We start from the raw sequence: 70606 nt of genomic DNA on the forward strand, positions 1-70606 counted from the left end.
GCCTTCTGGGCCAGGAGACAGGAGTCGCAGTCCTTGTTTCCAGGTTGGCTGGGGGACGCCCTGGGGGAGGTGGGCAGGAGGAGGACGTGGCTAAGAGATGGGGTGGGGGTTGTGGCCTCTCCAGGAGTATTCCAGAGAGAATTCCCTAAACTGAACAGGCTTTGTGAGGCCGCCCACTCTTGCTGCCTGCTGGGGACCCCTGGAGTGGCATCCCACCTTGCACTTCTGTGGGACCCTCAGACACAGCTGTCACCATTGTTGAATGAATGTCCCTGGCCACATGGGCAGCTGGACCATGGCCACAACTCACCGAAGGCCAGAGGTACAACTCACAGAAGGGGCAGAGGCAGGATACTGCGCACTGGTGGGAGGAGAGTACAGAGATGGACTCTACCCAGTTGCGACAAATTCAGGAGTTTCCCAAAGGGACTGTGACTTCTGTAGACAAGGCCAAAACATCTAGGGGAGGCCAGGTGCACACCCCTTGGACCAAGGGTGTGACCCAGGGCCGGCAAGTGGGTACCTGGGCTGGGTCTGCAGGCTGGAGAGCCGGCCCTGTCTGCTGAGGGCCCTAAGGGCAGGGGGTGGCCTGCCTGACAGCACGTCTGTTCGCAGAGGGACTCCCTCAGGAGGGTTTTCTTCTGAGCAATTGTGCTTCCTGTCCTGAGCACCTCGGGGAAACTGAGGCAGGAGGTAGTGTGGAGCAGTGAGTAGCTTGGCAGGGGTGCCTCTGCACCAGCTCACGCTGCAAAGCCTGCCTACCCCAGCCTCCAGCTCTCATGGGCCTTGGGAACCCTCCGGGCACTCCCACAGCCCACCCCCAGGAAAGCCTGGCTCACAGGTAGCCAGAGCACAGTCCTATGACAGCGAGTCCCACAACACCCATGCCTGGATGCTGGCCAAGCTCAGGCCCCTGCCACTGCCACTGACTGTGCCCTGCCTGCAGGTCTCCCTCATTCTACCCTCTCCTCAGATTCTCTCCTCTGCCTCCTCCAGGAAGCCTCCCATCACACCACCCAGAGCCCTCTTGTCCCTGAATTCCTGGGGTTCTTTTGGCTTTGAGGATAAGTGGGTGTGGAACTGTCATGTCCTTAGGTGCAAGCTGGGCCAGTGTCCAGCCTCCCCAACGGCCTTCCTAGGGCCCACCCTGCAAACCTCTGCTGTATCTTCCAGATACAACCTCACCCATGAAGGGAAGCCACGCCCGCATCCCTTAGGGTCAGAAACCAAGACGCCCTGCAGGCTCTGCACCTGACTCTGGAGCCTAAGATCCCTCAAAGCAGGGCAGTGCTGCCTCCCGACAGCTTAGTCCTGCCCATGCTGGGTCCTTGGTTCAGTCATTCATTCATTCCCTCCCCTCCCCACTGCCCCATGTCATAGACAGGCTGGCTGGGCTCTGCCGGGGTTGAGCCAAATCCCGCATGTGCAGAAGGACCCCGTGAAAGCCTGCCCACAGCAAGGTCAGTCAGAAGGGACGGCTGAGGCACAAGGGGTGGGGCTTACAGCCCAGGTGGGGGCAGCAGCATAGGGTGCAGGAGCCCAGAGGGAGGGTGCGGGGCCATCGAGCAAAGCCAGCCTGCAGAAGGCCGTTCCTGCCCAGTCCAGGTGCAGAACCTCACTGGGACGTGGGAGAGCAAAGGGACAGGCAAGGTCACAGTTGCGGGTGGTGTGGGGCTCCTCTGCTGGGCCTAGACCTTGAGTTCACACCCCTTTGCCAGGTTGGGAGAGGGCGTAGGCTGGGGACAAAGTGGGTCAAGCAGGTGTGGGATTACCCTTGGATCCCTTCCTCCTCAGCTTGGAGGATGCCAGCAGGGGCCGGCGTTGAGGAGGCCCTCAGGTGGCATCACCAGCATGGCTCTGAGGGTCTCCATTTCCAGAGCTCTGCATCTGTGAGCTCAGATACCCATCCCAGTCAGCGAGGGAGAAGGCAGGCCACTTTTCAGTGGACACACGCCGGTGGCCTCGGGTCCCCCTGCTCCACCTCTCGCAGTGGAAGGCCACTCCCAACGTGCTGAGTCCACTCAGCAGAAAGGAAGCACTTTCCCTGAGCCTGCAGGACTCAGCCCAGAGCCTGGTGCTTGGAGGACTCTGGGACCGTGTGGGCCCAGGGGGCCTGCAGATGTCTCTGGAAGTTGGAATGCCTGTGGGAAGCACCGCCTTGCTGGTTCTGCTGCAGAGGCTGGGCTGGCGTGTGGGCTGGGGCTTGTCCTAACACTGGGACCCTGGCAGTCTCTGGGGTTGCAAGCAGGAAGCAGGTAAGGCTCCTACACTACAGCCTGTATGATGTCATATAAGGTAAAGCATTCATTTATTCATTTGTTCTGCAAGTATTTATTTACTTCCTACATACTGGACGCTGTGCTGGCTATTCGCCACAGTGGCCTTGACTGGCATCCAGAGGGCCAGCAGCTTTCACAGGAAGGGCACACAGCCTGGGGGCCATGGGGGTGATAAGAATGTAGGCCTGAGATGGTGGGAAATGGCTCCTGCACAGAAAACATGCTTCCCGTAGTCCCAGGTAGCTTAGAAGACCTACTGACGAGCATTGGAACAGAATCCTGCTCCTAAGCCTGGCTGTGCTCTCCCAGTGTGAGGTCTTTGGTTGCCGTCCAGGTCACCATCATCCTCCTTACGACAGGGGCCCTGGGCAGCCAACCTTGGCAATACTCATGCAGATCTAATAAAACCATGCCAGCAGTCACCCTCCACGCCTCTGCCTGGCTACCTCATGCCCGTGCCTGGTTGGAGGCTGCACATCTTTGGCTGGGGTTTGCTCTTGGCCTGGATTCCATTTTCTCCCAGCAAGGTAGGTGGGCGTCAGGGTGTGTAGAGGGGGTGTTTGTCTGGCACTGATGCAGTGGCTTTTTCATACATGGCATGTGGCATTAGCAATTTAAATCTCCACCTCCGGGTGTGATTTTTAGCATTAAAATGAGGAAGGGGTAACTCCAGGTTGGAATTTAAGTCTAACTACATATGCAGGGCTTCAGGTAAGTCCCTAGCCCCCTACTTCAGGGGGCTGATTGACTGAAAGTCAGGTGAGCTAGAGCTTGAGTAAGGGGCTTTGTTCTTCTCCCTTAGACCAGGTCACCACAGGAAGTCAGCCAACCTGCTTCATTCCCCCTGAGAGATTTCATCTTCATCTTAAGGGATTTTGGGTAAATGTCTCTTCTTCTGGAGCTACTTCCTGCTGAAGGCGAGTGTCATTCCTACACCTTTACCTTTATCTGAGAGGAAAGGAACTCTCCTGCAGCTTAAGGGGTCGATGTGCTAGGGCTGAGGGCTTCTGGAACACACTGGAAGCATGTATGGTCAGGAAAGTTGTTGCAATCTAGAACACAAAAGGTTTCCCAGGAAGTTAAACAAGCATGGTCCAAAAATCAAAAGAAGGATAACTGCTGATGGTCCTAAGGAAGGAAGAAACCAGCTTGTAGAGAGAGAGGTGCTGAGGCAGCAGTTGGAACTGACTCCTCTGCTGGGCCCCGTTGTCTGGTTGTAGATTGCTTGGATGTTCACCTCTGCTTGCCCTGTAGTATTTATCTAAGCACAGCAGGAGGTGTTCGTGACTATGCATACACCTCCTTGTTCTGCCGGTAGGTAACCCAGAGCCAATGGTTATCCAACACCACGTTTTGAGAGAATTGAGGGGGGCCAATGGTTATCCAACACCACGTTTTGAGAGAATTGAGGGAGGGCTTCACGCCTTCTAGAGCCTGCCCAGTCTGGTCCACTACATGACCAATCTGTCATGTCAGGTCTCTCCAAGGGGCTGCTAGGCCAATAGTCAGGCCTATTCCTGCTAGCACCATGCCAAGGCCTTGCCTTCCTTAGACAGAGGCCTGATGTTGGGGGGTGCAGTTGTGGTTACTCCATTTATCCCCATCTATCCCAAGGCACATTCATCTGTGAATCATACATTGTCTCTGCAAGAATAGGCCTGAGCCAACAGAGGAAAAGTATAGGGAAAGCAGGCAGTGGACCACAGGAGGTTATTAGGGTGGCCTCAAGGGAAAACAATTCCAAGAGGAGCACAAATTCGAATGTCCCCTGGTGTCACTGAGAATGGTGAGGTTCAGGTTACGAATTGTGCAGTTGGTGGGCAGCAAGCCAGGGTCCTGATGATGGTCTGCATATCCCCTGGCATATATCATTTATATATGGTATATATCATTTATATATGGCATATATCATTCATATATGGTATATATCATTCATATATGGTATATATCATTTATATATGGCACATATCATTCATATATGGTATATATCATTTATATATGGCACATATCATTCATATATGGTATATATCATTTATATATGGCACATATCATTCATATATGGCATATATCATTTATATATGGCATATATCATTCATATATGGTATATATCATTTATATATGGCATATATCATTCATATATGGCATATATCATTCATATATGGTATATATCATTTATATATGGCATATATCATTCATATATGGTATATATCATTTATATATGGCATATATCATTCATATATGGTATATATCATTTATATATGGCATATATCATTTATATATGGTATATATCATTTATATATGGCATATATCATTCATATATGGTATATATCATTTATATATGGTATATATCATTTATATATGGCATATATCATTCATATATGGTATATATCATTTATATATGGCATATATCATTCATATATGCTATATATATCATTTATATATGGCATATATCATTTATATATGGCATATATCATTTATATATGGTATATATCATTTATATATGGCATATATCATTTATATATGGCATATATCATTCATATATGGTATATATCATTTATATATGGTATATATCATTCATATATGGTATATATCATTTATATATGGTATATATCATTTATATATGGTATATATCATTCATATAAGGACGTTACTTAACCACTGCTGTCTTCCAGACGCAGCTTCTTGGACAAATACTTGAGATCCTCTACAGGTTTACAGGAGTAGACTGTTTTCTCCAAGCAGGCCTGTTGTCCATCAGGAGAAGCAAAAGTTTTTATTCTAGAGACAAGTCCTTCCAACTGTACAGCTGTTGCAGTGGCCAGGGAAACCCGGTATGGACCCTTTCATTTCTCAGTGAACTGAGCCTCTGGGCTTCCTTCTCGCCATGTCTTGAGTAGGACATGTGCACTTGGGCTAGCAGGGAAATGATCTGAAACTCCATGACCTGGCTGAGGTCACATCTGATTATCATATCGGGAGATTGCCTGCTGAACTTGTCCCAAGTGAATGATGTATTTTACAGCCTGATTTAAATCTTTGTCTAGAAGAAAATGGCTAGGAAGAGGCTAGTAACAAGAGGAGCGGGTTGGGTAGATTTGTTCTGGCCTGGCTTCCCAGGAAGGAATGAGCAGTCCCTTTCCCAGTGCCCCTCCTTCCTATAGTAGGAACATGGGTTACAGGAGCCAAGGGGCCAAGCCACTCTGTCTGAGCCGTCTGTTTGGCAGCTTCACCAGCTCAGCTATCTCCTCGGCTGGTTAAATAATTGCCTGCTGGGGCCCTTCACGGTGCATGACAGCTATCTGGGCAGGGAGCTGAACTGCCTCAAGAAGGGACAGAATCACTTTTTTATGTTTTGTGGGGGAGCTCCTAGCACTCCACAATCTCCTCTCTTTCCACACAGCTGCATGAGCATGGAGCACTAGGAATCCATACTCAGAGGCAAGATATACATTAAGTCTTTTTCCTTCCCTGAGTTAGAGCCCTGACTAGGGATCTGAGCTCTGCTTCCCGAGTGGAAGTGCTTGGGGCAAGGGCTTTTGCTTCTACAATGTGGTTCAGGCCAACAGCAGCATAGCTTGCCTTCCGGACTCCCTTTTCTACAAAGCTGCTCTCAGATATAAACAATTCTTTGTCTGGATTTTCTAACGGGAGTCCTGCAGGTCCATTTGGCTAGAATAAGTCTGGTCTAAAGTGTCCACACAAGTGTGTTTGTGTCTCTGAAGTGGGTGAGGGAACTGGGGTGGCAGGATTCAAGGTCTAACACACCTTTAAGGTTCAGTCGAGGGTGTCTAGCAGCAGGGCCTGCTATAAAGTTGGGCTTCCCCAGCCAGTGGTGCTCTTTTATTTCTAACACATTCGGGACTTGGTGAGGAGTGTCAACCTGAAGGACTTGGCCTCATGTGAGTTGGGAGGCCTCTCTGACCAGGAGGCTGGTGGCCACCACTGCCCTAAGTCGGCTGGGCCTCCCCTGGGCTACTGGGTCTCATTGCTTTGAAAAGTAACTACTGGCCATTGGATGGACTCCAGATTCTGAATTAGGACATCCAGGGCTGGCCTGAACCTCTCATATACAGATAGGAAGAAAGGCTTCTACAAATCTGGGAGTCCTAGGGCAGAGGCCTTCCTAACTCAGATTTTAGGGTTTCATATACTTGCTGACAGGCTTCTACCCAGTGGGATGGTTGTTTTTCTCCACACTTGAGTGGGTTTAAGCATGAGGCCAAAGTTTAGGATCTAAACCCGGCAGAAACCAGTTATCCGCAGAAATCCATGCAGCTGTCTTCTACTACCAGGGACTGGTGGTGAAACGATGGCCTGCTTTCAGTCTGGGGCAAGCATCCTAGTTTCTGGGATAAGTATGAACCCTCAGTGTTAAACCTGTGTCTGGGAGATCCGGGCCTTTAAGGGGAGCCAAAAAGGTCAGTACATGGATTCCCTTCTCTAGAGGTGCTGAGACTTATATTGTATTACCCTGAAACCCCTGGGGTAGCACTGTCCAGGTATATTGGGAAGTGTACTGGGTCTCTGGATACTTCCATTCAAAGGCAAACATGTAGGAGAATTTGGGATTCAATGGAATACAACAGAAAGTGTCCTCTAGATCCAGCACCACGTAAAACTGAGTGTGCCCAGGGATCTGAGAGAGGAGTGTGGATAGATTGGGAACTATAGGATGACTGGGAACAACTGAGTCATTCACTGCCCTAAGGTCTTGAATAAACAAGTACTCCCCTTTTGATCTCTCCACAGGCAGCACTGGGGTATTACAAGGTAACTGGCAGGGCTGAATAGGCCTGTGCTGTAGGAATTTTCCCAGAAGGAGCTGTATTTCCCTGCAGGTCTTCTGTCCTCAAAGGGTATTGAGGCTTGCATGGGTAGGGTATGCTTGGCTTAAGTTTTATCTTAATAGGCTCTGCAGTGATGGCTTGTCTCAGAGTACTGGCATCCCATATAAACTTTGCCACTTGAGATAACATCTCTTCCAGGACAGGAGGCAACTTCTGACCTCTGGGAGCCAAAAGGGCCAGTAAATGGATTCTCTTCTCAGAGATACTGAGATTTATATTGCATTCCCCTGGAGGGAAACTGAGGCTCCCAGGTTGGATAATAAATCATGACCTATTAAAGGAAGGGGACACTCAGGGACATATAGGAAAGAATGAGTAGCACCCTTAAATCCAATTTCACAAGTCAAAGGAAAGACAAATCATTTTACCTTCTCCTGGCCATCTACTCCCATCACCATACAGTTGGCATTGCAGAGGTCCCACAGGTTAGGTCAGGACAGAGTAGATGGTCCCAGTATCCAATAGTTATTTAAGTTTCCTGCCTGCCACATTGAGAGTGACCTGAGGCTTTGCAGTGGTGATGCCGACAGAACGCTTCAAGACTGCAACTGGGAAAGCACTTGGGCTACATCCAGCAGAGGGGGTGGCCTTTTCATGCAAGAGTCTAGCATCAAGAGGAGTGGGTTGGGGAGATTCTGTCATGACTTCACAGGATGGAATGAACAGTCCCTTTTCCAGTGCCCCTCCTTCTTATAATAAGCACATTGATTGTGCCTCAATCCTATTGCTGCTTGTTGAGGTCTGGTCATCCCTTGTCTGGAGTGTTTCTGTTGCCTAGGGTCACCTTGAGGCAGACCTGTAATTATAGCAGCCAAAACTTTTGCCTTCTTTTTCATTCTCTCATCCTTTTTTTCCTTGTCTGCCTGGTCCTTACTGTTAAAAACCTTAAAGACCTCTGCTATCCATGTCACCTGAGGTGTCTTGGGGTAGGATTCCAGTTTCTGCTTTCTCCAAATGTCTGGTGCAGCTTGGGTTATGAAATGTATGGTAGTTGTGTATTCATTTTTATAAGAAACCTTCAAACTGTTTTCCGTAGTGGCTGTACCATTTTAAATTTTCACCAGCTGTGTATGAGTGATCCAGTTACTCTGCATCCTTTTCAGGATTTGGTGTGGTCACTATTTATTATTCTAGCCATTCTCATAGGTATGTAGCAATATCTCATTGTGGCTTAAATTTGCATTTTATGAAGGACAAGGATGTTGAATTTTTTTTTTTTTTTTTTTGAGGCGGAGTCTTGCTCTGTCGCCCAGGCTGGAGTGCAGTGGCCGGATCTCGGCTCACTGCAAGCTCCGCCTCCCAGATTTATGCCATTCTCCTGCCTCAGCCTCCTGAGTAGCTGGCACTACAGGCGCCCGCCACCTCGCCCGGCTAGTTTTTTGTATTTTTTAGTAGAGACGGGGTTTCACTGTGTTAGCCAGGATGGTCTCGATCTCCTGACCTCGTGATCCGCCCGTCTCGGCCTCCCAAAGTGCTGGGATTACAGGCTTGAGCCACCGCGCCCGGCCGGATGTTGAATATTTTTTAACGTGCTTATTTGCCACCCATATCTGCTTGCTGATGAAATGTCCATTTATATGGCTGGCCCATATTTTCATTGATTTTTTTTTTTTTTACTGTGGAGTTTTAAGAGTTCTTTATATGTTTTAGATAAACCTTCTTTGTCAGATTATGGCTTGTAAATAGTTTCTTCTAGTCTGTAGCTGTTCTTTTCATCCTAATAACAGAGTCAATAGCGAAGTAAAACTTTTAACTTTGGTGAAGTCCAGTTTATCAATTGCTCTGTTTATGGATTTGGTTTTCAGTGTAACTTTAAGAACTTTTTTCCTAGCCTTAGATGTTATCTTTTTATGTTTTTAAATTTTGAGATGTCACCTTTTTAATTCCTGCTGTTGATAATTTGTGTCTTCTTAGTCATGATCAGTCTTTCTAGGGATTTATAATTTATAAGTTTTACTATCCATTTCACTGTACACTGTTGCTTTAGGAAACTTTCTTTCACTGTCAGCTCACTCTTGAATTCTTTCCTGGGTGAAGACAAGAACCCTTCCAAGCTAAGTCCCAATGTGGGGGTTCACTGGCATCGGTTGCCAACTATTTGGAGTGACCCTTCAGGATGACATGATGACTGCCTGTTGCATGGAGTGAAGGCAAGGGGCCCACTGGCTGGCCCTGCGCCACACCCTGCTCACCACTGAATGGAACAGCCCCAGAATCACTGGTCATGCCCCAATTATGGGAATCCAAGGCCAGGTTTATGATGACCAAGTCAGGTCCATTGTTCCAGATGGTGGCAGATGTGCACGGCTGGAGGTTCCCGGTCATGGCAGCTCTTCAGGAGGCAGCCATCAGTCACCACTGGCAGTCAGACAGCCAACAACTATGCACATGGACCAGACGGTGGGAGAAAGCTTCCCACCTCTAGATAAAGCTGAAGCTATGGGAGAAATAAGGAGGCAGGAGAGGACAACTCACCTAACTGGATGAGGATGTTGACACAGCTCCTGAAGAAGATGGAAGAGGGAGATGTGCCAGGGGCACCAAAGCTGCCACAGCACCCACCTCTGCAGGGTAGGGGGCCTCTATAGCCCCAACACAGGCCTCAAAGGGTCAGATCTTTACTATATGTGCCAGCCTGGAGGAACTAAACTGCAAGTATTGATCGTAATTTCAACTGGGGAATACTGGAAGTGGGCCAAGGGTGGGGTGGTGGATGAGTCTCTTGGTTAAAGGTATTGAATCTGAAGGAAATTTCTGGAGGACCAGTATCTTTTCCCTCACTCCTGGTGCAGGACTCTCAGGGCTTTTGCCATGATGTGGGTGAGTGACACGGGATGACAGTAGAATGCAGAACTTTTTAGGATTGCCAGGTATGGACATTCAGCATATAATGATCCTGCTGGCCAGGCCTGAGTGGATCTGAGAAGGGAGGGAGATCAATCCACAGAGTTAAAAGTCACATTTGAAAGGCCTTTGGACAGATATGAACTCGCCAAGGCCTGCATGAACTGAAATTCCGAAAAGGGCGAAAAGTGTGGCAGATTCCAGGAGACAAAGTGCCCCTAGAAGGAGCCTGCCGCAGTCACACCACTGGTCTCCATCATAAGCCAGTGGCCCGGGAGGAACAGGTGTGTGGGATGGGTTCAAGGGGAAAGTCAAAGCCTAGTATGGGAAAACCGTCTGAGCTGAGGATTTGGTGTGACCGGTGTGAGGGACCAAACATATTGGGTCACCCTTGTCACACCCAACTAAATTAGAGTGCCGGGTGGGGAGACCATTAAGTACTCAGGGTAGAAAACGCTGCTCCAAGAATGTACTTCTCTGAGGCCTGGCTACTGAGACCACCTGCTGCAACTCTGAGCCTCGGTTTACCCACTGCTGTCATTCATTCACTCATCAACCAGAGATTGCCAGCTCCCCAATCCTACTAGTGCCAATGAAACTCAGACAGCAATATGTACTGTTTCTCTTCTTCTTTATAAAAAAGAGACATAGTTTCTCTCTCTCTCTCTCTCTCTTTTTTTTTTTTTTTGATGGAGTCCTGCTCTGTTGTGCAGGTTGGAGTGCAACGGCGTGATCTCCGCTCACTACAACCCCCACCTCCCGGGTTCAAGCAGTTCTCCTGCCTCAGCCTCCTGAGTAGCTGGGACACAGGCATGCACCACCACGCCCAGCTAATTTTTGTATTTTTAGTAGAGACGGGGGCTTCACTATGTTGACCATTCTGGTCTTGAACGCCCGACCTCGAGTGATCTGCCCGCCTCAGCCTCACAAAGTGCTGAGATTACAGGCGTGAGCCACCGCGAATTTACAAAAGCCTTTTCTTTGTTCTTCGGACATACTGAAGGCCAGCCAGTCTGCCCCCATGCCCCTAATTGCAGTTATTTTCTCCCAAATAAAACATTTCAATTTCAGAAATTCATCTATTTTGTGTGACTTCGACAAGAGACAAGTCACACCGTGTAGGAGATGCTCGGGTGAAGCCAGCGGTCACTGGCCACACACAGCTTGAAGGCAAAATGGCAGGAGCTCAAGCGACAGCCAGGCAGGTGCCCCCTTGAAACCTCTGGACAGGTGGGCGCTGGTGGGGCTGAAGGGCAAGGGCACCGCTCAGCTGGCTTCGGTCAGGGTTAGGGACAGGACCAGCTCCAGAGGCGACGGGGTCCCACCCTGAGCCCCCAGCGGAGGGGCTCCCGGGGTCCCCAGGGGTTATGGTGGTGGCAGGACCACCTAGCGGGAGGGTCCAGCAATGCGGTGGGTGGACTGGGACCTTGAGGGCGGCGTGGGCCTGGGTGGTGCCTACAGGCTGCCAAGGGTGGCTGCTGTCCCGCTTCTCCAGCAGCCAGGGGCGTGGCTTCTAGAACATTCCCCGTGGCTTTCCTGAAGGGAGTGTGGATGGAGCCCGGGCGTGCAGATTTCTGTGTGAAATGTTTTCACCGGAGCCCCCCGGGGACCCTGCCAGGCTTCGAACACGGGAGGATGGGCTGGAGGCCTGGAGCCTGGGGACGGGGCTTCGAGGGTCCGGCGGGAGGGCGGAGCTGTGCGGCCGCGGAGGGCCCGGAAAGTTCCAGAAAGGGGGTGGGGCGGCCGGCGGCGGAGGCGCGGCTGGCTGGAGGCGGCGGTCACGCACAGGGCAGGCCCCGAGGGACACAGGTCAGTTTCTGAGGCGGGTCCGGACCCAGTGAGACTGGAGTCTGCCCGGGGGCCCAGCGGAGGCAGCCCGGCCGGGAGCCTCCTCCGCAGCTGCTGGGGCCGCGCGGACGCCGCCTGGGGGTGCCCCGCGCTTCCTGGATGGGGCGCCCCACCCCCTGGGAACTCCACCCCCTCAGAGTCCCGGGGGACCCCAGAACCCAGCTTCTCTCAGGGGTACCGGGGGACCCCCAACTCCACTCCCTCAGGGTCCCGGGGAGACCCCCAAACCCAGCTACTCTCAGGGGTACCAGGGGGACTCCCTGCTCCACTCCTGTCACGTTCCCAGGGAGACCCCCCGAAATCAGCTACTCTCAGGGGTACCGGGGGACCCCCAACTCCACTCCCGTCAGGGTCCCAGGGGCACCCCCCGAACCCAGCTACTCTCAGGGGTACCGGGGGACCCCCAACTCCACTCCCTCAGAGTCCCAGGGAGACCCCCAAACCCAGCTTCTCTCAGGGGTACCGGGGGACCCCCAACTCCACTCCCGTCAGGGTCCCAGGGGGACCCCCTGAACCCAGCTACTCTCAGGGGTACCGGGGGACCCCCAACTCCACTCCCTCAGAGTCCCAGGGAGACCCCCAAACCCAGCTTCTCTCAGGGGTACCGGGGGACCCCCAACTCCACTCCCGTCAGGGTCCCAGGGGGACCCCCTGAACCCAGCTACTCTCAGGGGTACCAGGGGGACCCCCAACTCCACCCCCTCAGAGTCCTGGGGAGACCCCCAAACCCAGCTACTCTCAGGGGTACCGGGGGACCCCCAACTCCACTCCCGTCAGGGTCCCGGGGGACCCCTCGAACTCCACTCCCATCAGGGTCCCAGGGAGGCCCCCCAACTATGCTCAAGGGTCCCAGGGTGATGCCAGCACCCCAACTCCACTTCCCTCGGGGTCCCCGGATCCCCCTCCCCTTGGAGCTCAGCTTCCCTCGAGAGTCTGGGGGTGGGGGCCCCATTCAGTTCGTGAGCCCTCTCCCTCGGAGTGTCCCGGGGGCCGCCCCACCCCCACACTGACTGTGATTCCCCAAGGCGGGGGTCACGGGACCGCAGCCCTTTCCACGTTCTGCTCCTCGTTCTTTTCTGGCTCCTTGCTTTCGAAGGAGAGAAGGAGGCCTTCGCTTCCAGTCTTTCTTCCTTTTCTGATGGAGCCCTGCTTTTCCTTCCGTGTCCCTTCGGGCTGCTTCTGCCAGGTTTTTATTTTTCATTCTTTATTATTACTTGGCCCAAAATATTCTTGACTTCTATTGAGAAGGATTTGGGGGTCCATTTCTTATTTGGAAGTGTGTTCTTAATTTCCAGACAGATGAGGATTTTCCAGTTAATCCTTCTAGGGGTGGTTTATTGCTTAATGCCACCATAGTCAGAAAATGGACTCTGAGTGTCCGAAACTGCATTCGGCTCTGAAGTATCGGTCCTTGTTACCTCTTGCAATGTTTTTTGCCTGGAAGCCTGCGCTCGCCAACGCTGACATAACTGTTTCTGCCTTTCAGTTCTACAGCCTCCTTTGCTTTGGGATATTGTCATATATTTTATTTCTATATATGTTATAAAGTCGATATTTCTTGTAGTGGGTGTGCTGGTAGTAAAATATTCCAACTCTTTTTGTCTGAAGCCATCTTAAGCTTACCTTGTATTTGCCCCATGCATCTCTTTGATGGTTCCTGAGTTGTCACCTTTGTAATAAACTGGTAATAGTAAATAAACTGTTTTCTTCTGCTCTGTGAACAGTTCTAGCAAATTATCTAGGAGGAGGAGGTCTTGGAAACCCTTGATTTATAACTGAGCAGTCAGAAGTACAGGTGGCCCAGACTTGTGATTGGCATCTGAAGTGGGGGCAATAGAGTGGGACTGAGCCCTTCACCTGTGGGGTCTGCCCTACCCAAGGCAGTGTCAGAATTGAATTGAAATGTTGGACAGTCACTTAGTGTCCAGAGAGTTGGAGAACTGGTTTGTGTGTAAAAACTCACATATTTAGGGTCAGAAGTATGGTGGTATAGAAATAATTCACACTATAGTCCCTTATTTCTGCCTCTTACACATCCAGTTATTTTTAAATATTTTTCATCTTTAAAAAATCAGTTTAGTAATCAATTTTGTAATCTTTTTCTCTTTCATGCTCTCATTAGAATTTTTAAAGCACTTGTATGCTAATGTCAACATTTGAGTGAAGTGTGGGTTTATTTCTATTGTTGTTTTATTGATTAGCAATAATTTATTCCTGATTCTTACATATCCTCTGATGTTTTTATTGAATGTCTTGCACTGTGTACAAAATAGCTGGAAAGATTGGAGATGGTTGCATGTTACTACTGGGGATGTGCACCCTCTCCTCTCTCCAGGAGCCTGTGGGAAGGCCCCGCCTACTGGCTTGCTCAAAGGTGGAGGCCAGTTGGGATCTTGCAGCTTCAACCTGACCCTGGCCACCTCTGGAGCCGGCCCTGTCTCTAACCCTAACTGAAGCCATCTTGAGCGGTGTCCTTCCCCTTCTCCCACAGAGTGTGGCAACCCGGGAGGTGGAGGTTGTAGAGAGCCAAGATCACGCCATTGCACTCCAACCTGCATGACAGAGCGAGACTCCAAAAAAAAAAAAAAAAAAAAAAGAGAGAGAGAGAGAGAGAGAAACTGTGCCTCTTTTTTATAAAGAAGAGAAATAATACATATTGCTGTCTGCTGTCTGAATTTCATTGGCACTAGTAGGATTTTGGGGAGCTGGCAAGCTCTGGTTGATGAGTGAATGAATGACAGCAGTGGGTGAACCAAGGCTTAGAGTTGCAGCAGGTGGTCTCAGTAGCCATCAGATAAAACTGATTTCAGGTTACCGCAGGCAGTTTCAGCAGCCAGGCCTCAGAGAAGTACATTCTTGGAGCAATGTTTTCTACCTTGAGTGCTGAATGGCCTCCCCACCCAGCACTCTAATTTAGCTGGGTGTGACAAGGATGACCCAATTAGTATGGTCAGCTTTCACACCGAATCCTCAGCTCAGACAGGTGTCCCTTTCTAGGCTTTGACTTTCCCCTTGAACCCCATCCCACACACCTGTTCCTCCTGGCCCACTGGCTTATGATGGAGACCAGTGGTGTGACTGTGGCAGGCTCCTTCTAGGGGCACTTTGTCTCCTGGGATCTGCCACACTAGGGGGGATTCTACTTGGCCTTTTCTGACTCCCCAGGGTCCCTCCCACCATGGCACTTGGAGGCCCTTCCATGGGAAAACTGGCTTGATCTTTAGGGTACCTGGAGATTCTGGGCCACTTTGGTCCCCTGTAAGCCAAGACTGTGAGCCAAGCACTCTGGTTTGCATTCCCTACTGGAGTCCCTGCCTGTAGCCAGCCTGGCTTTCAGCTGGTGCCCAAACTGACAAATGTATCTGGAATGACAAAGGGTACCCTGGGAAGGGCTTGCCCTCTTTGGAATTTCGGTTTACGTTAGCCTTAGTGCTTCCATATCTGTCCAAGGGCCTCTCAAATGTGACTTTTAACTCTGTGGATTGATTTGCCCAGTTGTCACATTCTGAGTAGCCACAACCTACTGCATCCCATGTAGAAGTGGAAGTAACATGATTTTTTCCTGACTTTTTAAGCCTGTGTGTTTACATTGGCATCCAATCATTCCTATATGGGAATTCCTTGGGAGTCTAACTTGGGTTTTGTTTCTTCTGCTGTTGCTCCTGGGGGCTTAATCACTTCTGTGCCTCTGGTTGTCTGTGGCACATTTGTATTTGTCATTAGTCAACCGGAGGCTGGGGGTCTGAGTGGAGGGTATGTCCCCCTCCAGTGATGGTTTCTGTTGGCTTCCCAGGATGAGGATGACTCATGGCCACTTGCAAGTGGTTTTTCTGTCTGGGGTTTGCAATCACACAGTCATATATGTTCTAACTCCAGCCTGACTGTTGAGAAAGTCTCTGGGTAAGGAATTCCCAGGAAACACACTGTTTTCATGCATCCTCTGGAAGATGAGGCCCAAAGTTGCCAGGGTCTCTGTTTGCTGATGATGACGATCCACATTTTCTAGCCCACTCTGCTTCTCTGACACTTTTGGTCTTGAGGATCCATGCTCTGTGAAGTAATCCAAGCTCTCATTTCCCACTCACCTTGGTCCTGGCTCTGTCTCCAGAACCTGTTCAACTACAAAATCCTAAAGCTCTGGGCTCTGGGTGTCAACCTGTGCCCCAGGAAATCATACTGTTACTGTGGACTTTCCAGCTCGGTTTCTTCTAGTGTTGCATTGTAGCTCTTGGGTATTTTCCCATCTGCCCCAAGATCCAGCTGGAAATCAGTGAACACATCTAATGTGAGTTTTCCTGCATGTGCTCTGGGCATTGACAGTGGAAGGGTGTTCAGAATGTCTGCTGTGCCCTCATGGAGGAAGACAGCCTCAGTGTACATGCTCTGCGTCAGTAGGTGCCCTTGAGCCCAGCTTTGGGAGCAAGTGTTGAATGAGTAAAGGAGGCATCCAGGGAGAGCCGGCAGGACAGAGTAGAGACAGGGCTGCTGGGTCTCAGGGGAATGGGCATGGGGTGGGTGGGAGATCCACCTAGGGAGGCTGACTGGCCAGGCGAGTCAGGAGCCCCTTCCAAGGGTGGACACTGACAGGCCCTCAGTCTTGGTCTCCTGCATCCCAGAGGTACCAACCCATCTTTCTTCCCAAACTTAATGACCTAGGGCTGGGGGCATTTTGAATCTCAGCCTTCCCCACTGGAGCTGGACTTAGTACACAGGGTGGGGCAAAGTGGGTACTGGATCCTGATCATCCCTATCCCTGGGTGTGGCTTCTTGCTGCACAGTCAGCTTCTGGTTCTGTGGCCCCAGCTGCTCCTGCGGTGGGGGGAGCTACACATTAGGCTCTGACCCCCTCCAGGTGGGGCCTCAGAATGAGGGGAGTCAGCAGCCGTCAGCAACTGTGCCCAGGGAGTTGCCCCACTGAGCACTGAGGACTGACCTGCTCCGAATCAGGGAGATGGAGCTTCCCCCTTGAGTCAGGCTGCTGAAGGCAGGTAGGGGATGGAGACAGTGCATTTGCAGGAATAAGGGTGCAGTTGTGTCCCTGCGAGAAAATGTCTCAGTTGTGGCAACTGATTGGTGACCTGGGGGATGTTTCTGAGCCCACAGTGCTGGCATCAGGACTCAAGTGTGAGGTGCCCCAGATCCTCCCCTTGCCAGTAATTAACTGATGGCTCGGTGATGCCCAGGGTGGAAGAAGACTAGATTTTGGGAGGGGAGTTCTCTCGTAATGCCACTGAGGATGCCTTCAAGTTGGGCTTCTGGCATGTTTTGTCCTCGCTCCCCACCTGTAGTCACCTCAGCTCTCATGTTGCTGAGTTGCATGTGAGAGCAGAAAGCGCGTCAATGGGCAGTATTTGAGAACATTTCACAAGTCGCTTTTGAGGTTCAGAATCAACCAGTAGATACAGAGAAATATTTTGAAGCATGGGGACCCTTAGGTGAGCTGCCACATGAAGCAGCCCCAGGACCTCCCTGGCTCGAGGAGTGACAGCAAGTTTGTCTGAGGTGAGGGCACAGGCCTGGCAAAGACTTGTGTGTGGGTCAGACCTGCCCGACCCCAGTGCCTTACCCAAGGAGCTGCTGGCCCATTGGGGGAGGCATTCAGGTGGGCAGAGTCAGGGAGACTCATGAGACCACTGACGCCAGGGACATAGAGCTGGCCAAGGAGCCATGGCTCACTAATGTGTTGTCTGGGTCTTCTTACCTTCAGGTCCAGGCTCCTGCATGAAGTGATGCTCCACTTTGCCTTACTCCTAGCCGTGGGGCTCCCACTGGTGGCAGCCAATGTTACCGTTGGTGCTCAGTGTAAGTATCATTCCCTCTCACTGTCCCGGAGAGGACGAGAATTCACCTGGGGCTGCTGGGGGTAACTGGAATGATTGGCTGCAACGTGGAGCACGTCTCAGCCAGCTGGGGCCTACGTTTGCTGTGTAATCAGGGCTGGGCACTAGGGCAGTCCAGGAGTAGTCATGAGCAAGGAGAGGGTTAGGATGGAAGAGCAGCTAACCGGGAACCAAAGGGGAACCTTGATGTGGCCCTTCCCCATCAGGGCCAGGCAGGAGGGGTTGTGTCCAGGGAAATCCAGGAGGAATCTGGACCCCTGTGAGTATCCAGTCTTCCTTGGTGAGGTGGGCCAGGTCTGCAGAGCATAGCAATCCTGTATGTGACCACCAGTGGCGCTTCCTGGAGCCTGTGTTGGAGAGCAGGGAAAGCTCTCCTTGTGCCTGGCCTGCCTTCCAGGAGCTAGCCTGGGCGACACTCAGACTGCATAGAGAGCTGAGCTGCGCAGGCTAGGAGAAGTCCTTGGAAGCAGAGGGGAAGGGCTGGCCATTGAGGGAGGGTAGAGTGAGCTGGTAATGGGTGGAAAAGTCGTGGTGGAGCAGAAGCCTGAAGCCTGCTCTCTCCCCTCTCAGGGACCTATAGTTTGAGATGCCATGACTGTGCGGTCATAAATGACTTCAACTGTCCCGAAATTAGAACATGTCCGTATCATGTTAGGCGCTGTATGACAATCTCCATCCGTAAGTACCTTTTTGTCATTCTGACACATTGTAGATTAGTCTCCTACCTGGATAGTCTCTGGGGCAGGGCCAGTCTGCTTTCTTCTCTGAACCCAGCTGTTTCCCCTTCCCTCATGTCTTCCCATCTTGAGTGCGTCTCCATAGGCCTTGGTCTCAGCCTCATGATAGGCCAGCATGCATCGTCTTGTAGAGCTAGGTACTCTGCAAAGTGGTACAATCTGTCCACACATCTGCAGTGTCTCCAGAGGGTAAGAGCATTGCCGGACCTCAGAGCCTCTACTGTCCCTGGTTGTGTGTGTTGACACCCCATGCTGCCTGGGCGAGTCCTCACTGGCCTTTCAATTTCTGGTAGTCTAGAGAGTGCTTCCAGCTCGGCAGGTCAAAGCAGTGGATGGACCATGGACTGCCCTCAGAGAAATGCCTACCACACACAGATGGGAAGGCCAAGCATGAGGTCAGGGCAGAGCCTGCACTTCCAGGATACTCTTGCTTCTTCCTCAGAGCCCTCTGGCGCTCTGAAGAAGGTGCCCCGTCTCCCCAGGGCACTAACCTGCAGAAGATGAAGATGTATGGCCAGAGGCCCAGTGACCAATGGAGCAAGCAGGGAGGGTGCAGCCAGTGTACATCATGGTGTACAGGTGGAGGCCTTGCCTGGAGCCCTGCTCAGGGCCTTTCTTCTAGCCGTTTTGTCCCCAGTTTCTGTGGTTGTGCTTGCAACTTCACATGTCATTCTGTGTTCTAAGCTTTGCACAAAAACAATCCCCTGATTACCACCTCGATGTGGTTTGGCTGCGTTCCCACCCATATCTCATCTCGAATTGTAACTCCCATAATCCCCACGTGTCATGGTAAGGACCTAGTGGGAGGCAGTTGAATCATGCGAGTGGTTACCCTCATGTTGTTCTCATGATAGTAAGTGAGTTCTCACAAGATCTGATGGTTTTATAAAGGCCTTTTCCCCGGCACTTCTTCCTGCCATCATATGAAGGATGTGTTTGCTACCCCTTCTGCCATGATTGTAAGTTTCCTGAGGCCTCCCCAGCCATGCAGAACTGTGAGTCAATTAAACCTCTTTCCTTTATAAATTGCCCAGTCTCAGCCAGTTCTTTATAGCAGTGTGAGAAGAGATTCATGCACATCTCTTCTTCAGACCAACTGCTGATTTGGGACATGGGCAGGAGGCTGAGAATCTGGGCTTTGTCTCCAGAGTGGCCACTGCTGGGGACCTTGATGGCATGATTACTGCCTCTAAATGAGTCTGAAAACTATCTTTCCCATGAATCGCTCATGGGGTAATAGTTGGCAAAAAGAGGAACTTGAGTGAGATTTGCAAGGTGTGGGTGAAGCAGAGATCACTCTTCTGGAAGGTCACGATGGTTTTGTGCGGTAATGGACACTGGCGGACTCCGATCTGTCCTCCTTCATGTCCACCCCATCTTCTCTACTTCTGAGCCTTTGACTGAAAGCAATTCCTAAGACGACAGCAGGTATTTGGCCACTGGCCTGCCTAGATGATGGGTACTCCAATGGAGCAGTTTAAACATCTCTGCAAGAGCCTTACTTGAGAGGATAAAGGTACATGGCCTTTGATATTGCCATGCAAAGTTGGGCTGTTCCAGCCTGCCCCAGTGTAAGTGACCTAGCTCTGGACCGTTCCTCTGATCTTCAGCCTCACCTGACTGACTTCCTTTCTTGGCTTCCCCATGGTCATGGCAGCTGTAACACTTGTATTTAATAACTTAGACCTAGACTGTTTTAAGGGCTCCATTTTCCTGAATGAACCCTGATGGATATTAGGACAAAGAAATTGGGAATGCTGGAATGCTGGGACATTTTTCCTTCAGGAGATTTGCTGATTTCTGGGGCTGTGCAGGATGGTAAGCAAAAGACCTCTACGGAAAGAAACATAGGCAGTGTGCTGAGACAAGGGGCGTGGGTATGAGGCATATAGGAACTCTGCACTATCTCTGCAACTTTTCTGAAAACCTAGAACTATTTTTAAAATAAAAGGTTCATTTACACACACACATACACACACACACACACATTCCATAACCCCACTACCTTGTGGATTCAATAACAGAATTGCAATGTGGTTTACAATTTGAAACCCATCAGTTTAATTCACCATATTAACAAAGAAAAGGGCAGAGATTATTGTAGATGCTGAAATGCTTTGATAAAATCCAACACCCTTTCCAAACCTCTGAGGGAAATGTCTACCATCACCACTTCTATTCCCAATGGAACTGGAGTTCTTAGGTAGTTCAGTTAGCCAAGAGGAAGGATTAAGTCTCATGGAGAGCAGAAAGAAAGAATTTATACTGCTTACTATTCATCAGAGATAACAAACTTCAAATAACAAATACCTTTAGGAAAGATCCTGGATACAAGACAAGTATTCAAAAATCAGTTTACAAAATCACTTGTCTTTTTGTACATCAAGAAACAGATTGAAAATGAAATCCAAGGAATGCTGCTCTTTAAAGTATCACAAAATCAAGTACCACAAATCTAACTGGATTTGTGCAAGATTTCAACACTCAAACTGCAGAAACACCTATTGAAGACTTAAAACACCATTAAAGACTTAAACACATGGAATTGTACACTATACTTATGGACCATGAGACTCAACAAAGTAAGGATATCTTTTCTCCAATTAACCTACAAATCCAAAAGAATTTCAGTCAGAGTCTCAGCAGGGGTGTGTGTGTGTTTTGACAAGTTGGTGCCTAATGCTTTTTGAAAATATGAAGGGCTAGGAAAGCCAAAGCAGTCTTGGGGAAAAAGAAAAAAGCTCGAGGACTTGTGCTTTGAACTATCAAGATTATTCATATAGTTTTCTTATTCAAAACAGTTTGGTGTTGGATCCTGTGGTCAGGATTGAAAAATACAACACTAGAAGAGAAATAATTCAGAAAAAGCCACATACATCTGGTTTCTCGATCTCTGATAAAGTTGACTGTACAGTGCAGTAGGTAAAGACACTTCTCTGCACTAAGTAGTGGTGGATATGTTAGATATTTGTACACAATATTTGCACCATACAAAAGAAGCAGTTTTAGGCGGTTTGTAGATCTCAGTGTAAATTTTAAACCAATAAAGTTTTTAGAGAAAAATGTAAAATGCTGTATTTGTGACTTTTAGGAATTAAGAATTTTAAAAATTGAGCAAAATAGTACTAGTCACATAAGAATGAAATTGATAGGTTGATTTACCTTTAACTTAAAAACCTCGGTTCCTAAGAAGATACCTGTGAAATAGTAAAACCGCAAGCCACAGATGAGGACAAAGCATTTCAAAACATGTATCTACTAAAATACTTGTATTCATAATATAATGAACTTCTTCCTATGAATTAATAAAAAGCTGATCATCCAGTGGAATTTTAAACAAAAGGCTTAAAGGGAATTTACCAGAAAATGGTGTCTGAATGTGTAACATATATAAGAAAAGTTGTTCAGTGTCATTCTTCTTGAAAGAAATGCAGCTTAAAACCACAACACGATAACACCACAGGAAATGACTCAGTATCCTAAAATGATCATACCAAGTGTTGTCAGGGTTCTGAAGTGTGCACAATCCCTCAGACTATAGATAAATTCAACCCAGTGTAGAAAACCCTTCGACCGTTGTCTGCTAAAGCTGCATATCAAACACTGAGACTCAGCGCTTCTAAATAGGTACATAGCTAATTTAATAAAAGCTTATGCAGGCTCACCTCAAGGCAAATACAATATAGCAGTATTCATTGCAGCATTGTTTGGAGTAAACAAAAACCAGAGACAACCTTAATGTCCATCAACAATAAATCGTGGTATGTTCATCAATGTAATGCTATACAATTATGAGAATGAACAATATACAACAGTGTGCAACAATAGGGATAAATTTCATAAACACAGAATAGAGCAAAAGAAGCCATCCACAAAATCAGACATAATGTATAATTTCCTTTCATAAAGTTCAAAACCAAACAGAACTAACCTATAGGTTTAGAAGCCCATACATTTCCTATCTTTGGCCTGGGCTGCTTACAGGAGTGTCTGTGTGGAAGAGCAGAGTGAAGAGTCATGGGGCTGTCGTGCAGCTCTGTGTCTGGTGCTACATGCTAAGTACTGGCTGTGGGCACTTAGGGAAAATCCACTGAGTTGTGGACTTATGGTCAGGCACATTTCTGTAGAATGTTGAACTCCAATAAACTTTTTAAGTGGAAAATAACAGAAAACAAGTGACTGGTTCGTATTCATCAGTTGTTTCTGGTGTTATAGAGGAGACAAGACCCAGATCCATGAATAGATAAATCAATTATGGTAAGTTCCAGAATAAAGTATTTGTGTAAACACTGGATAGACTTCAAGGGGAATGGAAGTAGTGATGAGGACCAAGGTATTTAACCCAGGGATTCTTGAAGGAGGTGTTAGGTGGAGCTTTGATCAGGTAGCATTGGTCAGCTGAGGCCACTGGACAAGCCCTGTAGTGAAGATTATTGATCACATTAGTCGTGATCACATTAGTTGCTATCGATAACCTTCACCAGAGGGGTTGTCCATTGGATAACATGTACCTAGTTGGAATGCTGCATCAAGTCTGTGCTGGGGAGGAGGTTGGCACCAAGGGCTCAGAAGACTGAAACACCAGGCTGAGGGTCCCAGGAAGGAGTTTACCCTAAAAGGGTCTTGCCAACTGCAGAAAATCTGGATAATGCTACATTAATATGGACACCTCTGTTAAAGGTCCGTGCGATCTCTGGACCATAAGTGAAACATGACTTCTGGTCTGCATTTGATTTCTGGAACTGTAGAATTCTTACCACAAAAAATGAACAGGACATTTCATTGTGCGTCGCTACATGACAAGGTACCATGATATTATTTTGGGAGGGCCAGAGGCCTAAAGATGGCAGCTTAGATAGAAAACTGTCTCCAGAAGTAGTTGTTCTTGGAGTGATGAGACCCGTTAGTGTACTTGGATATTCTCTCTCAGTCAAGTATTCTAAACAATATTGTCACAGCTGGGGGTATAGAATGTGTACATGGAGCTAATTATGGTTGAATGTGAGGTGTATGTGCTTCAATATTTACAAGCAGAAAATGTGAAATCAGTTATTTTCATTGCTGCTGTTTTTTTTCAGGCATAAACCCTCGTGAGCTACTTGTTTATAAGAACTGTACATTCAACTGCACGTTTCTATATGCAGCTCACCAGCCTCCTGAAGCCCCAAGAAAAATCTTCAAAACTAATAGCTTCTACTGGGTTCGTTGTTGTAATAGCATGGTTTGCAATGCAGGAGGACCTACTAATCTTGAAAGGGACATGTTACCCGATGAAGTAATTGAAGAGGAGCTTCCAGAAGGAACTGTGAGGCTGGGGGAGTCAAAACTGTTCCTGAGCTTTGCCTCTATCATAGTCAGCAATCTATTGCCATGAGGACCCCTCCTTGGAGGGTCTGACCATCTTCACCCATTCCACAGAGAAATGTTGCTTTCCATTATTCCCTTGTAAGCCAGAGACCCTTATCCACTGCTCTTCTAGGTGGCCCATTTATGGTTTGTTGTAAGAGAAAAATAAAAAAATATATATTGTTTAGTGAAGATGTTCATGAGCATTTGTTTGCCGGCATGTACTTGAGCACTCATAGTGGAGTCTCCATTCATATCTGTTCTTCCTTCCCTCGCTCTGTATTCAGGGATTACTCTGTGGTTTTATTATAGTATCAGTTGCTGTAGCTATTATTGATTTTGGTAGTTTCGTCTCTGCGCTTCATACTAAAGTTATGAGTGGGTTGCACACTGCAATTATAGCATTGCAATATTTTGGTTTGTCTGTGTACTTAATTTTACCCTGGGTTTTATACTTTCAGATATTTTCTTTTTATACATGAGTGTTTTTTTCTTTCCGTTTGAAGAGCTCCCTTTAGCATTTCTTGTAAGACAGATGTGGTGGTGGTGAATTCTCTCAGCTTTTGTTTGTTTGGGAGAGACTTTATTTCTCCTTCATATTTTAAGTACAGTTTTGCTGGATATATTATTCTTGGATGACAGTTGAGGATTTTTTTTCTGTTCAACACTTTCAAAATGTCATACCACTCACTCCTGGTCTGTAGAGTTTCCTTTAAGAATTCTGTTGCCAGATGAACTGGAGCTCCTTTATGTGTCTGCCTATTTTCTCTTGCCACTTTTAGGGTCCTGTCTTTGTCCTTGACCTTTGAGAGTTGGATTACTGTATGTGTCAGGGTAGTCCTCTTTGGGTCAGATCTCTTTGGTGTTCTCTAACTTTCCTGTACCTGAATATTTATCTCTTCCTCAAGTTTTGGAAATTTTTCTGTTACTATTTTTTGATCAGCTTCCTACCCCTGGTGCTTGCTTAACTCTCTCTTGAACACCAGTAATTCTTAGATTTGGTCTTTCGAGGTAATTTTCTGTATCTTATAGGTTATCTTCATTCCTTTTCATTCTTCTCTCTTTTTTCTCCTTTGTATGCTTTCAAATAGCTGTCTTCAGGCTCACTGATTCTTACCTCTGCTTCATTTATTTTGCTGTTGAGAGCCTGTAATGAATTTTTCAGTTCAGCAAATATATCTCTGAGTTCCAAGGTTTCTGTTTGATTTTTTAGATTATTTCAATGTCTTTGTTAATTATTTCTCATAAATTTCTGAATTGCTTTTCTTTGTTATCTTGGAGATCACTGAGTTTCCTTAAAACTACTATTTTGAATTCTTGGTCAGATAATTCACATATTGCTGTCTCTTTAGGGTCAGTTACTGGTTCCTTGCCTTGTTCAGTTGGGGAGGTCATGGCTCCCTGTTTGCTGTTGTTTCTTGTGAATGTATGTTTATGTCCTTGCACAGAAGAATTATGTATTTATTTCAGACTTCTCTGTCTGGCTTCTTTTTGTTTCTTTGTTTTTTTTTGTTTGTGTGTGTGTGTGTGTGTGTGTGTGTGTGTGTGTGTGTGTGTGTTTAAAGATAGGGTCTCACTCTGTCACCCAGGCTGGAATGTAGTGGTGATCATGGCTCACTGCAGCTCCACCTTCCAGGCTCAGGTGATCCTCCTACCTCAGTCTCCTGAGTAGTTCAGTCCAGCTAATTTTTGTATTATTTTGTAGAGATGAGGTTTTGCCGTGTTGCCCAAGCTGCTTTCAAACTCCTAGGCTCAAGCGATCTTCCCACTTTGACCTCCCAAAGTGCTGGGATTACAGGTGTGAGCCACCACACCTAACCTTTTTACTGGATATGTTTTATTAGAAATCTTTGTAATTTATCTGTTTCTTTTCTTTTGCTTTTTTCCTGCTAGGTTGCTGCCTCCTTTTCTGCACTAGGTGGCAACTTAAGCCCAACTTTGCCTTGGTTCTAGGCAACAGTAGAGTGCTGCCAGTCCCAAAGAGAGAGGCCCCAGTGGGATATCCTGGTCATGTGGGAAGGCTGACCAGGGCTGCATGCCTGGGAGCCTGTGGGACTTACCTCCTACAATGTAACACTGTGAACAGTCACTCTGATTTGGTGTCTCCTTTGGCTGAGTTACACAGCAGAGTTTTCAAGGGTGGGATGGGAGTCCCATTTCCCCTTTTGTCTCTGACTTTCCTCAGAGATATTTTTCCCTTCAGGCACTCCTGATGATACCCCTGGGTTGAAGCAGGGGCAGGTCTCCTGCCAGGAAACCCAACATGAGAAGGAAGCTGGCTGTCTGCCTCCATGTCACTTTGTCCAGTGTAGAAATTGGGAGTCAGGGAGAAATGTTCTGCACATTTGGTGCTGAGCAGACTGGGGAGAGGGGCATTGTGGGCATGTAAATCCCGTTTTCTTACATCTGGTCTAGGAGTTTTTTTACTTTTCTGTGGCCCCAGGAACTCTCGCATCCTCATGTTTGAGTTCTGGGATATTGCTGGTGATAATCTCAGTGCTGTGTATTTGGTTTTGGTTTTCTTTGAGATGGGAGGGAAGTCAGCTTGCTTGTACACTGCCGTCATGGAAACCTGGACTTGTGTTCTCTTAGGTATATTCCTAGTAGCGGAATTGTTGGGTTCTATGGTAACTCTCTATGCAATTATTTAAGAGACTGAGACTGTTTTCCAGAGTGGCTGCACCATTTTACAGCCCCACCAGCCATGTATGAGGGTTCTAGCACTTGTTATTCTCTGATGTTTTTGATTTTAGTCTTTCTAGTAGATGTGAAGTGCCGTCTCATCATGGTTTTGATTTGCATTTCCCATATGACTGATGACATTGAGTATCTTTGCCTGTGTTTTTTGGCCATTTGTTTATCTTCCTTGATTGTAAGAGAATTTTATATACTCATGATACAAATCCCTCATCATATAGATGAGTGGCAAATACTGTCTCCCATTCTGTGGGTTGTTCTTTCACTTTTGAGAGTGTCCTTTGAAGCACACGCTTTCAATTTTGGTGAAGTCAAAACTATCTATTTTTTCTTTTGTTGCTAATATTCTTGGTGCCATGACCTTTGCCAAACCCAAGGTCAGTAAGGATTACCTCTATGTTTCCTTATAAGACTGTTATTTTTTGCTCTTATGATTAGATCTTTGATCAATTTCAGATTAATTTTCATATGTGGTCTGAGGTAAGGACCCAACTTCATTCTTTTCCACATAGTTATAAAGTTTCAATACCATTTGTTTGAAAGATTATTCTGACCCCAATGGATGGTCTTGGCACCTTTGTAAAAAAGTCAGGTGACAGGGGTGGTGCATTCCAAGATGGCCGAATAGGAACAGCTCCGGTCTGCAGCTCCCAGGGTGATCCATGCAGAAGACGGGTGATTTCTGCATTTCCAACTGAGGTACTTGGTTCACCTCACTGGGACTGATCGGACAGTGGGTGCAGCCCACGGAGGTGAGCCGAAGCAGGACGGGGCATCACCTCACCTGGGAAGCACAAGAGGTCGGGGGATTTCCCTTTCCTAGCCAAGGGAAGCTGTGACAGACTGTACCTGGAAAATCGGGACACTGCCACCTAAACAATGAGCTTTTCCAACAGTCTTATCAAATGGCAGGAGATTATATCCGGTGCCTGGCTCAGCAAGCCCCATGCCCTCAGAGCCTTGCTCACTGCTAGTCCAAGATCGAACTGTGAGGCAACAAACTTGGCTGGGGGAGGGGCGTCTGCCATTGCTGAGGCTTGAGTAGGTAAACAAAGTGGCCAGGAAGCTTGAACTGGGTGGAGCCCACTGTAGCTCAATGAGGCCCACCTGCTTCTGTAGATTCCACCTCTGGGGGCAAGGCATAGCGAACAAAAGACAGCAGAAACTTCTGCAGACTTAAAAGTCCCTGTCTGACAGCTCTGAAGAGAGCAGTGGTTCTCCCAGCATGGTGCTTAAGCTCTGAGAACAGACAGATTGCCTCCTCAAGTGGGTCCCTGACCCCCGTGTAGCCTAACTTGGAGACACCTCCCAGTAGGGGCCAACTGACACCTCATACAGCTGGGTGCCCCTCTGAGATGAAGCTTCCAGAGGAAGGATCAGGCAGCAATATTTGCTGTTCCACAGCCACTACTGGTGATACCCAGGCAAACAGGGTCTGGAGTGGACCTTCAGCAAACTCTGACAGACCTGCAGCTGAGGGACCTGACTGTTAGAAGGGAAACTAACAAACAGAAAGGAATAGCATCAGCATCAACAAAAAAGGACATCCACACCAAAACCCCATCTGTAGGTCACCATCATCAAAGACCAAAGGTAGATAAAACCACAAAGATGGGGAGAAACCAGAGCAGAAAACCTGAAAATTCTAAAAACCAGAGCTCCCCTTCTCCTCCAAAGGACTGCAGCGCCTCGCCAGCAATGGAACAAAGCTGGACGGAGAATGACTTTGATGAGTTGGCAGAAGTAGGCTTCAGAAAGTCAGTAATAAACTTCTCCGAGCTAAAGGAGGATGTTTGAACTCATTGCAAGGAAACTAAAAACCTTGAAAAAAGATTAGATGAATGGCTAACTGGAATAAACAGTGTAGAGAAGACTTTAAATGACCTGATGGAGCTGAAAGCCATGGCACGAGAACTACGTGACGCATGCACAAGCTTCAGTAGCCGATTCGATCAAGTGGAAGAAAGGATATCAGTGACTGAAGATCAAATTAATGAAATGAAGTGAGAAAAGAAGTTTAGAGTAAAAAGAAACAAGGCCTCCAAGAAATACAGGACTATGTGAAAAGACCAAATCTGTGATTGATTGGTGTACCTGAAAGTGACAGGGAGAATGGAACCAAGCTGGAAAACACTCTTCAGGATATTATCCAGGAGAACTTCCCCAACCTAGCAAGGCAGGCCAACATTCAAATTCAGGAAATACAGAGAACACCACAAAGATACTCCTCGAGAAGAGCAACCCCAAGATACATAATTGTCACATTCACCAAGGTTGAAATGAAGGAAAAAATGTTAAGGGCAGCCAGAGAGAAAGGTCGTGTTACCCACAAAGGGAAGCTCATCAGACTAACAGTGGATCTCTCAGCAGAAACTCTGTAAGCCAGAAGAGAGTGGGGGCCAGTATTCAACATTCTTAAAGAAAATAATTTTCAACCCAGAATTTCATATCCAGCCAAACTAAACTTCGTAAGTGAAGGAGAAATAAAATCCTTTACAGACAAGCAAATGCTGAGAGATTTTGTCACCACTAGGCCTCCCCTACAAGAACTCCTGAAGGAAGTACTAAACATGGAAAGGAACAACCAGTACCAACCACTGCAAAAACATGCCAAATTGTAAAGACCATTGAAGCTAGGAAGAAACTGCGTCAACTAATGGGCAAAATAACCAGCTAGCATCATAATGACATAATCAAATTCATACATAACAATATTAACCTTAAATGTAAATGGACTAAATGCCCCAATTAAAAGACCCAGACTGGCAAATTGGATAAAGAGTCAAAACCCATCAGTGTGCTGTATTCAGGAGACCCATCTCATGTGCAGAGATACACATAGGCTCAAAATTAAGGGGTGAAGGAAGATCTACCAAGCAAATGGAAAGCAAAAAAAAAAAAAAAAAAAAAAAAAAGCAGGGGTTGCAATCCTAGTCTCTGATAAAATAGACTTTAAACCAACAAAGATCAAAAGAGACAAAGAAGGCCATTACATAATGGTAAAGGGATCAATTCAACAAGAAGAGCTAACTATTCTAACTATATATGCACCCAATACAGGAGCACCCAGATTCATAAAGCAAGTTCTTAGAGACCTAAAATGAGACTTAGACTCCCACACAATAATAATGGGAGACTTTAACACCCCACTGTCAATATTAGACAGATCAATGAGACAGAAGGTTAACAAGGATATCCAGGACTTGAACTCAGCTCTGCACCAAGCAGACCTAATAGACATCTACAAAACTCTCCACCCCAAATCAACAGAATATACATTCTTCTCAGCACCACATCACACTTATTCCAAAATTGACCACATAGTTGGAGGTAAAGCACTCCTCAGCAAATGTAAAAGAACAGAAATCACAACAAACTGTCTCTCAGACCACAGTGCAATCAAGTTAGAACCCAGGATTAAGAAACTCACTCAAAACTGCACAACTACATGGAAACTGAACAATCTGCTCCTTAATGACTACTGAATAAATAACAAAATGAAGGCAGAAATAAAGATATTCTTTGAAGCCAATGAGAACAAAGACACAGTGTACTAGGATCTCTGGGACACATTTAAAGCAGTGTGTAGAGGGAAATTTGTAGCAGTGAATGCCCACAAGAGAAAGCAGGAAAGATCTAAAGTTGATATCCTAACATCACAATTAAAAGAACTAGAGAAGCAAGAGCAAACAAATTCAAAAGCTAGCAGAAGGCAAGAAATAACTAAGATCAGAGCAGAACTGAAGGAGATAGAGACACACACACATAAAAAAAACCCTTCAAAAAATCAATGAATCCAGGAGCTACTTTTTTGAAAAGATCAACAAAATGGATAGATTGCTAGCAAGACTAATAAAGAAGAAAATAGAGAAGAATAAAATAGACGCAATAAAAAATGATAAAGGGGATATCACCACCAGTCCCACAGAAATACAAACTACTATCAGAGAATATTATAAACACTTCTATGCAAATAAACTAGAAAATCTAGAAGAAATGGATAAATTCCTGGACACATATACACCCTCACAAGACTAAACCAGGAAGAAGTTGAGTCGCTGAATAGACCAATAACAGGCTCTGAAATCGAAGCAATAATTAATAGGCTACCAACCAAAAATAGTCCAGGACCAGAAGGATTCACAGCCGAATTCTACCAGAGGTACAAAGAAAAGCTGGTACCATTCCTTCTGAAACTATTCCAATCAATAGAAAAAGAGGGAATCTTCCCTAACTCATTTTATGAGGCCAGCATCATCCTGATATCAAAGCCTGGTAGGGACACAACAAAAAAAAGGGAATATTTAGACCAATTTCCCTGATGAACATCGATGTGAAAATCCTCAGTAAAATATTGGCAAACCGAGTCCAGCAGCACATCAAAAAGCTTATCCACTAAGATCAAGTTGTCTTCATCCCTAGGATGCAAGGCTGGTTCAACATACACAAATCAATAAATGTAATCCATCACATAAACAGAACCAAATACAAAAACCACATGATTATCTCAATAGATGCAGAAAAGGTCTTTGACAAAATTCAACAGCTCTTTTTGCTAAAAACTCTGAATAAACTAGGTATTATTGGAACGTATCTCAAAATAATAAGAGCTATTTATGACAAACCCACAACCAGTATCATACTGAATGGTCAAAAACTGGAAGCATTCTGTTTGTAAACTGGCATAAGACAGGGATACCCTCTCTTACCACTCCTATTTAACATAGTGTTGGAAGTTCTGGCCAGGGCAATCAGGCAATAGAAAGAAATAAAGGGTATTCAGTTAGGAAAAGAGGAAGTCAAATTGTCCCTGTTTGCAGATGACATGATTGTATATTTAGAAAACCCCACCGCATCAGCCCAAAATCTCCTTAAGCTGATAAGCAACTTCAGCAAAGTCTCAGGATACAAAATCAATGCACGAAAATCACAAGCATTCTTATACACCAATAACAGACAAACAGAGAGCCAAATCATGAGTGAACTCCCATTCACAATTGCTTCAAAGAGAATAAAATACCTAGGAATCCAACTTACAAGGGACGTGAAGGACCTCTTCAAGGAGAAATGCAAAACACTGTTCAATGAAATAAAAGAGGATACAAACAAATGGAAGAACATTCCATGCTCATGGATAGGAAGAATCAATATCGTGAAAATGGCCATACTGCCCAAGATAATTTATAGATTCAATGCCATCCCCATCAAGCTACCAATGACTTTCTTCACAGAATTGGAAAAAACTACTTTAAAGTTCATATTGGAACCAAAAAAGAGCCCGCATTGCCAAGACAATCCTAAGCCAAAAGAACAAAGCTGGAGGCATCACGCTACCTGACTTCAAACTGTACTTCAAGGCTACAGTAACCAAAACAGCATGGTACTGGTACCAAAACAGAGATATAGACCAATGGAATAGAACAGAGCCCTCAGAAATAATACCACACATCTACAGCCATCTGATCTTTAACAAACCTGACAAAAACAAGAAATGGGGAAAGGATTCCCTGTTTAATAAATGGTGCTGGGAAAAGTGGCTAGCCATATGTAGAAAACTGAAACTGGATCCCTTCCTTACACCTTATACAAAAATTAATTCAAGATGGATGAAAGACTTAAATGTTAGACCTAAAACCATAAAAACCCTAGAAGAAAACCTAGGCAATACCATTCAGTACATAGGCATGGGCAAGGACTTCATGACTAAAACACCAAAAGCAAAGGCAACAAAAGCCAGAATAGACAAATAGGATCTAATTAAACTAAAGAGCTTCTGCATAGCAAAAGAAACTACCATCAGAGTGAACAGGCAACCTACAGAATGGGAGAAAATTTTTGCAATCTACCCATCTGACAAAGGGCTAATATCCAGAATCTACAAAGAAGTTAAATTTACAAAAAAAAAAAAAATCAAACAATCACATCAGAAAGTGGGCAAAGGATATGAACAGACACTTCTCAAAAGAAGACATTTATGCAGCCAACAGACACATAAAAAAATGCTCATCATTTCTGGTCATCAGAGAAATGCAAATCAAAACCACAATGAGATACCATCTCACACCAGTTAGAATGGTGATCATTAAAAAGTCAGGAAACAACAGGTGCTGGAGAGGATGTGGAGAAATAGAACACTTTTACATTGTTGGTGGGACTGTAAATAGTTCGACCATTGTGGAAGACAAGTGTGGCGATTCCTCAAGGATCTAGAACTAGAAATACCACTTGACTCAGCCATCCCATCATTGGGTATATACCCAAAGGGTTATAAATCCTGCTGCTATAAAGATACATGCACACGTATGTTTATTGTGGTACTATTCACAATAGTAAAGACTTGGAACCAACCCAAGTGTCCATCAATGATAGACTGGATTAAGAAAATGTGGCATATATACACCATGGAATGCTATGCAGCCATAAAAAAGGATGAGTTCATGTCCTTTGTAGCGGCATGGATGAAGCTGGAAATCATCATTCTGAGCAAACTATCGCAAGGACAGAAAACCAAATACTGCATGTTCTCACTCATAGGTGGAAACTGAGCAATGAGAACCCTTGGACACAAGGCGGGGAACATCACACACCGGGGCCTGTCATGGGGTGAGGGGCTGGGAGAGGGATAGCATTAGGAGAAATACCTAATGTAAATGACGAATTAATGGGTACAGTAAACAAACATGGCACATGTATACATATGTAAGAAACCTGCACGTTGTGCACATGTACCCTAGAACTCAAAGTACAATTTAAAAAATGTCAGGTGACCATAGATGTATGGTTTTATTTCTGGACTCACAATTTTGTTCTGTTGATCTATATATCTGTCCTTGTGCCAGTATTTCACTGTTTTGATTATTACTACTTTGTAGTAAATTTTTAAATTGGGAAGTGTGAGTCTTTCTACTTTATTCTTTTTCAAAACTATTTTGGCATTTGTGGGTCTCTTGCAATTCCATATGAATTTTATAATCAGCTTACCAATTTCTACAAAGAAGAGATTCTTTGGGGATTCTTTGAGACTGTGATAGGGATTGCATTGGATCTGTAGATTGATGTGAGGAGCATTGTCATCTCAGCAACATCATGTCTTCTGACCCATGAACATGGATGGGATGCTTTTTCAGTTATTTAGATCTTCAGTTTTCTTCAACAGTGTTCTGTAGTTTTCAGAGCGTAAGTGTTGAACTTCTTTTGTTAAATGCGTTCCTATGTATTCTATTCCTTTTGATGGTACTGAAAATGGAATTATTTTCTTAATTCCTTTTTCAGATTCTTCATTACAAGTAGAGAAAATACAAATGATTTTTGCATATTGAGCTTGTATCCTGAAATCTTGCTAAACTACTTTTGTTAGAAATAGTACTGTTTTTACTGGGCTTCTTAGGATATTCTATATAAAAGATCATGTGAAGTTTGAAGAGAGGCAGTTTTACTTTTTCTTTTTCCATCTGGCTGATCTCTGTTTATTTTTATTGCCGACTTGTTCTGGTTCGAACCTCTAATACAGTGTCGAATAGCAGTGGTGAGCAGATGTCCTTGCTCCTGATCTAACTTAGGAGGAAAGTAGTTAGCTTTTACAATTAAGGGGGAAGTTAGCTGTGAGGTTTTCGTAAATGTATTTTATGAGGTTGAAGAAGCTCCTTTCTATTTGTAGTTTGTTTAGTATTTTAAAATGAAATTGGTGGTAGATTTTTCAGACGCACTTTCTGCATCTATTGAGATGAGGATGTGATTTTTGTTTCTTTATTCTGCTGATACGGTTTATTGCAATCATTAATTTTGAAGGTTAAACCAACTTTTCTTCCTGGAATAAATCTCACTTGTCCATGGTGTATACTTCTGTTTATATATTGCTGGATTCCGTTCACTAGTGTTTTACTAAGGGTCTTTGAAGGAAGCTGATGGCGGGGTGGGGTCTGTGTAGGCCCAGAGAATTTGCCAGGGCAGAGGAGATGGGGCTGGGACAATGCAAGGCGCCAGAAGAGGACTCCCACTTTCCCCACCATCCTCAAGGTATGAACACACAGGAGGGATATTCCTGCAGACTCCCCCAAGGAGTGGCGTTTGCATGCCCCAAATTCTGTGCTCCGTCCATGTCTTCCCACTCATTGCCCTGCCCTGCCTGGCAGCCACTCCACCTTGCTGGCCCTGGCTTGGTTTCTCTCAAGGAAGGTTTGCTTGCTGACAAAGTGTCCTCCTAGCCGTATTGACACACACCACCTCATGTGCCTCCATGAGATGCACCTCTGTGAATTTTGACCTTCTTCTAGTCCACACCACTGCCTCTGGGCAGCTCCCACAGTCCTGACTCCTTGTAGATGTGGCAGGAAGTCTTCAGATCCCCCCTGCATTTGATTTTTCCTTTGCGTGTCTGCTCTGAGCCCTGCTGGATCTCCCTCTTGGTCCTCACAGACACTGACGAGCTGGCAAGCACCCTCTCGTCTGCAGCCCCCCACAGTGGAGGTGGGGGAGGCCACGCCCACTGATCAGCACTGCTGGGACCAAGTCTGTTGGAGCAACCAGGTTGTCCACACGTCGCTGTGCCACACCACTGATCTGGGGCCTCCAGACTTGGCATTCTGCTGCCTTTTCCTAGACCCTATCTTTGAGACGTCACAAACACTCCACCCAACCCAAGCCCTGCCACACAGGCAGTAAGTCCCACCTCCTCCACGTTCACAGAGACCAACCTTCCCACCTCCCCAGCACAGGCACCCACACCCAATGTTCTCTCTCTGGCCTTTGCTGCTTCTGTAAGCGGTTCACTGAATGCATGTGAACCACGTGGGACACAGTCTCCCGACATTCCCTCTTTCCCTTCAAGGCTGCACCGTGAGTCCCTGCACTGTTGATCACCCTCATCTTCACGTGAGCCTGAAAGAATTCATTTCCACAGTGGCGAAAACTCACCTCGCGTGTGCATGGACCACGTGGGCAAAAACGTTCTCCAGTCAACAGGCATTTTGGTTGCTGTTTCCTCCATTTTCGGTTTCTTCCTTTTGCTGCTTTGTATGGGTTTTTGGTCTCAGTCTGTCACCCAGGCTGGAGTGCAGTGGTGATCACAGCTCACTGCAGCCTCGAACTCCTGGGCTCAAGCGTTTCTCTCGCCTTGGCCTCCCGAGTAGCTGGGACTATAGGTGCCACCACCGCGTCTGGCTAATTTTTAATTTTTGGTAACGATGGGGCCTTGTTTTGTTGCCCAGACTGGTCTGGAACGCTTGCCTTCAAGTGATCTTCTGCCTCAGCCTCCCAAATGGCAGGGATTACAGGTGTGAGCCGCCGCGCCCACCCATTGCTCTGTTTGTGTTGCGTTTTTCTGTTTGTATTAGTGACACCGCTGTCACTAATGCCAAGGCCCTAGGAGTAAAATTGGTGCAGTAAAGGAGATATTATGTGCAAAGCTACAGACGAGGGACTGCTGCTTTCTGCACCAGCCCTAACACTCACGGTCCTTTTGGCTGGGATCAGTAGACACAGCTGCAGGTAGACAGCCCCGCTACTCCAGCGACTGCTGGGCACACAGGCTTCTGGCCAAGGGCTACTGGAACCTAGCCCAGGGCAAGCGGATGGAGCGTGCTGGGTCAGGGCTGAGGTTTGAGTTGCTTCTCAGAGCTCGAGAGGAACCTGAGAGCTTTTCAAACTATCATGGGGTGCAGGCTTGGACACTGGGTTTGGGGCCAGAAAGGATTGTAATGAGCAGGACCCACAGACCCAGGGGAGGTGGACAGTTCTGCTGCAGGCCTGAGGGCTGGCCGAGCCTGGTTCACAGGAGACCCTGAAAGCGGAGGCCTGGTCTGTCCCCAGAGAGGGAGCCCCTCTTCCTCCACAGTGCACCTTGGAGGCGTCCAGCCTATTCGAGGACAGTTGCTCTGACTTTGCCCCATGACTGCAGCCCCGGGATCTCCAGGCAGCCCTGGCACCCCCCCATCCGGGGAAGAACATCAGGGTGGGGGCTCCCGCACCACCAGGGTGCCCTCTGCCTGCCCCTCTCTGCTGCCTCTGGGGCTTGGCTGGGCCCTCACCCTACAGCTGAGTTAGAGGAAATGTCCCAGGTCAGCCCTGTCGAACCATTTCCTCTCCAGGAGGTAGATTCCAGCGGGGTGCGACCACACCTATGGGCAGAGAGAGGGCCCCGGAGGCGAGGTGGGCAGGGGCCCTTGGGACCTGCACCTCTTCCCTGTGTCACACGGTGACATGACTGAGGCCTTGCAGGAAGTGAGTTACGGGATTTGCTTCCAGGTTTCAAGGTCAGGGCATGTGGGAAGCCACAGAGTCTAGAGCAAGTCCAGGGTGCTTGTTCTGGCGCCTCCACGCCTCAGCTGCACCCACAGTTCCCTCTGGATGGGAGGGGCCTTCTGGGGTCCTCTGGGGCCCCAGCCTCCTTGTGGGTGGGCTGAGGAGGGACGGGAAACGCTGGTTCATGGCCACAGGCCCAGAAACTCTCAGAACAGATGAGAACAGACCCAGCCGATGGGAGAGGGGAGGGTGCACACAGGCAGGGTCAGGCAGGAGGACCGTCCAGCGTGCCCGGGCAGATTGCACCACCACACCAAGGACGTGCTGGGAAGTCCAATGGCATCAGCCTGCCCAAGGCCAGCTCTGACACGACAGCGGGAGGCACACGGGGACACACAGCACATCACAGCTGCTGAGGGGCCGAGGCCTTTGAGATTCCTGAGGAAGAATGGGGAGTGGGAAACTGATTAAAGTAAAATGAAAAATAACAAATGGATCTTTGCCCTCCCCTGTGAAAACCCTCCCAGCACCTCACCTGGCTCCCCGCAGCCCCCAGCCCAGGCCTCACGCCCCCTTGCTGCCCACTCCTGGCCAGGCCTGCCCTCCTGTGTGCCAGGCTGGAAACCCTTTCCCCCAACTACACTTCGGCTGCCCCTGGCTTCCCCTTCAACTTCATCTCCAGTCAATTCCCCACTCAGCCTTGCGGTGCCCGTCGTGGCCCCTCCGGCAGTTGGAAGGACTTGACTTGGTGTTAAAAACATAATCAGAAGGCAGAGGCCACAGTCTACACGTTCCCCAAGCAGCCACCGATAGGCACCCGCTAAAACTCAAGCCGTCTTCATGTCCTCACGCCCTGGCTCCAGACACCAGCAAAATGCACAAGGGGACCTCTGGACGTCCCTGTGAGCATGACCCAGAGAAAAGGAGCCAACCGGCAGTCCCCCAGTTAGCCTGCAAGCTCTGCAGCCCTGACGAGAATGCTGAGGGGTGACTGCCCGTGACGGGACAGACGCTGCACTTGCTCCTCTCTGGTTTCCGGGCCACACAGTGGCTGCGGCCAGGTGGCATCGCCCACTCGGCTGGAAGTCTCCCACTGTGGTCGGCCCTTTCTGCCTGTGGGATGGTGCAAGTTGAAAGGTTTCCTAACTCGGTCCCACTTCATCGGACACAGGCGAGACGATGGGGTCCACGCAGACACTGTCTTGCTTGTGAGAGCTTTGCCTGGGAACTCTGCGGTGCTGTGCAGGGTGAGATGCACACCCTCCCCGGGCCCGTGGAGTCCTGGGGACACGTGGCGGTGTGAGCAGTGAGAATGAAAGGCCCCTTCCTCTAGGCTGGCCCCAGGCCACAGCTACCACAGGGGCAGTCCAGCCTCACTCTGGCCTCGGCTGGTGTGGCTGTGCGGGCTCTGACCTGCCTCAGGGTGCCCCAGGGCGCCATTCCCAGGGCATCAGGAACCCTGTTGTCCTCCCCCATGGCCAGGTGCCACCCCCCTAGACTTGGAGTGAGTGCCTTTCCAAGGGAGGGTGGACAGGCAGTGCCAGGTCCCACTGATCTGTCCTCCCAAGGGAAGGCGGGGGCCCTGCCGGACAGCATCAGCGAGGGGGACGGGCAGCTTCAGGCCTGGCAGGGGAAGCGACCAGGCGTCCCAACTCAACTCAGTCATCATAGGCCCCTCGTGGCTCTATGAATCTGAACTACAGAACTACAGACAACACGTTTTAGGACGGAAAAGGGGGATGTGAGCCGCTGTCACAGGGCCCCTGCCTGGACGAGGACAGACGCAGGCAAGCGCTGCTTGCCTTCCAGCCTGGGTGTGGCTCCCAGCACCTGGCCTCTTGTGGTCTCCTGGGTATTCCCTCCTCCTTAGCTGGATCAGTGAGGTCAGCCCAGACCCGGCCTTGGACATGTTTTCATCTCCTTCTGTGACACCTTTTGCCCTTGGGGACTCACCGAATTGCCCCAAGAGGACTGAGCCCCTCACTGGGAGGGGCCCGTGCGGGCTCTTGTTCCTGCTCCATGCACCCAGCAGAGGGCCTGGAAGAGGAGGCGAAATGCCAGTGGGGTAATTTGGAAGTGCAGCCCTCCGCCCTTCCTTCCTGTGTGGGACCTTGCTCCAAGAAGATGAGTAATCCAAGGCTCTTGGATAAGATAAGGGCCCATTCATCTTGCTCCTCTCCACCCTGGAGGAGGAGGGAGGGGACTCTGTCCCCCGATTTCTGTCTCCATGAACCCCTAATCAGTCCCCACCTACTGCCCAGACCTCTGCCCTCGCTTTCTCAGGCAGGTCCAGCGCCAGTTCTCCCATGACATGATCTGTTTCCAGGGAAGGTTCCAGACAAGATAAAAGGATTTAGGCTGAGCAGGGTGCAGGGAGCATTGGAATGGCACTGAGGGCAAAGGCAGAGGTGTGCGTGGCAGTGCCCTGGCTGGCCCCATGAAGGGCATGGGCACTGGGCACCAGAGCCACCTGGGTCCCCAGGACAGTGCTGCCCTTTGAAGCCATGCCCTGGTGTCCAGGCAGCAGGTGGCTGAGGCTGCTGCAGATCTGGAGGGAGCGGGGTTATGAGCACCTGCACCTGGAGGTGCACCAGACCTTCCAGGAACTGGGGCCCATTTTCAGGTAAAGCCCTCCCTGGCCCTCGCTGGGAACACCCAGAGCCCTGCCCCTGCTGCCCAGGACCCTGCCGGGCACACAGCACTGCTGTTCCCAGCAGGCCCCGGCACTCTGCATCCTTTGGAGGATGGGGAGGGAGTGCAGCATGTGCTGGTCTGTGGCTCTGCCAGTGCAGGGGATGGTGCAGAGCAAACCCCAGCTCGCTGCAGAGAGGGCAGGACTCAGAGGCACTAAAGTTTGGGAGGTTTCAGGGACCCAGCAGGAGGGCTTCAGGTGTGAAGCTGCTAATCCCGGAGCGGGATGGGTGGACAGGAGACACTTTGGATTGGGAATGCAGAGTGGGGCCAGGGGGGACATGACCCCGTCCAGCAGGGCCTTGTACTTGGCCCCACAGGTACCACTTGGGAGGACCACGCATGGTGTGTGTGATGCTGCCGGAGGACGTGGAGAAGCTGCAGCAGGTGGACAGCCTGCATCCCTGCAGGATGAGTCTGGAGCCCTGGGTGGCCTACAGACAACATCGTGGGCACAAATGTGGTGTGTTCTTGCTGTGAGGGGCAAGTCGGGAGCTGAGAGCTGGGAGCAGGGTGGGCAGCCTGGGCATGGAGAGGAAGCAAGAGAATCAGGACTGGAAAGCACATCCACCCCGGGCATGTGTGGTGGGCTGTGAGGGTGAGCACCCAGCCCGGAGGATGGCCATCCCATGGGGTCACGTCTGCCCTGGGGGTTGTGGAAGCAGGACAGTGGTGGAGAAATGGGCACGGACACCTCTATAGAGGAAAAGATGCAGAGCAATGAGCCCTTCTGTGTAGCGAGAACCCGCTCTGCACCGACCTCGGCGGCTTCTTTCTCTTGCGGGCTGAGGACTCTCCTTCCCATGGGTCAGAAAACTGAGGCCCTGAGAAGGGGACTCCCACTGGCCCAGGTCACAGGCTGTGAGTGCTGAGCCTGGTGTTCACTGGGGCTGCAGCCTGCCTCAGGGCGCTCATGGTCCCTGCTGTCCCAGCAAACCTTCGTGATGGGGACAGTCCCGGGCAGGACGCAGGTGGCTGGTGGCTCCATTGTTCTCAGAAGCAAGGCACGAGGTGGGGCGGTTGATGGCACTGGGGAGGATGTTTCCTGGCCCGTGGAGAGGGTGGCGCCTGGTCAGGTGGACAGGGAGAGGCTGGTGCTTGGAGTCGGTCACCTGCAGGGATGTTGCCATTATGATGGGGGAAGGACTGGACGAGGATGTCACAGTGGCGACAGCCCCCACTCCATGGCAAGAAAGGAATTATCTTGGGAATAGTGGGATTTAGGTAGAAGGGCACCCAAGGGTGGGGGTCTTCACTGAGGCTGGTCTATAGACATCTGAGAGGGAGTCAGGACCCAGGAAGACAGGTCCAGGAGGCTGTGTGCGCATAACGGAAGGAAGAGGAGCACACCTGTGTGTGTGCGTGTCTTGCATCTGTGCACATGCTGTGTGTTCCTCTGCACCTGCATTTGCACATGTGTGCATGTGTGTGTACCCGAGTGTCTGTGTGTGCATGTATGATGTGTGGTGTGTGTGCACGGCTGTCTCTGTGTGTGCATGTGCGTGTACACGTGTCTGGGTGTGTGCATGTATGAGGTGTGGTGTGTGTGCACGGGTGTCTGTGTGTGCATGTGCAGGTGCCGGCATGGGTGTAGTGTCTGTGCACACGTGTACATGTGTCTCTTCACACATGTGTGTTGAGGTCTTGCACGGGCACACGTGTACATGTGCATCTTCTGTCTGTCATCACTGTCAACTCGGACAGCAGCCGGCTGGACATAAATAAAGGAGTTTTGCAGGAATGTGGCTGAGAGAGGAAATTCCTCCCCACCATTCCATGGGGGCATCCATGGAGCCCCAACACACTCTGGCTGTGGGTGAGGATGGCATGAGGCACAGAGCTCGGTTCCTGCCCTGCAGAAGATGCAGATGCTTCACAGAGACAGGCAGAGACTGCTGCCTCAGAGGCACTGTGCCCAGGGCAGGGAAGGGCGAGGGCAGCGAGAGGCTCTCCCCTCAGGACACAGTGTGGGTGAGGTGGGCAAAGCTTGACAACAGGGGTTACCTCCTTTCTTGGAGAAAAGCCCCCCCCCCGCCCACTACAGGGAGGGCCTGCATGGGTGAGGTGGTGCCAGCCTTGGGGCACCAGGTCCCAGGAATGACCTCAGTTACCTCCTCAGCACCTGCGGGCAGAAACTACCGTCTCATCCCTGATTAGACCTGAGTGGCCTTTGCCCAGCACCTGGAGGCCGCTCTGAGAAAAGGCTGCAGCTCGAACACAAACAGGCAGCTTCCACCAGGGCCCCCAGTCAGCTCCCTGCAGGCCGATTCCCCTCGGGGACAAGGAGGATGGGATATGGGTCAGGGCCTGTGTGTTTCTGGGGCGGCCTCACAAGCTCTGCCCTGGCCTCTGTAGGAATGGGCCTGAATGGCGCTTCAATCGATTGCGGCTGAACCCAGATGTGCTGTCGCCCAAGGCTGTGCAGAGGTTCCTCCCGATGGTGGATGCGGTGGCCAGGGACTTCTCCCAGGCCCTGAGGAAGAAGGTGCTGCAGAACGCTCGGTGGAGCCTGACCCTGGATGTCCAGCCCAGCATCTTCCACTACACCATAGAAGGTGTGGGCCAGGTGGGAAGGTCCAGCCTCAGAGACCCTGGAGTGGCCAGGGACGGGGACGGGGGGCTGGAGAGAGTGGGGGGAGGCAGCCCGGAGGCCCGGGGCTTCCTTGTGCTCAGCAGTTCATCCTCCCCGCAGCCAGCAACTTAGCTCCTTTTGGAGAGCGGCTGGGCCTGGTTGGTCACAGTCCTAGCTCTGCCAGCCTGAACTTCCTCCATGCCCTGGAGGTCATGTTCAAATCCACCATCCAGCTCATGTTCATGCCCAGGAGCCTGTCTCGCTGGACCAGCCCCAAGGTGTGGAAGGAGCACTTTGAGGCCTGGGACTGCATCTTCCAGTACGGTGAGGCCAGGGACCCAGGCAGTGCTATGGGGAAGGGACGCCATGGGGGCCCACTTTCTCCCTCTCCACCACCCACGTCCAACACTCTGGGTCCATCTCGCCCTGCCACCTTTCCATCAGTGTAACTCTGTACTTCAACAGTGCTTCCTTTGGCATATGTCTTCAAGGCATATGCTTCCTTTGGCCAAACATATTTATTCATTTACCCTGTCTTAGAATGTACAGAAAGTCATTTAAGAGTTGTGCACATTTTTCCAAAAAGAAATCCACTCATTAGAGTACAATATTTGATTGGAGTGTTTTCATATTTAGAATGAAGAGGTTCAGCCTGAATGTTCAGCCGAAACGATGTTCAGTGATTAGTTGAGTTACTTCCCTTGCCCAACAGTAGTGTAGTTATGCTAATCATTTGAAATATGGGTTCATTCTTTTTCTGGTTTTATCCAATCTTTGACTGCTCCCCATTTTCGCCTACTCCAGCCCCTGGTAACTTTTACCATTCTACCACTTCTGTGAATTTAACTATTCTGCATAACACATGTAAGTGCAATCACAGTATTTGCCTTCCTGCTTAATTGCTCTGGCTAGGACTTTCAGTACTATGTTGAATAGAAGTGATGAAATGACTGTCCTTGTCTTGTTCCAGGTGTTAGAGAAAAGGCTTCAATTTTTTTCCATTCACTGTAATATTAGCTGTGGATTTGTCATATATGGTCTTTATTGTTTTGATGTATGTTCTTTCTATACCCAATCTGTTGACAGTTTTTACCTTGAAGGAATGTTAAATTTTATTGACTGCTTTTTAAGCATCTGTTGAAATGATCATATAGCTTTTTTCTTGATTCCATTGATGTGATGTAATATGTTTACTGATTGGCATCTGTTGAGCCATCCTTGCATCCCTGGGATGAGTTTCACTTAATCAAGCTGGATGATTTTTTTTAATGTGTCATTCAATTCAGTTTGCTAGTATTTTTTTGAGAATTTTTGCATCTATGTTCATCAGTGATATTGGCCTGTAATTCAGTGATAATGGCCTGTAATTTTCTTCTTTGATTGTGTCCTACTTTATGTTGATGTCACAGATCACACCTTTATGTATTGTGTACCCATTAACATGTATCTATAATTATTGTTATGCTCTGTCTTTTAACTCCTACAAAAGATTTAAAAGTGGAGTTCATATTAAAATTACAGTAATGCAGGTTTTTATATTTGTTCACATATTTAACTTTCTTTATTCAAATATGGAGATTCTTCAGACATTAGTTCTTCAAATAAACTCTCTGTCCTTTTCTCTTTCCTCTCTTCAAATATCCATAGATGCTTCATGGCGTCCCATAAATACCTTGGCTCTGTTCACTTTTCTTAATTATTTCTTCTTTTTCTCCTTTTACTTAATAATTTCAAGTGACCTCTCTTCAAGTTCACTGCTTCTTTCTTTTGCCTGTTCAAGTCTGCTGTTAAACCCTGCTAGTGGAGTTTTAAATTAAGTTATTGTATTTTCTAGCTCCAGAATTTGTTTGGTTCTTTCCAAAAATAATTTCTATCTCTTTGTTGATATTCTTACTGTGTTCATAAGTTGTTTTCCTCATTTCATTAGTCATCTATGTTCTCTTTTTACTCATTGAGCATATTTAAGATAGTTTAAAATTCAAGTAAGTCAGAGACCTGACTTATTTTGGGTCAGCTTTTAGAAAATTAATTTTTTCCTTTGGATGGATACTGTTTTCCTATTCCTTTGTAAGCCTTGTGATATTTTGTTGGGATTTGGGCATTTGAAAAAACTGCCACCCCTCCTAGTCTTTGTGGACTGGCTTCATGCAGGCAGAATATCTTCCCTAATCAGCTGGGCTTAAAGGCTCAGGTTCTCTGAAATATTTTATAGGGATGTGTTTTTCTTGGACCTATATGTGTGTTTTTATTCCAGTTCCTCATTTATACAGCTGCTTTTATATACCTATATTAGTCAAGGCTCTCTAGAGGGACAGAACTAATAAGATAGATGTATATATGAAGGGGCATTTATTAAGGAGAGCTGACTCTCCCGATCACGAGGTGAAGTCCCATGATAGGCCGTCTGCAAGTTGAGAAGCAGGGAAGCCAGTCTGAGTCCCAAACCTCAAAAGTAGAGAAGCAGACAGTGCACTTCAGTCTGTGGTCGAAGGCCCAAGAGTCCCTGGCAAATCACTGATGTAAGTCCAAGAGTCCAAAACCTGAAGAACTTGGAGTCTGACGTTCAAGGACAGGAAGCATCCAGCACAGGAGAAAGATGAAGGCTGGAAGACTCAGCAAGTCCAATTCTCCCACCTCCTTCTGCCTGCTTTATTCTAGCCATGCCAGCTGTCAATTAGATGATGCCAACCCACATTGAGGGTGGGTCTGCCTCTCCCTGTCCACTGACTCAAATGTTCATCTCCTTCAGCAATACACTCACAGACACACCTTGGAACAATGCTTTACCTCCTTCAATCCAATCAAGTTGACACTCAATATTAACCATCACAATACTCCATATATACAGTGCTTTTTCTCGGAAGCCTTGGATTTCTATTGTACTTTTCTGCTTTTAATTTCTTGCCCCAGTCACCTAAAGATCTGCAGACTTCCTGCATCTTTAAAGTATGGTGGTGCCCATCACTGCTTTCGGTGGCCTCCAACCTGGTATCCAATCTATGCCTGCATTCTCATCAGCACTCTGAGTCAGGCAAGGCAGAAACAAGTCCCTTGGACAATCCCCAAACAAGCCAGAACATTAGAATACATTTCCACCCTTTTCCTTTAATCCCAAGGGAGGAACTGGGAATTGGGTAGTTTTCTTCCAACTATGCCACACTGTGCTGCGAGATGGTGGGCCAAGGTGAGAAAAATGTCATGAAATCTTCTACTTGTTTGAGTGGATTTTTTTTTTTTTTTTGATGGAGTCTCACTCTGTCACCCAGTCTGGAGTGCAGTGGTGCAATCTCAGCTCACTGCAAGCTCCACCTCCTGGGTTCACGCCATTCTCCTGCCTCCCGAGTAGCTGGGATTACAGGTGCTCGCCACCACCCCCGGCTAATTTTGTTTTTGTATTTTTAGTAGCGACGGGGTTTCACCGTGTTAGCCAGGATGGTCTCCATCTCCTGACCTCGTGATCCACCCGCCTTGGCCTCCCGAAGTGTTGGGATTAGAGGCGTGAGCCACTGCGCCCGGCCGAGTGACTTTTTCTTAATTGGGCATTCACTTGGTTGCTTGCAACTTCTTGTTTACAGAGTTCTCAGAAATCTGTTTTAGTCCATATAATGTTTATTTAGCATTTCAGTGGAGAAGCAAGGACTTGGAGCTTCCTGCTCCTCCATCTTGCTGACAACACCTCCTTTTTGTTTTATTTTCCAGTTGTGTAAGTGAAATGGTTACAGAAGTAGGAACTATACAAAACGATGTATATTCAGGGAAGTGTCAGAAGTGGCATCACACCATTCGCTCTCTCCTTCCCATCCCATACCCACACCCCGTATGTAAACAATCTCAATAGTTCTGGTTTAGCCTTCCTCTTTTTCTTTACTTTCTTTTTCTTTCTTCTTTCTTACACAAAAGGCAAAAATTGTCTACACAATTTTTAATAGATCCTGGAATTTGCTCTGATGATAATCACAGGAGTTTTCTTCCTTCTTTTTATAACTACACAGTTGTCCTTTGTATGGATGTACCATAGTTTATTCAACCACTACTGTGTATGTGAACGTTCAGCTTGTTTCCAATGTTTTGCAATTACAAACAATGCTTCACTGAGTAGTCTCGTGTATTTATATTTCCATATATATTTTGAAATAATTTTAGAGTTATCCAGGAGTGTCAGAAGAGTGCAGAGTTCCTTTATCCACTTCACTTATCTTCCTTTGAGTTAGCATCTTACATAATCACAACACATTTCTCAAAACTAAGTAACTACTTTATTACAGCGATATTAACTAAAGCACAGAATGTGTTTGTATTTTACCAGCTTTCCATTAATGTCCTTTCTTGTGTTTGTTTTGAGGAACAATTCATGACACAACGTTGCATTTGGTGAATATGTCTCCTTAGTCTCCTTTGACCCATAGCTATTTCTCAGTCTTCCCTTGTTTTACATGACCTTGATACTTTGAATTCTGGTCAGCTGTTTTGGAGCATGCCAATCAATTTGGATTATCTGATGTTTTCTCATGATTAGCCTGAAGTTACATATCTTAGGGAAGAATACCATAGAGGTGAAGACCTAAGGGCACGTGTGTGTGTGTGTGTGTGTGTGTGTGTGTGTGTGTGTGTGAATTCTCTGTTCATGAATTTTTACCTTTTTATCAGGTTTTAAAGTTTTCTCTCAATTTCTAAGCGTTTAAAATTTTATTTTATTTTAGATTTGGGAGTTGTATTGGTCCGTTTTTACATTGCTATAAAGAATACCACTGGAGACTGGGTAATTTGTAAACAAAAGAGATTTAATTGACTCACAGTTCTGCATGGCTGGGGAGACCTTGGGAAACTTACAATCATGGTGAAAGGCAAAGGGGAAGCAAGGCATGTCTTACATGGTGGCAGCAGGGAGAGAGAGCAGGGAAAACTGTCATTTATAAAACCGTCAGATCAGTTGGGTTGTGCGAATGGTGAAGGAGAAAACTTCAGGAAGAGTGCATAGACTGAGCAGAGAAGAGGGCCAGCCACCTCTGTAGAGGCAGGGAGAGGAGCCAAGCTGGAGCCTGAGCAGCATTGCTGGACATGGAGAAGGTCTGGAATCGTGTCAAGGAAGTAAGCAAAGGGTCTCTTTCTATTCAAGGAAGTCCACTCCCAGGACCCTGGGCAGCAGTGGGTGCTGGACTGGGCCACCTGGCAGTGTCGCATCAACTGGCAGCTGGAGACCCTGGAGAATGACAACTTCCAGGATGACCCCCATGTGGGACTCCCTCAGCTCGGCAAGAGACTGCCTCGGTTTGATGATGATGCGGATACCAGACGGTAAAAGAAGAAAACCTGAAGTGATCATTTTCAACTTTGCTTCCAAAAAATCTTTCAGGCCCTGCTGGAGGAGCAGAACCTGAGTGTGGCCGAGGGCCCCAACTACCTGACAGCCTGTGCAGGGTCCCCATCGCAGCTGCAGTGCTCCTTCTGCGCTGTCTGGCGTCTTCCCCTCTCCTACACCTGTGTCAGCTGTGGTGCCTGGTATTGCACCATGTGTTGTCTGGGGACCCACCAGGAGACCAGATGTCTGAAGTGGACCATGTGAGCCTGGGCATTCCTGGAGAGGAAGAGCCTTGTGCATTGCCAGGCCTCCAAAAAGCCAGCGTTTCATCACCCAGTGGAACGGGGCTCTCCCTGGACTAAGGGAGGAGCTGCTCACTCACCCAACAAAACTGTGTCTTACTTGCCAGGAAAGACCAGCCTCACTCCAGGAACTGTCTGGCAGGTGGGTTGGGCCCACCCAGTGCTGTTAGGATAAAAAGCCTCGTGCCAGGAAAAAAAAATTAAAAAAAAAAATCAGCTCTCATGAGAATTCACTCACTATCAGGAGAACAGCATGGGGAATACTGCCCCCACGATCCAGTCACCTCCCACCAGGACCCTCCCTCAGCACTTGGGGATTACAATTCGGATTACGATTCAAGATGAGATTTGGGTGGGGGCACAGAGCAAACCACATCAGGGGTCACGTGTGCATGTTTGGTACATGGGTTTTTTATGTAATTGTGGGGGTTAGGCTTCTAGTCTACCCGTCACCCAGCTATTGGACATTGTACCTACAGGTTATTTTTAAACACTCAGCCCCCTACCCTCCTCCCTTTTGAAACTCCTATTGTCTATTATTTGTCTTTATATTCGTGTGCATCCATTGTTTAGCCCCCACGTGTAAGTGAGAACATGCAGTATTTGATTTTCTATCTCTCAGTTACTTCACTTAGCATAGTGGTGTCTACCTCCATCCATGTTGCTACAAATAACATGATTTCATTCTTTTTATGGCTTTGTAGTATTTCCTGGTGCAAATATATCACATTTTCTTTAATCAACTGTTGATGGACACTTAGGTTGGTCCCATGACTGCTGTTGTAAATAGTGCTACCATAAACATATGAGTGCAGGTGTCTTTTTTATATGATAATTTCTTTTCCTTTGGGTAGATACCCAGTAGCGGGATTGCTGGCTCAAGTGGTAGTTCTATTCTTATTTCCTTGAGACATCTCCATACTGTTTTTCCATAAAGATTGAACTAATTTACATTCCCTCCAACAGTGTATAAATACTCGCTTTTCTCCACATCCATGCCAATGTCTATTGTTTTCTGATATTTTCATAATAGGCATTCTGACTGGTATGAGACAGTATCTCATTGTGGTTTTAATTTGCATTTCTCTGATGATGAGGAATTTTCAGCATTTTTTTCATGTGTTCATTGGCCATTCGTATTTCTTCTTTTGAGAAATGTCTGTCCACGTCCTTTGCCCAGTTTTCAATGGTGTTGTTTGGTTTTTTTCTTGTTGGGTTGTTTGAGTTTCTTGTAAATATTACTCCTTTGTCAGAGGCATAATTTACAAATATTTTCTCTCATTTTGTAGGTTGTCTATTTACTCTGTTGATTGTTTCTTTTGCTGTGCAGAAGCTTTTTAAAGTAAGTCTCATTTGTCTTGTTTTGTTTTTGTTGCATTTGCTTTTGGGGTCTCCATCATAAATTATTTGCCTAGGCATATCCAGAAGGGTTTTTCTAGGGTTTTTTCTAAGGTCTTTATAGTTTCAGGTATTACATTTAGTCTTTAATTCATCTTAATTTAATTTCTTTAGAGTATATGGTGAGAGAGCTGGGCACGGTGGCTCATGCCTGTAATCCCCGCACTTTGGGAGGCCAAGGTGGGCGGATTGCCTGAGGTCAGGAGCTCTAGACCAGCCTGGACAACATGGCAAAACCCCATCTCTACTAAAAATATAAAAAATCAGCCGGGCGTGGTGGCAGGCTTCTATAATCCCAGCTACTTGGGAGGCTGAAGCAAGAGAGTTGCTTGAATCCAGGAGACAGAGATTGCAGTGAGCCGGGATCATGCCATCGCACTCCAGCCTGGGCAACAAGAGTAAAACTCCGTCTCAATACACATGGTGAGAGTTGGGGTTCAGTATTATTCTTCTGTATGTGGCTATCCAATTTTCCCAGTACCATTTATTGAATAGAGTGTCTTTTCCCCATTGTTTATTTTTGTCAATTTTGTCAAAGATTAGTTGGTTGTAGGTATGTGGCTTTATTTCTAGGTTTTCTATTCTTTTTGATAGATCTACGTGTCGATTTTTGTACTAGTTCCATGCTGTTTGGTCACTATAGTCTTGTAGCACAATTTAAAGTCAGGCAATATGATGCCTCCAGATTTTTCCTTTTGCTTAGGATTGCTGTGGCTGTTTGGGCTTTTCGTTGTTGTTGCATATGAACTATAGAAATTTTTTTCTAATTTTGTAAAACATGGCATTGGTAATTTGATAAGAACTGTGTTGAATCTACAGATTGCTTTGGGCAATATGGTCATTTTAACAATGTTGGTTCTTCCAATGCATGAGCATGAAATGTTTTACCATTTGTTTGTGTCATCTGTGATTTCTTTCATTAGTGTTCTGTAGTTCTCCTTGTAGAAATCTTTCACCTCCTTGCTTAAATGTATTGCTAGGTTGTGTGTGTGAGTGTGTGTGTGTGTGTGTGTGTGTGTGTGTGTGTGGTCTATTGTAAATGGGAATGAGTTCTTGAATTGATTCCTGGCTTAAATGTTACTGATGTATAAAAATGCTACTGATATTTGTATGTTGATTTTGTATCTTGAAACTTTACAGAAGTTGTTTATCAAGTCTGGGAGTCTTTTGGAGGAGTCTTTAGGGCTTTCTAGGTACACGACTATGTAATTGGTGAACAGAGATAATTTGACTTCCTCTTTTCTATTTTCTTTCTTTCTCTTGCCTGATTGCTCTGGCTAGGACTTTCAGTATTATGTTGAATAGGAGTGGTGGAACAAGGAATGGACATCCTTGTTCCAATTCTTAGGGGAAATGCTGTCAACCTTTCCCCATTCCCCATGATGTTTAGTGGCTGTGGGTTCATCATATATATTCCCCATTCAGTGGCTGTGGGTTTGTCATATATGGCTGTTATTACTTTGAGGTATTTTTAAATGCCTAGTTTGTTGACAGTTTTTATCATGAAGGGATGTTGGCTTCTATCAAATGATTTTTTCTGCATGTATTGAGATAATCATATGTTTTTTGTTCTTAGTTCTGTTTATGTGGTGAATCACATTTATTGATTTGCATATGTTGAGCCATCATTGCATCCCTGTAATAAAGGGACGAATTATCTTTTTGATGTGCTGTTGGATTCAGTTTGCTAGTATTTTGTTGAGAATTTTGGCTTCTGTGTTGAGTGATGCTGGCCCATAGTTTTCTTTGTAGTGTGCTTGCCTGATTCCTCCCTAACTCATTCTATGACACCAAAATTCAACAGTGCATCAAAAAGACAATTTATCACAATTAAGTGGATTTTATTCCAGGGTTGGAAGGATGGCTCAACATACACAAATCAATAAATGTGACTCACCACATAAACAGAACTAAGAATGAAAGCCATGTAATCATCTCAATAGATGCAGAAAAAGCATTCCATAAAATCTCTCCTTCTAGATTGTTTGGAACAGTTTCAGTTACTTTGGTCCTACCTGTTCTTTGTACATCTGGTAATATTTCACTGTGAATATGCCTGATCCTGTGCTTTTCTGTTGTTGTTGGAAGATTTTTTTAAATTATGGGTTCAATGTTATTACTCCTTCTTGGTCTGTTCAGTAGTTCTATTTCTTTCTGGTTTAATCTTGGGAGATTGTGTGTTTCTAGGAATTTATCCATTTCCTCTACATTTTCTAGTTTGTGTGCATAGGGGTACTCAAAGTACTCTCTGATGATCTTTTGGGTTTTTTTGTGGTATCAGTGGTGATGTCAGCTTTATCATTTCTGATTGTGCTTATTTGAATCTTCTTTTTTTCCTGGTTAGTCTAGCTAGTGGTCATTAATTTAGTTTATCATTTCAAAAAACTAACTTTTAATTTCACTGATCCTGTGTGTCATTCTGTTTGGTCTCAGTCTCACTTAATTCTGCTCTGATTCTTGTTATTTCTTCTCTTCTGCTAGATTTTAGTTTGGGCAAGCAGCCAGGGGAGCTGCAGAAAAGAGCTAGGTAGATCCTGCACCCAGTGTGCCTGGGCAGCTCCTTAGAAGTGTTCTCGGACTCAGACTCTTGTTGTTCTAGTTCCTTGAGGTGTGATGTTACGATGTTGATTTGAGATCTTTCTTTTCAATGTAGGTGTTTAATTCTATAAAGTTTCATCATAGCTCTGTTTTTGCTGTACCACAGAGGTTTTGATATGTTTTATCTCTACTTTCATTTGTTTCAAAGAATTGTTTTATTTCTGTCTTAATTTTGTTGTTTACCCAGGAATCATTCTTGAACAAATTGTTTAGTTTCTATGTACTTACGTAGTTTTGAGAGTTCCTCTGGATATTGATTTCTAATTTTATTCTACTGTGTTCTGAGGATGCTTGATATGATTTTTTTAATGTTGAGACTTGCTTCATGGCCAAGCATATGGTTGATTTTGGAGAGTATTCCATGCATAGATGAGAATGTACATTCTGTGATTATTGGGTAGAATGTTCTGCTGATATCTATTAGGTTCATTTAGTCTATAGTCCAATTCAAGTCCAGTGTTTCTTGATTTTCTGTCTCAATAATCTGTCCAGTGGTGTCAATGAGGTGTTGAAGTCCCCACTATTATTGTATTGCTAGAAACCTGTTTTTTTAGGTCTACTAGTATTTCTTGTACGAATCTGGGTGCTCTGGTGTTGGGTACATATATATTTAGGAGAGTTAAATGCTTTATCTTACATAATGCCCTCTTTGACTTTTTTAAAACTGTTTTTGGTTTAAAGTTTGTTTTATCTGATATAAGAATGGCTATTCCTGGTTGCTTTTGCTTTTCATTTGCATGACATATCTTTTTCCACCTTTTAACTTTGAGTATGAAGGTGTCTTTAGCCAGTAGGCGGGTCTCTTGTAGGCAGCAAATGATTGGGTCTTATTTTTTTTCATCCAATTTGCCACTTTTTATCTTTTAAGTAGAGCACTTAGTCCATTTACATTCAAAGTTAATATCGGTATGTGAGGTTTTATTCCTATCATAGTGTTGTTAGCTAGTTGTGTTGGAGTTTAAACTGTGTAACTGCTCTATGGAATCTGTGAGTGTTGCACTCATATGTCCTTCTATGATGACAAGTATTGTCCTTTTGTCTCCATGTTTAGAACTCCTTTGAGTATTCATTGTAGTCTAGTGGTAACAAATTCCCTTAGCATTTGCTTGTCTGGAAAAGACCTTATTTCTCCTTCATTTATGAAGCTTAACTAGCCAGAGTTATACAATTCTTGCCTGGCATTTTTTTTTTTCATTAAGGAAGCTAAAAATAGGCCCCCGATCTCTTCTGGCCTGTAGGATTTCTGCTGAGAATTCTGCTGTTAGTCTGATGGATTTTTCTTTACAGGTGATTTGACCCATTTTTCTAGCTGCCCTTAAGAGTTTTTTTCTGGTATTGGCATTGGATAGTCTGATGACTATATGCCTTGGTGATGTTTGTCTTGTATAATATCTCACAGGTGTTCTCTTAATTTTTTGTGTCTGGATGTCTACCTCTTTAGCAAGTTTAGGGAAATTTTCCTGAATTATTCCCTCAAATATGTTTTCCAGGTTGCTTAGTTTCTCTTGTCTTTCAGGAATGCCTATAAGTTGTAGGCTTGGTCACTTTACATAATCTCATATTTCTCAAGGGTATTGTTCATTTTTTATAATTCTTTTTTATTTTTGTCTGACTGGATTAATTCAAATGACCTGTCTTCAAGCTTGGATATTCTTACTTCTGCTTGGTGTACTCTATTGTTAAAGCTTCCAAATGTACTTTGAAATTCCTTAAATGACCTTTCCTTTTCCGTAAGTTCTGTTGGGTTTTTGTTTCTAAGATATTTACCTTTTTCTTTATTTCCTGGAAGGCTTTGGCTTTCTTGGTTCCTTTCTGTTGGTTTTTAACCTTCTCTTGGATCTCATTGAGCATCCTTACAGCCTATACTTTGAATTCTTTACCTGTCATTTATGAGTTCTCATTTTGGTTGGGGTCCATTGATAAAGAGCTAGTGTGATCCTTTGGTCACAACATTCTGATTTTTCATGGTGCCAGAGTTCTTATGCTGGTTTCTTCTCATCTGGAGAAGCTGACACTTCTTATTTTTGAATTTATTTTCATTCTGATTTTTTTTCTGTATTATTCCTCCCAACTCTTGGGGGCGTGACTGTGGAGTACATTGGGCAGGGTCTTTTGGCTTCCCTTCTATAGCCGTCTGCACCTTGGTCAGCAGGTTTTATAGTGAGCTGTGCAGTTTGACCTGCAGGCCAGTAGGTGGTAGTTATGGGTAAGAATCGGCTGCAGCACAAGTGGATGGGTATGAACCAGACCTTTGTCTACTGTGAGGCACTCTCTGTTGTTTCAGGTGATGGGCTGGACAGTGGAGTGCCTGGCGCCCTGAGCTATCTGTTCAGTGGATGGGGGACACAGCTAGGCAGAGGTGGATCCCCTGGCTTGCCCATAAATACCCCAATGGCAAGCACAGGCACCTGGGGGATTGCACCAGCTCTATGTCCTAGATAGGCAGGAATGCAGTCTGTTTCCCTATCATACCCCTGTGCCAGGGCTCATGACTTTCAGTTCAGATGCACACTGTTGTCTACCTCCAGGCCACGGCGTAACAGCCACAGAAATGCCTGTCCCACGGCTCTCCGCGTGAGTGGTTTTGGGATAAAACCTCCACTCAGCCCGATACAGACAGCTCTGTGGCTCACCTGTTCCCCAGGGTGGTCACTGCTGCTCTTCCACATAGAGATGGGCAGGCAGGTGGGGAGTGCCTCTGCCTTTCAGCCTGTGTGGGTGGGTTTCAGTGGCAGTGATGTCAGCTGGTTGGGTCAGCCCACCTCAGGCCCTGGGGGAGTGGTCCGGTACCAGCAGTGCCACAATAAGGTAGGTAATTATCTAATTCCTAGATCCCGAGATGGCCAGTGAATGGCGTATATGAGTGCTGACAGGACTGGACCAGGATCTGGCCGGCCCAGAGTTCAGGTGCTGGACGTGATGGGGGGGGTAGACTGGTCCCTGACCACCAGCCAAACTGTCAGGTGCGAGCAGGCAGGATGCTCAGGCAGTGAGAGCCTGAGGGCAGATAATAGGCCTGTGGGGGCTGTCAGAAGGGCTCCAAGCTGCAGCTGAAAAGGTCAGGCGAGAACTGATGCTTGTGCTGTGCCTCTTTCACTAGGGAAGGCAGACCCCCCAAGCTGGGACACTGGAGACTGGCAACTGCAGAGTGCCTGACCCATCGCACTTCCCTCCCACAGAAGCAGCGCTGGATTTTGCTGTTTGGGGCATGTGCAGGTGCCTGGCCTCCCTGCTCCCTCCCTGGACTATGGGAGGCAGGGGTGGAGGCAGCTGTGGCAGTGACTACTGCATGATCCACAGGGCTTATCAGTGGTTTCTGGGGTTTGGGATCTCAGGAAAATGCTGAGCTATGGGGTGGCTGTGCTGGGACCCTGTTGCCAATGCAGGCACACCCCATTTGGTGGGGAGCGGCAGCCATGCAATGCGTAGTCTGCCTGCTCCTCCATAGCACAGTTGCAGCATCTGTCTTTGGGGAATGCAAAAGTGCCCAGCCTCCCTCTCTGGCATGGCAGCAGCAGCTGGTAGTAAGCTGTTCAGGGATCAGAAGCCTGTGGGAATCCACACGGGTTTGAGGGGTGCCTCTGTGCTGTCTCCAGGCAGCTCCCTGGAGATCTGGGGGACTTGAGTGGGCTTTCCCATGTCTAGGTCCATGGCAGAGGTGTGGACACCTGTGTCTCTCACTTGCCCACTACTTGCCCCACATTAAGGAGCCTCTCCCAACTGTGCCCTTACTAGCTCGGAGGGTGCCATCTTCACTCTCCTAGCCTGTCTGTGATTCCTGTCATTTCTCTGTTGAATTTCAGTGTGCTTTCTTAGATGATCTACTTGAAGTGTAAGTGTTTACTCATGATTTTGATTCCTCTCTGGGAGAGAAGTGCCCAGTAGCTGATCGCAGTCAGTCATCTTTAAGCACTTTATATTTTGAGGACATTAGCACTTTATCTGTTATGTATTTTGCAAATATTTTCTACTAGTTCATCAGTTGTCTTTTGATTTGTTTACATTTTTGCCATGCAAAAGACTTTTTTGTGTTGTCAGATTCATCAAGCTTTTATTTATTGAAAAGCCTTTTCCTATATCCAAGTGTATTAATTTGTTTTCACACTGCTATAAAGAACTGCCTGAGACTGGGTAATTTATAAAGAGGTTTAATTGACTCACAGTTCTGCGTGGCTGGGGAGGTCTCAAGAAACTTACAATCGTGGTGAAAGGTGAAGGGGAAGCAAGGACCTTCTTCGCAAACCAGCAGGAGAGGGAGAGAAACAAGGTGGAAGCGCCAGACACTATCAACACCTGCATCTTGTGAGAACTCACTCACTGTCATGAGAACAGCATGGGAGAAACTGCTTTCATGATTTAATCACCTCCCACCAGGTCCCTCCCTTGACATATTTGGATTACAATTTGAAATGAGATTTGGGTGGGACACAGCCAAACCATATCACCAAATGTATTAGTGAACGTCCTCTAGAGAAACAGAAGCATTAGTTCCAATGGATCTCTCTCTCTCTCTCTCTCTCTTTCTAAATATATACTATTTGTGTGTGTGTGTGTGTTTGTACATGATTTGGGGGGCTGGTAAGTTCAAAATCTGTAGGCCAAGTCAGTAGGTTGGAACCTCTTGGGCAGGAGTTGATGCTGCAGTCTTGAGGTAGAATTTCTTCTTCTCCAGAAAACATTAATTTGGCTTTTAAGCCCTTTCAACTGATTGGATAAGATCCACCGCATTTTTTAGAATGATCCTAATCTTCTTTACTCAAAGTCAATTTACTGTTGATGTTAACCACATCTGCAAAATACCTTCACGACACAGAGTGATATGGTGTGGCTGTTTTCCCATCCAAATCTCATTTTCAGTTGTAATCCCCCATGTTGGAGGTGGGGCCTGGTGGGAGGTGACTGGATCATGGGGGCAGAGTTCCCATGAATGGTTTAACACCATCCCCCCTTGGTACTGGACAATGAGTGAGTTCTCATGAGATCTGGTTGCTTAAAAGTGTGTAGCACCTCTCCATGCTCTCTTACTCCTGCTCCAGACATGTAAGACTTGCCTGCCTCCTTTTTACCTTTCGCCATGATTGTAAGTTTCCTGAGGCCTCTCCGGAAGCTGAGCAGAAGCTTCTATCCTTTCTGTACAGCCTGCAGCACCATGAGGCAATTAAACCTCTTTTAAAAATAAATTACACAGTCTCAGGTATTTCTTTATGGGAAGGTAACAACAAACTAATACTCATAAATCATGTTTGATTGAGTTACTGGATACTGTATCCTACTTAAGTTAACATATACGATTATCATAGCCATTAGGACAGAAAAGTTGTATTGCTGATTTTGCCAGCTGAAAGCAAATTACTTCTGGTGATCATTACTAATAGAAATTTAGGAAAAAAAGCATTTGTCAGTCAATACCTGCATAATAGTGTCTTAGTCTATTTTCTGTTGTTTATAACAGAATACCTGAAACTGGGTAATTTGTAAATAAAAAGAGATTTATTTTTCACAGTTATGGGGTCTGAGAAACTGCCAGCTCGAGGTGAATCTGGTGAGAGTCTTATTGCTGGTAGAGACTCTCTGAAGGGTCCCAGGGTGGCATAGGGCATCACACAGCGAGGGGCTAAGTGTGATTGTGTGTGCTAGCTCAGGTCTCTCTTCCTCTTCTTATAAAGTCACCAACTTCCCTTGCATGACAGCCCATTAATCCAGGAATGGATTAATATATTAATGGGGGCAAAACCCTTCATAGTCTAATCACCTCCCAAAGGCACCACAAATAAACACTGCCACTTCTGGGTTATGTTTCAACATGAATTCTGGAGGGGACATTGAAATCATAGCAACCAGGTACCAGGAGACATATTAATTTGCTGTAATAATGAAATTATATTGGGCACAGAAACTGCACTTGGAGTCACCATCTGGCTAACTTTACCATACTTTATTGTCATTCTAGAAGATCCATCTGTCTTCTGCACAGTCCAAATAATCTAGTTGAGTGGGAGTATGGTGGGAATCATCATCCCTCCACTCTTCAAGTCCTTGATATGACACCAATATTTGTAATTTTTTCTGCAAATGCAATATTGCTTTTTATTTACTGATCTCCTGGGCAGAAGCAATTCTAGTAGCTTCTATTTGGCTCCTCCTACAGTAATAACCCTTGCTTCACAGGTCAAGAGAGTCTTGTGGGATTTTGTTCAGGACCTGAGTATGTCTATTCCAATAATGCATTCTGAACTGAGGGAAATAAGCACTGGATGGGTTTCGGGACCCACTGGATCCACAGTGAGATGGACCTGAGCTAAAATTCCATTAATCATCTGAGTTCTATAATCCCTTTTATTTGGGCTCTCCTGACATTAGTGTCAATTCAGAGCCTGTATTTAGAAATTCCTGAGAAGTCTGACGATTGCCTTTTCCCCAGTGCAAAGTCACTCTGGTAAAAGGCTGTGAGTCTCTTTGGGGCAGGATGTGAGCAAGATTAACAGTATAAATTGTTGGCAGTGTCGTGGGGTCTTTCCTCAAGAGGAACTGGCCTACCCTTTCATTCAAGCAGTTCTGGGTATGTAAACTGGCTCAGTGTGGGAATTGATTCAGAGACCATGATTCTGGCTCAATTTCTGTCCACTTGACTCAGAACTCCTGTGCTTATACAGATCAAATAAGGATTTAGTGGACTCCATATCTATTTATTTGGCATCTAGGAACACCGTGATCAACTAGACAATGCCATTTGCCTCTGCCAGGCAGACTCTTCTGAGTGCAGCTTTGACCATGCTGTTCATTACTGCAGCCATACCAGCTTATCTGGTTATTAAGGGTTGCCACATGGCCCTGCTGCACCCCTCCCACTGCAATTATTTCCACTGCCTTTACGGATCCAAGTTAAGCGACAGCAGTTCCCACTATAATGCCTGACCTACAGAGAAGAGTGCCCACAGAGCTCTTTAAGGATTAAAAAAAAAAAAAAAAAAAAACTCCCTTCCCAAATTTATTTCTGACAGTCATGGTGAAAGATGTGTCCTTGGGCCTCCAGAGATGGGTGACCTCCGTGGATTGGCGCAGATCTTGTATGATCAATCTGCTTTATCATTTCGATCTCCTTCAGGCTTTGGATATGTTCCTCTACGGTGAACTAAGATTGTCCTGGCATTCATTTCGTGTGGGCCATCTTTTGTTCATATTTCAGCCAACTAACCAAACTATTAGAGCCCGTTTCCAACTCTCAAGCTATCCAGAAGCTCTGCTTGGAGGGCCCATATCAATTTATTCAGCCTGAATCTAACTTTTCTTTTGTTCAACCATGATCCCACCCACTTAATATTCATTTCCATTTGTGTTCCCCTGATGCATCTGCATGTTTGGAAATGGCACATGGTTGTTTTAGAGTGTAGCACAGCTCCTCCTGGGTCACAATTTTACCTCATCTTTTGGGGCCTGCTGGTACTTAAGTGAAGCTTTAGGTCTAGAAGGAAAGAGGGATAGTGGAGTAGGTTCTGAGACAAATCAACAATGTCTTACAAGGCAGCTCCCTCAGGGACGCCATTACAAGTTCTTCAGGCAAAGCAGAGTTTCTGCAATCCTCAGGGACACGTTCCCCTGTGCTGCCTCAAGCTTGTGCTCTTCTCCACACAACACTCACACACTTTTACCTAGGAGAGTGAGAAGACTGGAGCTGGGGAATTCTTTTCCAGCCAGAGGTGGACGTCTCCAAGGATAACTCTTAAGGAAGAAGAGAGCCCAACAGTCCCTCTCTATCAGTAAAAGGGCTGAGATATGTGAGCAGGGCTCTTTTCAAAAAAAGACTGTGCTCTTTTCCAAAAAAGACCCTGCCTGCTATGTTGGATATCTGGGTTCCGGCTCCTCCAAACCCTATTGCCAATCCTTTTTTTTTTTTAGAAGTTCCACTGCTGGATACATGTACAGGAAAATTTTCAGAATATGTGCAAGAAAAACTGCAAAATGCTATTGAAAGTGAAAGCACCCATACCAAAGAGTCCCCAGAGAACTTCTTTATTTCTTTCCATCATGTGAGGACACAGTAAGAATGTTCTATCTGTGAATCACGAAATAGACCCTCCCCAGAGACCAAATCTGCCAGCACCTTGATCTTGGACGTCTCAGGCTCCAGATCTGTAAGCAACAAATCTCTGTTGTTTCCGAGCCACCCAGTCTGTGGTACTTTGTTGTAGCAACTTGAATAAACTAAGACAGAAGATTGGTACTGAAAAATGGGGGTGCTGCTGGGTAATTGGGTAGAGGCTAGAAGGGTTTTGAAGTGCATGCTGGAGAAAGCCTATGTCACCATGAGCAGGCCCTGAAGGATGCTTCTGGTAAGGGCTCAGAACAAGAGGAGGAGGGCTGTAGAGAAAGCCTCCATCTTAGAGAATATCTAAGTGGTCAGGGACAGAATGTTACTAGAAATATAGAATGTAAAAGCCATTCTTATGGAATCTCAAACAGAAATAAGGAACATGTTATTAGAAACTGGAGGAAAGGTAGTCCTTGTTATGAAGTGGCAAAGAACTTGGCTGAATTGACTTTACGTCCTAGTGTTTTATGTAGAGTAGAACTGGTGAGTAATTAAATAAGATATTTGGCTGAAGAAATTTCTAAGCCAAGTGTTTAAGGTGCAACTTGATGCTCTTGAATGTTTATAGTAAAATAGAAGAAGCAAAAAATAAATTGAAGATGGATTTTTTATAATCAAAAGGGAAGCAGAACTTAAAGATTTGGGAAATTGCCAGTCTGTCCATATTGCAAAATATGAGAAAGCATGCTCTGGAGAGAGCACCAAGGGTGTGGCCAAGGGACCATTTAATAAGATTATTATAGATCAGCCAAGTGTTGTTCACCAAGACAATGGAAGAATGACCGGGGAGGCATTTTAGAAATAACTGGGGCTGCCACTCTCACTACACACCCAAAGCGCAAGAGTCTGGGGGGACAGAATATTTTTAAAGGATGGACTGCATTTTTCTGTAAAACCTTGGCACTCACTCCCTTGTACTACCTCAAGGCTCTGCTCCCCAGATGCTGGAGTTCTGCTCATTGACCACCCCAGGTGGGCTCCAGTGAGCTTATGTGTGTCATGTGCCACAGTGGCTGCCCCTCCAGAGGGCACAGGTAGTAAACCTTGGTGGTGTCAGCATAGGGTCATTTCTGCTGGAGTGAAGGTTGCATGAGCTGTGGGTGTGGAAGCCTTCACCTGGATATCAAGGGATGGAGTGGCCCAGAACTTCAGGCACAAGACTGAGGCAGAGGGCTGCTGTGAAAGCCATGCCTAAGGAGCCAGCGGAGCAGGACAACCCAGGATCCCAGGCAGGTGGAGCTACCCGTGCCTGATTCCAGTCTGGGAGACCTGCAGGAATGCAACTCCAATTCATGAGAGCTGCAAGCCAGGCTGCACCCAGCAAAGCTGTGGGGGCAGAGCATCCTGAAGCCCCAGGAGAAACAATCCCTGCACCACCATGTTCAGAAGATGGAAAATCCAGTCAAAGGAGATTATTCTTGAGGCTTAAGGTTTAATGCTGTTGGTCACATTCAATTTTGGAGTTGCTTGAAACTTGTTACTCCTTTCTTCTTTCCTGTTTCTCCTTTCTGGAATGGGAATGTTTATCCTATGCCTCTCCAACCACTGTATTTTGGAAGCACGTAACATGTTTGATTTCATAGGTTCACAGCAAGAACAGTTGGACTCAGGATAAGTTGTACCTTGAGTCTTATCCATATTTGACTCAGATAACATTTAAATTACACTTTGGACTACAACTTTAAAGTTGATGCTAAAATGAGTTAAGATTATTTGGGGTTATGGGGGAGAAACGCATGTATTTTGTATATGAGAAGGATGTAGATTTTAGAGAACCAGAAGCAGAATAGTTTAATCTGAATTTTTGGGTCTGCCTCCAGAATCCATACGCTGAAATCTAGTCAGCAAGGTGATGGTAGTAGCAGGGCAGGGCCATTGAGAAGGGAAGGGAATGCAGGCAGTGGCCTCTTGAATGGAATTGGCATCCTTATAAAAGAGGTCTCCTGGAACTGTCTTGCTCTTTTCCACCATGTGAGGAAAGAGCAAGAAGGTTTCACCTGTGAAACAAGAGGTGGGTCCTCACCAGACACAGAACCTGCTGATACCTTGATCTTAGCTTTCTAAGCCTTCAGAACCAAGAGAAATAGAATTCTAATATTTGTCAGCAACCCAGTCTATGGCATTTTCTTAGAGCAGCCTGAATAGATTAACACCAAGAACTCTACCTAGGTGTGCTCCCAACTTGGGGCACTTCCTCTCCCTGTACTGGCTGAGTCCTGCAGGGCGTCCTGGAACTACTGACCACCACTGGAATGATGCCATAGGGGTTTCCCCTTTCATGGGGGAACAAACGCTCTGATCCTCATCAGCCACCAGGAGCTGGCTGCGGTTATCTTTACCCTGACGAAAATCCTTGGAGATAAAGACAGTCTGGCTGGGCGTGCACTCAACCTGGGTGCTTTCTCTCCCTGCACGGGAGAACTGTGGAGTGGCCAGTTCAGGAGGGGTCAACTCTCTCTGCTGGGTTAGGAGCACAGGAGGCCCAAGGCAGGTTCATGTTGGGAACTGCAGCATCCCTGTGCCCACCCCAGGTCGTGGCACATGGCATGGCTCCATATCAACCAGAAAAATGAGTGAATAAAAGGCATCTGAGTCCTTGTTGGCCCAATCCTGTCTCTCCTGTTTCCAGAAACATTTCTGGAACCACACCCAAGATTCCCACCCCACATGACCCTTCCATCTCCTCACAGCATCCTCAGGACCTTCCTCAGGGGATAGCACGGGAAGCAGAGGACCCAACACTCGCTGCTGGAACGAGGTCTGGTCCATGAAAGACGAGGCCTGGGGCATGAGGTTGACACGCTCAGCTGGGGAACACACGTCCCTCGAGACTCAGTTGTATCACTTGAAAGTGGGGATGTGTCAAGACAAGTGACCACAGGGGCCTTTTTACTCTACCCTGCAGGACCCTGTTCCAGGGTGACAACTTTCAGAGAGCTCAGGGCATGCTCGAGCTGCCTGGGAGGCAGGCTGCAGGAGGGAGCTTGACTGCACTCTGAGGTGCTGGGATCCCGCTTAATGACTCTGACACAGTCTGCACAGAGGCCGTGGCCAGGGGAGAGGAACAGGGACATGTGAGAGTAGGCAGGAGGGCAAGGGACAGAATCACGGTGCCCTTGCATGGCCACACGAGGAACCTGGAGCCAGCGTTGGGAGGGGTAGAGTCAAGCTGTCCAGAGGGCACTGCTTGCTGGAGAAGGGGCCAGGTGGGGCTGGGGACAAGGTCAGGCCCTGTCAGAAAGATCCTCCCCAGCTGGGCCCTGGCATTGCTGCTTAACCTGGCAAACTCTGGTCCTGGAGGCCCTCAGGAGTTCCATTTGTGCTGGGGCTGGTTAGACAGAGGGGTGGCTCAGGACGCTGTGTGTGTGGGAGAGAAGAGGGGTGGCCTGGGGTCAGGCAGAGAGGGAGGCTGGTGGCCAGGCTGGGACCCTGGATGCAGAGATGTGATTAGTTGATGGCCCTGAAGGTGAGGAGGGGGAACGTGCTGGGCCTCAATATGAAGCTGTAGACCATCTTTATATCCTCTTGGGTTAGTGTCTCCACCTGGAGGTGTTTCAGCACCTAGGACAGAAGCCAGGTTGCCATCTGGCATAGTTCACAGCCCATAGACGTGGTGCAGCCTCCTCAGACCCGCAAAGTTGCAGGGATTATGTTGAAGGGGGAACAGCAGCCTGGGCCCCAACCTCTTTCATTCCTGACCAGCCCCATCTTACAGCCCAGACCCAGAATGTATCCAGCCCAAGTATTGCCCAAGCCCCACTATCCTGTACAGGCTCCACCCAACTTCCCCAGTTCCCACCTGACTGTTTAACAGCAGCCTCACCCAGATGGTACCCTCCTCACCATACCAACTTCTGCCCAGGACCTACACAGCCTCAACCTCGCCCAGGTTCTCCCAGTAACCCCCTTACCCGGTCCAGGAAACATGCAGGCCACGCCCACTCCTCCGAGGCCACTCCCACATTGCTCAAACCCCGCCCATGCTGCCTGGACCCCGCCCAGGCCCCTCCCCAGTCCCGGCCTGCTCACATGGTGCAGCAGCAGCAGCATCTCCGCTTCTGCTAGGCGCCGCCCCAGGCACTGGCGCATGCCAAAGCCAAAGGGAACATGGTAGAAGTTCCTGCCGGAGCCCCTGATGTCTAGCCAGCGCTGGGGGTTATAGCGCTCAGGCCTCGGGAACAAGGCGGGGTTGCGACCCAGCGAGTAGAGGAACACGCGCACCAGTGTCTGCGGACGGTGCAGAGCGGGGATCAGGGAATGATTGGGGAGGGAGGTTCTCAGCTGGAGGGGTGTGGGGCTCACTCACCCCGGCTGGGATGTGGTAGTTCTGAAGCACCAAGTCTGAGCTCACCACTCGCTCCAAAAACAGACCCACAGGGTAGAGCCTGGAGGTGGGGGCATCCACAGAAAGGGTCCTTAGCTGGACGGGGCTTCCCGTGCCCTCTGCAGCCTTCCTACCCAAGACCCACCACTAGAGGTCCCCGGCCCACGGAAAGCCCAGGTCTTGAGGAAGGTGTTTCCTGGCACCTGCTGAGCCCGGCCAAACCTCCCCTAACTTGAGCAGCCCCAAGCCCAGAAGGACATGCCCCACGTTAATCCCAGGGCATTGAAGAGAGATTCCAGAGGAAGAAGAGCTCCCTGTCCTTGAGGGAGAGGAAGAGCAGGTGCAGGGGAAATGGGCTGCTGGGTGACGCTTATCAGCCCAGCTTCTGTCTGCCACCACCCAGTGGGGGCTGCTCTCCAGCAGGGGCCAGGGCCACAGGGAAGGCTCAGCTAGCACCCACCTCAAGGTCTCCTTGAGGGCCGCCCGCAGCAAGGGCAGCTCAGTGGTTGCCTTCTGAGGATGTTCACTGATGCTGGCGGCGGCGGCCAGGCTCTCCTGGCGCAGGGCCTGCTGCACGTTGGGGTTCCGAGCCAGCTCAAAGAGTGTCATCAGCAAGGGAAACACAGTCTGCGGGAGCCATGGCTGCAGGGTCAGACCTTGCACAGGAGGACTCAGCCCCCGGGACACCCCTCCCAGGACAACCTCCCTGTGAGGGGTGGAGACACGCATGCCCTGAGCACGACAGAGCCCTGGGGCCCAAGACTTCAAATCCCAGTTCCCATCCAAACCCCTTTCCCTGAGTCCTCCAGAGAAAGGAACCCCCATTCGAACCAAGGCAACCTGCAAATGTGTTTATCACATCACAATATCAAGGAAGAAATGTGGGGCCCGTAGCCTGGGGATGGGGCACGTGGGTGCCATGTGGCATTGGCAGGCAGTGTCTGGGAACCAGACTTGGCATCACCCTCTCTGGGTGGGGCTGGTTGCCGGCCTGACCGTGTCCACGCTCCCTGCAGTGAGTTCCATAGAGTTGGCCTTGATGGCATCTGGCGACAGTTCCGCATTCAACAGGAGTTCCGCCACGATGCTGGTGTACTGCTGAGGGCGGCTCAAGGCCAGTTCCTGATAGATTTTCTGGATACAGTTGTCACCTGTCCGGGGAGCGGGACACAGCCCTCAGACCTTGTTACTGGGAAGCGTCCTTCAGTGTCTTCCTCCTGCCCAGCCTGCCCCAACACACGAGTCTCCTTGCTCTCACACCAAATTCCCCGAATCGGCCCAGCCCAGCCCCAGACTCACACCGATCTCCCTGGCAGGACTGTGAGGAAGCCCTGGCCCCTCCCTGTGACCTCCATTCCCCGCTGGGTGGTAGAGAGGAACAAAGTGGGCCCCCATGGCGTCCCTTCCCCATAGCACTGCCTGGGTCCCTGGCCTCACCGTACTGGAAGATGCAGTCCCAGGCCTCAAAGTGCTCCTTCCACACCTTGGGGCTGGTCCAGCGAGACAGGCTCCTGGGCATGAACATGAGCTGGACGGTGGATTTGAACATGACCTCCAGGGCATGGAGGAAGCTCAGGCTGGCAGAGCTGGGGCTGTGGCCAACCAGGCCCAGCCGCTCTCCAAAAAGAGCTAAGTTGCTGGCTGCGGGGAGGATGAACTGCTGAGCACAAGGAAGCCCCGGGCCTCCTGGCTGCCTCCCCTCACTCCCTTCAGTCCCCTGCCCCCGTCCCCTGGCCACTCCAGGGTCTCTGAGGCTGGACCTTCCCACCTGGCCCACACCTTCTATGGTGTAGTGGAAGATGCTGGGCTGGACATCCAGGGTCAGGCTCCCCCGAGCGTTCTGCAGCACCTTCTTCCTCAGGGCCTGGGAGAAGTCCCTGGCCACCGCATCCACCATCGGGAGGAACCTCTGCACAGCCCTGGGCGACAGCACATCTGGGTTCAGCCGCAATCGATTGAAGCGCCATTCAGGCCCATTCCTACAGAGGCCAGGGCAGAGCTTGTGAGGCCGCCCCAGCAAGACACAGGCCCTGACCCATATCCCATCCTCCTTGTCCCCAAGGGAAATCGGCCTGCAGGGAGCTGACTGGGGGCCCTGGTGGAAGCTGCCTGTTTGTGTTCGAGCTGCAGCCTTTTCTTAGAGCAGCCTCCAGGTGCTGGGCAAAGGCCACTCAGGTCTAAGCAGTGGTGAGACGGTAGCTTTTGCCTGCAGGTGCTGATGGGGTAACTGAGGTCATTCCTGGGACCTGGCACCCTGAGTTGGGCACCACCTCACCCATGCAGGCCCTCCCTGTGGTGGGGGGGAGGGATTTTCTGCAAGAAAGGAACTGACCCCTGTTGTCAAGCTTGCCCTCCTCACCCACACCGTGTCCTGAGGGGAGAGACTCTGGCTGCCCTCTCCTCCCTGCCCTTCCCTGTCCTGGGCACAGTGCCTCTGGGGCAACAGCTCCTGTGAAGTGTCTGCATCTTCTGCAGGGCAGGAACCGAGCTCTGTGCCTCATGCCATCCTCACCCACAGCCCAGAATGCGTTGGGTCTCCATGGATGCCCCCAGGGAATGGTGGGGTAGAATTTCCCCTGTCAGCCAACTTTCTACAAAACTCCTTTATGTCCAGCTGGCTGCTGTCCCGAGCTGACAGTGATGACAGGCAGAAGACGCACAAGCACACGTGTGCCCGTGCAAGACCTCAACACACATGTGTGAAGAGACACATGTACACGTGTGCACAGACACTACACCCATGCCGGCACCTGCATATGCACACACAGAGACACCCGTGCACACACACCACACATCATACATGCACACACAGATACTTGTGTACACGCACATGCACACACAGCACATGTGCATATGCAGGTACAGAGGAACACACAGCATGTGCACAGATGCAAGACACGCACACACACAGGAGCACTCTCCTTCCTTCTGTTATGCGTACCCAGCCTCCTGGACCTGCCTTCCTGGGTCCTGACTCCCACCCAGATGTTGTCTATACACCAGCCTCAGTGAAGGTTCCTACCCACGGGTGCCCTTTTACCTAAATCCCGCTATTCCCAAGAGCGTTATCCTCCTGCCGTGGAGTGGGGGCTGTTGCCACTGTGACATCCTCGTCCAGTCCTTCCCCCATCCTAATGGCAACATCCCTGCAGGTGACCCACTCCAAGCACCAGCCTCTCCCTGTCCACCTGACCAGGCACCACCCTCTCCACGGGCCAGTGTCATCAACCGCCCCACCTCGTGCCTTGCTTCTGAGAACAATGGAGCCACCAGCCACCTGCGTCCCCACCTGCCTCCTGCCTGGGACTGTCCCCATCAAGAAAGTTTGCTGGGACAGCAGGGACCACGAGCGCCCTGAGGCAGGCTGCAGCCCCAGTGAACAGCAGGCTCAGCACTCACAGCCTGTGACCTGGGCCAGTGGGAGTCCCCTTCTCAGGGCCTCAGTTTTCTGACCCATGGGAAGGAGAGTCCTCAGCCCGCAAGAGAAAGAAGCCGCCGAGGTCGGTGCAGAGCGGGTTCTCACTACACAGAAGGGCTCATTGCTCTGCGTTCTCTCCTCTGCAGAGGTGCCCGTGCCCATTTCTCCACCACTGTCCTGCTTCCCGCAGCTGCAGGGCAGACTTGACCCCACAGGATGGCCATCCTCCGGGCTGGGTGCTCACCCTCACAGCCCACCACAGAGGCCCAGGGCGGATGTGTTTTCAGGTCCTGCCTCTCTTGCCTCCTCTCTGTGCCCAGGCTGCCCACCCTGCTCCCAGCTCTCAGCTCCCGACTCGCCCCTCACAGCAAGAACACGCCACATTTGTGCCCACGATGTTGTCTGTAGGCCACCCAGGGCTCCAGGCTCATCCGGCGTGGGTTCAGGCTGTCCACCTGCTGCAGCTTCTCCACGTCCTCCGGCAGCATCACACACACCATGCCTGCTCCTCCCAAGTCATACCTGTGAGGCCAAGCACAAGACACTGCTGGACGGGGTCATTTCCCACCGGCCGCACTCTGCATTCCCAATCCAAAGTGTCTCCTGTCCACCCTCCTGGCTCCTGGATTAGCGGCTTCACAGCTGAAGCCCTCCTGCTGGGTCCTCGGACCCTCTCAACTTTAGTGCCTCTGAGTCCTGCCCTCTCTGCAGCAAGCTGGGGTTTGCTCTGCACCATCCCCTGCACTGGCAGAGCCACAGACCAGCACATGCTGCACTCCCTCCCCATCCTCCAAAGGATGCAGAGTGCCAGGGCCTGCTGGGAACAGCAGTGCTGTGTGCCCGGCAGGGTCCTGGGCAGCAGGGGCAGGGCTCTGGGTGTTCCCAGCGAGGGCCAGGGAGGGCTTTACCTGAAAATGGGCCCCAGTTCCTGGAAGGTCTGGTGCACCTCCAGGTGCAGGTGCTCATAACCCTGCTCCCTCCAGATCTGCAGCAGCCTCAGCCACCTGTTGCCTGGACGCCGGGGCATGGCTTCAAAGGGCAGCACTGTCCTGGGGACCCGGGTGGCTCTGGTGCCCAGTGCCCGTGCCCTTTGTAGGGACAGCCAGGGCGCTGCCATGCACACCTCTACCTTTGCCCTCAGTGCCATTCCAATGCTCCCTCCACCCTGTTCAGCCCCAGTCCTTTATCTTGCTGGTGCCCTGCATCGGAGAGGGATCACGTCATGGGAGAACTGGCCCTGGACCTGCCTGAGAAACCGAGGGCAGAGGTCAGGGCTGGAGGCGGGGACTGATTGAGGGTGCGTGAGGGTAGACGGAGCGGGGGGCGGAGCAGGGGGGAGAGGGGAGGAAGGACTCTCCCTCCTCCTCCAGGGCTGAGAGGAGCAAGATGGATGGGGCCTTTATCTTATCCAAGAGCCTTGGATTATTCATCTCCTTGCAAGGTTCATAGCAAAAAACAAGGGAATGAGTTGGCATTAATTGTATTAAACCACATGTATTTTTTTACTTTTTAAAATTTTTATTTCATTAACTTTTAGTTGACAATTAAAGTTACATGCATCTATCCTGTACAACATGATGTTTTGAAATATGTATATTGAAGGGGTGGCCTGCCCCTCCACACCTGTGGGCGTTTCTTGTTAGGTGGAACGAGAGACTTGAGAAAAGAAATGAGACACATTTCTCTGATGGCCAGTGATGACGAGCATTTTTTCATGTGTCTGTTGGCCGTATGCATGTCTTCTTTTGAGAAATGTCTGTTCATATCCTTTGCCCACTTTTTGATGGGGTTGTTTGTTTTTTCTTGTAAATTGTTTGAGTTCTTTGTAGGTTCTGGATATTAGCCCTTTGTCAGATGAGTAGATTGCAAAAATTTTCTCCCATTCTGTAGGTTGCCTGTTGACTCTGATGGTAGTTTCTTTTGCTGTGCAGAAGTCCTTTAGTTTAATTAGATCCCATTTGTCAATTTTGGCTTTTGTTGCCGTTGCTTTTGGTGTTTTAGACATGAAGTCCTTGCCCATGCCTATGTCCTGAATGGTACTACCTAGGTTTTCTCACACCAGTTAGAATGGCAATCATTAAAAAGTTAGGAAACAACAGGTGCTGGAGAGGATGTGGAGAAATAGGAACACTTTTACACTGTTGGTGGGATTGTAAACTAGTTCAACCATTGTGGAAAACAGTATGGCGATACCTCAAGGATCTAGAACTAGATATACCATATGACCCAGCCATCCCATTACTGGGTATATACCCAAAGGATTATAAATCATGCTGCTATAAAGACACATGCACACGTATGTTTATTGTGGCACTATTCACAATAGCAAAGACTTGGAATCAACCCAAATGTCCATCAGTGACAGACTGGATTAAGAAAATGTGGCACATATACACCATGGAATACTATGCAGCCATAAAAAAGGATGAGTTTGTGTCCTTTGTAGGGACATGGATGCAGCTGGAAACCATCATTCTCAGCAAACTATCACAAGAACAGAAAACCAAACACCGCATGCTCTCACTCATAGGTGGGAATTGAACAATGAGATCACTTGGACTCGGGAAGGGGAACATCACACACCGGGGCCTATTATGGGAAGGGGGGAGGGGGGAGGGATGGCATTGGGAGTTATACCTGATGTAAATGACGATTTGATGGGTGCTGATGAGTTGATGGGTGCAGCACAACAACATGGCACAAGTATACATATGTAACAAACCTGCACATTGTGCACATGTACCCTAGAACTTAAAAGTATAATACAAAATAAATAAAATAAAATAAAATAAAAAGAAAAGAAATGAGACACAGAGACAAAGTATAGAGAAAGAAAAAGTGGGCCCAGGGGACCGGCACTCAGCATACAGAGGACCCTCGCCGGTACCGGTCTCTGAGTTCCCTCAGTATTTATTGATCATTATCTTTACCATCTTAGAAAAGGGAAGTGACAGGATAATAGGATCATGGTAGGGAGAAGGTCAGCAGTAAGACATATGAATAAAGATCTCTGTGACATGAATAAGTTTAAGGAAAAGTGCTGTGCCTTGATATGCATATGCAAACATCTCCATAAACCTTTCTAGTGCATAAAGAGCAGCATTGCCGCTAGCACGTCCCACCTTCAGCCCTAAGGCGGTTTTCTCCTTTCTCAGTAAACAGAACATACAATCGGTTTTACACCGAGATGTTCCATTGCCCAGGGGCGGTCAGGAGACAGATGCTTTTCTCTATCTCA

At 47.8% G+C, this 70606-nt stretch overlaps 3 protein-coding genes and 1 pseudogene across 5 annotated transcripts; 3 read left to right on the forward strand and 1 right to left on the reverse strand.

Moving 5' to 3' along the window:
• The first annotated feature begins 2058 nt into the window (after positions 1–2058).
• On the forward strand, positions 2059–23928 carry GML (glycosylphosphatidylinositol anchored molecule like). 2 transcript variants are annotated; one of them, XM_077944323.1, is made up of 4 exons: positions 2059–2255; positions 17526–17620; positions 18229–18336; positions 23474–23928. In XM_077944323.1, exons 2-4 carry the CDS (start codon positions 17548–17550, stop codon positions 23767–23769), a joined length of 477 nt encoding a protein of 158 aa, XP_077800449.1. In that variant the 5' UTR covers positions 2059–2255; positions 17526–17547; the 3' UTR covers positions 23770–23928. The 2 variants fall into 2 exon arrangements, with proteins under 2 accessions (XP_077800449.1, XP_015001598.1); XM_015146112.3 differs by lacking the exon at positions 2059–2255 and adding an exon at positions 11666–11779.
• A 15133-nt stretch (positions 23929–39061) lies between these two features.
• Positions 39062–42529, forward strand: LOC100429966 (cytochrome P450 11B2, mitochondrial-like). Its single transcript, XM_077944295.1, is given in 6 exon segments — positions 39062–39300; positions 39395–39529; positions 39689–39844; positions 41107–41184; positions 41724–41923; positions 42061–42529. Coding segments are annotated over 6 exon segments (1137 nt in total). The 3' UTR covers positions 42390–42529.
• A 2582-nt stretch (positions 42530–45111) lies between these two features.
• LOC100430071 (zinc finger HIT domain-containing protein 1 pseudogene) lies at positions 45112–47503 on the forward strand (annotated as a pseudogene).
• A 15420-nt stretch (positions 47504–62923) lies between these two features.
• Positions 62924–68605, reverse strand: CYP11B1 (cytochrome P450 family 11 subfamily B member 1). 2 transcript variants are annotated; one of them, NM_001193738.3, is given in 9 exon segments: positions 62924–63187; positions 63656–63853; positions 63933–64011; positions 64411–64577; positions 64947–65101; positions 65388–65591; positions 65730–65929; positions 67735–67890; positions 68277–68536. In NM_001193738.3, coding segments are annotated over 9 exon segments (1512 nt in total). In that variant the 5' UTR covers positions 68516–68536; the 3' UTR covers positions 62924–63073.
• Positions 68606–70606: the final 2001 nt, after the last annotated feature.

This window comes from Macaca mulatta, chromosome 8 (assembly GCF_049350105.2).
Source record: "Macaca mulatta isolate MMU2019108-1 chromosome 8, T2T-MMU8v2.0, whole genome shotgun sequence".
Classification (NCBI taxonomy): domain Eukaryota; kingdom Metazoa; phylum Chordata; class Mammalia; order Primates; family Cercopithecidae; genus Macaca; species Macaca mulatta.

Excerpts from the sequence above, each read along its gene's own strand:
- GML (XM_077944323.1), top strand. The coding sequence starts at position 17,548 with ATGCTCCACTTTGCCTTACTCCTAGCCGTGGGGCTCCCACTGGTGGCA. Across the intron at positions 17,621-18,228 it reads TGTTACCGTTGGTGCTCAGT|GGACCTATAGTTTGAGATGC; the intron begins GTAAGTATCATT and ends CTCCCCTCTCAG. Across the intron at positions 18,337-23,473 it reads CTGTATGACAATCTCCATCC|GCATAAACCCTCGTGAGCTA; the intron begins GTAAGTACCTTT and ends GTTTTTTTTCAG.
- CYP11B1 (XM_077942306.1), bottom strand. The coding sequence starts at position 68,515 with ATGGCACTGAGGGCAAAGGTAGAGGTGTGCATGGCAGCGCCCTGGCTG. Across the intron at positions 64,578-64,946 it reads CTGCAGGGAGCGTGGACACG|ACTGTGTTTCCCTTGCTGAT; the intron begins GTCAGGCCGGCA and ends TGGCTCCCGCAG. Across the intron at positions 64,012-64,410 it reads GCCCTCAAGGAGACCTTGAG|GCTCTACCCTGTGGGTCTGT; the intron begins GTGGGTGCTAGC and ends CCCCACCTCCAG.